The 60948-nt window shown below is 38.3% G+C and overlaps 3 protein-coding genes and 1 long non-coding RNA gene across 11 annotated transcripts in view; 3 read left to right on the forward strand and 1 right to left on the reverse strand.

Annotated features, from left to right (window-relative positions):
- LOC125273326 overlaps window positions 1–11071 on the forward strand; it is a 19296-nt gene extending 8225 nt beyond the window's left edge. Inside the window, exons 2-3 of the long non-coding RNA XR_007186055.1 lie at window positions 304–405; window positions 10964–11071. This is a non-coding gene — a long non-coding RNA (uncharacterized LOC125273326). The remainder of the gene's footprint in view (window positions 1–303; window positions 406–10963) is intronic.
- On the reverse strand, window positions 3587–11542 carry LOC125273323 (adenosine receptor A3). The gene is made up of 2 exons (XM_048198526.1): window positions 10941–11542; window positions 3587–5039 (listed from the first exon to the last, which is right to left on the reverse strand). The coding sequence occupies exons 1-2, from the start codon at window positions 11270–11272 to the stop codon at window positions 4364–4366; spliced, it is 1008 nt and encodes a 335-aa protein (XP_048054483.1). The 5' UTR covers window positions 11273–11542; the 3' UTR covers window positions 3587–4363.
- A 3007-nt stretch (window positions 11543–14549) lies between these two features.
- On the forward strand, window positions 14550–31977 carry LOC125273322 (adenosine receptor A3-like). Of its 8 annotated transcripts, none has more exons than XR_007186053.1 (6): window positions 14550–18283; window positions 19656–20301; window positions 24533–24825; window positions 25439–25586; window positions 28576–28671; window positions 30458–31334. XR_007186053.1 is itself a non-coding variant. In XM_048198525.1 (6 exons), coding segments are annotated over exons 1-5 (1368 nt in total). In that variant the 5' UTR covers window positions 14550–17951; the 3' UTR covers window positions 30459–30487; window positions 31789–31883. The 8 variants fall into 8 exon arrangements, 6 of the variants coding, with proteins under 6 accessions (XP_048054482.1, XP_048054481.1, XP_048054477.1 ...); XM_048198525.1 differs by lacking the exon at window positions 25439–25586 and adding an exon at window positions 31789–31883 and having other exon boundaries at window positions 30458–30487; XM_048198524.1 differs by lacking the exon at window positions 25439–25586 and adding an exon at window positions 31760–31874 and having other exon boundaries at window positions 30458–30487.
- A 25-nt stretch (window positions 31978–32002) lies between these two features.
- Window positions 32003–53940, forward strand: adora4a (adenosine A4 receptor a; the record flags this gene model as incomplete). The annotated part of the gene is made up of 5 exons (XM_048198499.1): window positions 32003–32081; window positions 32432–32527; window positions 32693–32733; window positions 49704–49996; window positions 52603–53940. Coding segments are annotated over 5 exons (1179 nt in total), but the record flags the coding sequence as incomplete, so codon positions are not given.
- Window positions 53941–60948: the final 7008 nt, after the last annotated feature.

Below are 60948 nucleotides of genomic sequence, written 5' to 3' on the forward strand. Positions count from 1 at the left end.
CAGACATTCCCTCAGGATCAGCATTGTTCACTCACTTCCACTTGGCCCGATGCCAGTAAATCAATTACAGAGACTAAAAAGAAGCGCCTGACAGAGGGAACGTCTAGTCTAATATACAGCAAAATTTCTGAGAACACAATGATAATCTCATCTAAACCTGTAGGTAAATAGAAAGTTACAAGATTTTAAAGTGTTATGATGTGAAAGAAATATATCCTGCACTAAATTTGTTCCTGTGCACATTTAAGATACTTAAAATGTATTTTTATGATTTTTCATAATTACGTTTTCTGTCAATTTCAGAGCTCAGATTCCATTATGAAAAAGAGCACTCTACACGTACGTTCCAATAAACATCATCTTTCACTGAAGAATAAAGTCATACAGGTTTGGAACGACATGAGGGTGAGTAAATGATGACAGAAATTGCATTGTTGTGTGGTTGTAACATTTATGAAGTTAGGAAGGAAGGATGTGGATGCTCTGGTGAAAAACATTTGCAGGCTCAGAATGATTCTGTCGGTTCCTCTTTCATCATGGTGACATTAAATATTTGCTTCTGAATGATAGTAGCCTTTTGTTTTTTTAAATGACTGAGGTCAATATCTGGAGAGCAGAGCTGCAGATGTTTGGATTTTAATGTTGGCACGTGATACGTACATAAAATAGCTCAAATCAAATATTTATTTCCACTATATTTATTTAACACTACCATTCTACTTCCTGAAATTCATTGCCAGCATCATCAATCAGTTTATGTATATTTACACTGCCATTCAAAAGTTTAGGGTCTGTAAAAAATTTTTAATGTTTATGAAAGAATTCTCTTCTGTTCACCAATGCTGCATTTATTTGAAAAACATTTATCTTTTATTTATTTATATTTATTATATATTTATTTATTAAAAAAAATATAGTAAAAACATTAATAATTGCTGCTTAAACAAAATATTTATTATTATTATGAATGTTGAAAACAGTTGTGCTGTTTTAAATTTTTATGGAAGCTGTGATACAATTTATTCATGATTAGTTGATTAATAGAAAGTTCAAAAGAATAGAATTTATTTGAAATAGAAATTTTTTGTAACAAATGCAGACCTGCCAACATGTACGCATTTTGCGTACCAGTTACGCATTTTGACCTCAAAGTACGCTGGTACGATTTGTCACTCTATACTACGCAAAAACCCGGTGACTCCTCTGTGCACGCCTAGTACTCAAATCCAGCAAAAGAGTTCGACCAATCAGCGCTGGGTTCATTTCCCCAAATAGCAAGCGGGGATGATTGACAAATGCGTACGGCCTATCAATAAAAAGACACTGCAAATCGACAGCAACACAAAATCCCGCTCAATCCCTCCTTCACTCCCGCCGTCTCAGTGACTGAATTCTCAAGCGAGGACAGCACACTCACGGTTTTTTAACTTCTTAAGGTAAACGGGTATAAAATGCACAAGTAATGTTGAACAACAAATCTAAATAAAATTGAAACCGCTGATTATGAAAATGTTGTGATGTGTGACTGACTGACAAGCGCGAGTCTGGAGAAACAGGCGTTTATTTATTTATTCTCCGTGTTCAGAAACGTATAGCCTACATGTGTTGCGTTATTGTGTTAATACTAACTAAAGTAACTAATTATGTCACATAGCCTACTTATTTTGTATGAAAACTAGCACATTAGTTACTTCTGCATTTAAAATGACCGTTGTCTCAATGCTGCGCGAGCCCTCTCTCTCATAAACACAAACGCGCGCGCGCACACAGAGAGGTAAAATGAAAATCGCCGTGTTTGGTTTAAAATTTGTTCTTGCTTGTGTTATTTTTTTTGTCAGAAAAGATTTTTAATTATCCACCCGTGTTTTTAAGATTTGTTAAATGACGGAGGCTTTAGATAACAACCCCTCGTTATATGACTAACTTCTTGATATTCTTGAATAGCCTACTCAATTTGTTTGCTCTTATTGGTCCTTTCTATTCGTTGTCAACTGTTTTCTATAAATATGTTTGTATTGTCTAACCTTTATTCAGTGAATGTTTGTCTTGTTTATAATTCAAAGACAGCACGCCACAAATAGAAACCCTTTTTTTCTGTGGGATTTAGTATCATATTTGGATATTGGAATAAATTACTATTTTGTAAGGGTTTAATTGTAGACTAGTTTTCATTACAAAACCTGTATAAACGACTCAACTGTCAGGTTAGTTGTATGTAAATATAGCCTTCTTGAAATTGCAAACAAAATTTTTTAGTCCATATTAAATATATGAATGCGATTCACTTGTGGTTGTCAGTTTGTATAAGCACACATTATGCAATGCCAGACTAATCATGAATAAAAAAAAATGCTTTTGAGCAGGTGTAGTAAAATTTTTGATTGTGTCAAATTAAAAAAAAATTTAACAGTCAAAATTAGATTAACGAAGATGGGTGTGTGTGCTTTGTGTATTGTATTCTCAAAAATGTAAAACCCCCCCCACAAAAAAAAACCTGTGCCCCGTCCCGTCACACTGGTACTCGAAAAAAATTTCCAAGGTTGGCAGGTCTGCAAATGTCTGTACTGCCAATTTTAATCATTTTAATGCATCCTTGATTCATAAAGGTGGGCTATTAATTTCTCAAAAATAAAAATCGTTCTGACAGCAAACACCGATAGTGTATTTACTCAAAACAATTTCAAGAAAACAAAAGTATATTATCCATTGCCAAGACTGTCTGTGATATTTTGGAAATGACACAGCGTCGACATCAGCAGACATTTGCTGTGTCTGAAATCTCATACTGTATAGTCTGTACAACATTTGGTTGGAAACTTACTTTGCAACCATTAAAAAAGTGTTCTATATGCTACGAATGTGTGTAGTATGAATGAAATTCTGACATACTATATCTGCCATGTTGTTATTGTCATGTGACCTACAGCGTCAGTTGCATCGCTTCACCTCCATTCTCAAGTCCTCTCCCGTGGCCTCATGGGATAGTGAATATATGAGTAAATATATTTCTCAGTCTGGGTTTATTTTTAACACATTTCTGTATAAGCAACATACAATCTGTTTTATCTTTTACATTATTGAGGAAAAAAAATACAGTTAATTGGAACACATGTTGACCATAGCTGGGCAAGTTGTCACACTATATAGGAACCTGCCTTTAAAAAGTTTCAAGGGTTAGTTCACCCAAAAATGAAAATTATGTTATTAATTACTCATCTTCGTGTCATTCCACACCCGTGAGACCTTCGTTCATCTTCAGAACACAAATTAAGATATTTTTGATGAGATCCGTTGGCTCAGTGAGCCCTCTATTCCCAGCAAGGTTAGGTTACACTTTCATTACCCAGAAAGGAACTAAAAATACATTTAAAACAGTTCATGTGAGTATAGTGGTTCTACCTTAATATTATAAAGTGAGGAGAATACTTTTTGTGTGCCAAAAAAACAAAATAATGACTTTTCAACAATATCTAGTGATGGGCGATTTCAAAACACTGCTTCGAATCTTTTGTTTCGAATCAGTGATTCTGAGTGCCAAAGTCACGTGAATTCAGCAGTTTGGCAGTTTGACACGCGATCCGAACCACTGATTCGAAAATATCTTAGTTTGTTTTTCTGAAGATGAACGAAGGTCTCACCAGTGTGGAATGACATGAGAGTGAGTAATAAATGACATTATTTTCATTTTTGGGTGAACTAACCCTTTATATAGGCTTTCAGCAAAATTTGTACAGTAAAACACAAAACAAATAAATGTACAAAAATATATATCCAGTAGAAATTGTTACTAATAAATTGTATAAAATTACAACATATTCACATATATAATAGCAAATATATCATAAATCAAGCTTGATCATTATGAATTGCAAAAAAAACTATTAAATGTTCAGACCTAAGAGGGTTATAAACACTAGTATCTGTATTTTGACAGCATAGCGAGACCGACTCAGTTACGTCATTTGTGGTCCTTCGTGGGAGTGGGCATTTCATGCAGAGTTCGTTTGGCACAATTTGCTCTCTGCAACTCTAATTGGTGGATAAAAATAAGTTGAAATAATGCAAAGGGATGGTTACAGCGCTTACAACAGGTCTGTCTTTAAAAGTTATTTTTAAAAATCATTTTACCTGTAGGTAAAAATGATTTTTATTTTTTATTTTTTTTCCCAGAACAGTTGTCCGCTGTAGGTTGGACATTAAAATTCAGCCTTTTTTCTTTTTTTTTTTCTCTAATTTAAGAACTAGGCATTTGAAACTAACATAAAACCACTACTGGAGAAATTGCACATTTGTGTAATTTAATTTTTGTCTCTAGTTCTAGCCCTGGTCTCCCCTACTTATTGTGCATGAGAACAGACTCATGCTAATCGTCCTGATTGTTGGCTAAAACTACCTGTGGGTTTAATTTCATGGTACACCTGGCGGTGCTGTTTGAGTTGCTGCTGGCATTATTATCCAAAGTCTGGCTGCTCTGATTCAGCTCTGTGCTTGTCAGCTTCATCAAGATATTTTTATATGCCATCTTAATTTTAGGGATCTTAAAAGCATACACTATGGGGTTAACTGCGGAGTTGGCGTGAGAGAGGAGGATGCCAATGTGGAAGGCGACAGTGGGCACTTTTGCAATCTTGTAATACTCCAGTGTGTTCATTATGTGCAGTGGGAGCCAACAAACTGCAAACAGAACCAGCACCAAAGCCAGAGAATTGGCCAGTCTCCGTTCCTTGTGGTAAAATGACTTGGGCTCCGCGTTGCGTCCGACTCCTTTTCTCAGCTGCTTGGATATCATATTAAAGAGTAACAAGTAGAGGGCCATCATGATGACGGTGGGTAGCAAGATGCAAGCGAGGAAGTTGAAGTTAACCATGAAGGACATGGGTATAACTGTGATGAAATTACATGTAATAGTGGAGTTTTCTCTTGTTGTGGTGTCTTCGTTGTGCCATCCGAGCATGGGGATGAGGCCTAGTATAAAAGCAGAGAGCCAACATACAGTGACCGCGGCCCACAAGTGGTTCTTTTTGACTGCTCCTCTGTACCTGAAAATCAATGAGAAATTATGTTTATATATCTTGAAAGGTTTTATATATATATATATATATATATATATATATATATAGATATAGATATAGATATAGATAGATATATAGATATATGTGTGTGTGTGTGTGTGTGTGTGTGACACTTTACAGTAAGGTTTCATTAATTAACATTAGTTAACAACATTAGTTAATGCACTGTGAACTAACATGAAAAAACAATGAATGACTATTTGTATTAACTAACATTAACAAAGATTAATAAACACTGTAACAAATGTATTGCTCATTGTTAGTTCATGTAAGTTAATACATTATCTAATGTTAACAAATAAGACAAATTTTATTAAAAATGTTATTGTAAAGTGTTATGGAGTTTTAAAAATATTTTTGAAAATCTCTTCTGCTCACCAAGGCTGCATTTATTTGATCAAATAAATACAGTATCAATAAAGTAAAAGCATTAATATTGGAAAATATTATTAAAATTGAATATAACCATTTTCTATTTGAATATAATTAAAAAATATATATTTATTCCTATGATGGCAAGGCTGAATTTTCAGCATCATTACTCCAGTCTTCAGTGTCACGTGATCCTTCAGAAATTATTCTAATATTCTGAATTGCTGCTCAAGAAACATTTATTATTATCAATGTTGAAAATAGTTGTGCTGCTTCATATTTTTATATTTTTGCATCCTTGTTTAAAGTGCCCCTATTATGGATTTTTGAAAATTACCTTTCATGTAGTGTGTAACATAGCTCTAAGTGAATGGAAACATCCTGCAAAGTTTTAAATCTGAAAGTGCACTGTATAAAAAGTTAGTCTCTCAAAAGTAAGAGTCGACTCGGAGTCAATTGTGAAACGATTCCCAACCCGTTTCGTTGTGACGTCACAACGAAACATTAGCATATTGCCTGCCCACTTATTGCACGTGCAGATGCCAGGGAAAATTCATTTTTTTCAACAATACCACAGCAGTACAATCTTTTGTTGTGTTCCTGTCATTTTACTGATGACTGCTTCTCAAACCCTGGGGAGTTTAACGCAGGATTCACAATACGCTTGGTCTTAAAATATGGATCAATGCCCAGTTTATTTGGACCAGCTTGCTCCTCTGAATCTCAACCTGCAAGTATGATTAATAATTGATCTTTATATTTTCTAGCCATCGTTCAAAATTCATAGTTTTGTATGTTTTGTTGTGTAACATACACCCTCATCTGTATGTCTCCTGCTAACGGCTAACTTACATTTCTGTAGTTCTGCTATTCAGATGTGGGTCCAATATTGTCTAAAAATGTGTCGATTAATGCAGCTTGTCTGTCTTATTACTTGGAGTAGTGATCAAGGATGGAGCACAACTTTTGTTTACAGAGTGTAATGCTTTATCAGCTAATCATGTTTGTGCTCGGCTAACATGGGAGTTTACAACATACAAAACAAACAGTTTTTTTCCTCTGCATTTTTATTATTATAGTAGAGTGGAGCTCTATCTGTATTGTAATAGGATGTTAAGATGTTAATCTGCCCTAACTAGTTTAAGTATTCTCTCTGTAAACAGTAAACACCCATTTTAATGTCAAACAATGATATAGCCATTTTTCTTTGTTAATAGTTATGACGAAAAAGTATGTACACATCTGGCCTAAATGTTTCTCTTATGTTAGAGGTTTTCACCTTCGCTTTGCATTCTGACACAGTTCCCACAGGTGCACCTAGGGCTGTGACGGTATGGGATTTTTCTTACCGCGGTGAAGACGCAACATATCACCGCGGTTTGGCGGTTAATCGCAACCCCCCGACCTCCGTGGAAATATAATGACTTAAGAAGGCATGCAGCTTGTAAATGAACATGGAAATAAAGCAGTCGGTCTTCTTTATTATTTAACACTCTGAGGTCTGAGGTATCGCCGGCGATACCACCGCGTTTTTTTTTCTTACCAGTGTGAAAGAGACTCAAAATACTCCGTCAATGTTGCACATACAATTAAGAGTTATACACCATTTGAATCTGTTGAATATCTTCTTTCATTTGTGTACACTCAGAGTAAAAACAAAATGTTGTGCTTTTTGTAAAATAAAGAAAACTAACATGATGCGTGATCTCTCGTCTCCCTCTGAACGAACTCCAATCTGATAGTTCTCAGAAAATGAACTGTAACTTAGTGGATACTAATGACAAAAAAAATTACACTTATGTGTAAAGAAACGTTGAAATGTCAGGTTTTAAATCGTGCAAGTCAAATCGAAAACAAACATTCTCTGTTTATGTAATCTGTATGAAAAGAGAGCCATGTCATACAAGAACTAACATTGTAAGTATTAGCATTGTTTCCTTGCATAGAAGATCCAACGAATTCCTCATTCATTGAAGAGATAACACAAAAAAAAAATGTGTTGCAATGAATGAACAAACTCATCCGTTATGCATTACGCAAAATGCCTTGTAGAAAACGCTCTTAAGCGCTAAGATCAATCGTTATCGGGAAACCCGGCCCTGAGATGTAGGCTATATATAAAAGCTGTTTTAAAGCATTTGCTGTATGGATTAAAAAATAGGCTAGTAAATATATTCATATATCAGACAAAATTGCGTTGCAGCAAATCCTTTAAATTTTAAGGTAGGCCTATTTAGAACAGAGCAACATAAAAATCAGAATATATAAGCAGCTATACGATTATAGGAAAAAGTTTTACATATATGCCATTATAATTTGTGTTTTATTTTTTTTATTGTATCGAATTATAAAATAAAACGCAAATAATAATTTTAATCGGGCCTGTTTTAGGCCTTTCCTTATTTTTATATTTTAGACATCCATCAATTATGGTTATGAAAAAAAAAATGACTGGCCATCTCCTCATTGAATGTGCCTTTAGAGAGAAATGCACGGATTACATAATGAAAGAGTTTCTATTTTCGATTTGAATTATTTCGTTTTAAAGTAGTAATTTAAAGCTTTCTATATATATTCGTCATGCCTGTGTGAAGCGCCCCTGTTCAAGCCAGAGACGGCAGAAAAGCACAACGTTTTGTTGATATTGTGAGTGTACACGAACAAAAGTAGACCTTTACAGTTTGGAATGACGTATTAGGCCGGGTTCACACCGCAAGCGGCAGCAGAGCAGAAGCAGCGCGTATTTTTTCGGCGCCCATGTTAACAGATGAGAGCGTTCACACCGCACGCAGAGGCTGCGCGGCAGCGCGGAGCAGAGCAGAAGCAGCAGTGCCGTGATCGTTTCGCCGCTGGGTCTATTTTTGCTGCGCTGCTAACGCTCAATTAAAGTGAAAGTACACCTTTGATGGACAAAATAAATATGATTTCACACAAAAAGTGCTCAAAATGCACAGAATAAGCATATCTAACAAGAACTGAAGTATGTCAGGAAAGAAAATTAATATTAAAACATATTTATGGAAGATTTACTCATTTAAACTTGTTTTTAATTATTCAGTTTGGGTTAAAGTATGGTATATTATAGAAAACTAAACTAAACTAGCCAGAAAATATGATATATAAACATTATTTTAGTTATTACACAGACAGCCATATAGGCTCTTGCATACCCAAATCAAACCCAAGTTTGCTGTCTTTTTCGCCGAGTTTGCAGTCTTGTAAACATGTTCATGCGTCAGATGATGTAAAACACAAAGCTTACCTCATTCGTGCGCAGCAAAGAGGCTTTTATTTATTTATTTTTATTTAATTTATGTTTATATGTGAGTGTTGTACACCTTGCATGTTAACAAACTTTCAAGACTATCAAGTTTAACAATGACCAATTATAAAAACAAATTTATAGCTGTCTTTGTAAAGAAATGCTCACTTTATATGCAGCTTCGAGCCGCTGCTTTGACGCTGTACAAACGCTTCCAGTGTGAACACTCGCGCGTCTCTGCAGCTGCAGTTCACGCTCACACGCTGCTAACGCGCTGCTTCCGCTCTGCTACCGCTTGCGGTGTGAACCCGGCCTTACTCTTACCTTTATGAGCAAAAATGAATGCCTATTTTAAGATGTTTCCACTGTTAAAAAAAAATGCAAGAGATCTCGCTAACGCCTCCATGTCCTGCAGAGCCCGCTTCAGCTTCACTCAGTACAAACGATTGGATATGCGTCTAAGAGCGCACATTTATTTAGGTTAAACATTTAAACTAACATTGTGATATGCTTGAACTGTTTTATATCTATAGATTATATTTTAGACAAGTCCTTATGATTTGAGAAGGCTAAATTTATTAAAACACAGGCTATGATCAACTCATTGTCTGCCGCTGGCCGCTTGGCCATTAGCCTACTTAAAAAAAACAAAACTTACATTTAACTAACAAAAAAAATGCTCCAAACGTTTTTGTAAATTAATTTTATAAAGAAAAGAAATGAAATGTAAAAATGGTTATATTACATACAAAACACAAATATTTAATAGCTGAAACAGTAGTATATAAGCTGTTTTGGGAGAAAGGGGAAAAAAGACTGGATAGGGCCTATATTTGAAGCCCGTGCAGGGTGCTAATCTACTTCATCCAACGCTGTTTTGTTCTCTGTTATTTTCATCTGTGAGCATGCTCTTGATATATGCATTTCACAATTTTGTTGTTTAAAACGTTTGAAAAATTCATTCTGCTCTTGCTGTTCGTTCGGCAGACACCCCCCACCACCTTGCAAAAAAAAAAAAAACACACAGAGGAAATACTGCAGACGCTGCCGGGACGGAAGACAGTAAATTGGCAAACAATGACAAATTGTTTATACTTCATATAACACACCATATGCATTCCTGTAACTTTCAATAGCAAATAATAAAAAGAAAAAAAAAAGAGTGCGGTGATGACGGTAATGACCTAAACACCGCGGTCGACATCTTGTTACCGCGGTAATGCGGTTATCGTCACAGCCCTAGGTGCACCTACATAAAGTATAACACTGACGCTACTATCACGTCTTATAAATAAATAACTAAGATGACACTTACTAGAGACAAAGGTCATACGCCAGTCCTGATTGCGAATCAGTTTCTGGTTGATCGACTACTTTAGACGTTTCATCGTTGGACTCAGGCTCAAATTGATATAGTAAAATCCTGCAGTAGACCAATTTGTCCTGCAGTAGACCAATCACAAATAATTCTTTGAACTGCTTCTAATAAATCATTTACAAAACATTGAGAACTTGGGTGAAATTAAATACATTATAATTAAATATATATATTATGAGAAAACGAAAATGTTTTTTGACCTTGCATGCATGAAAACCTGTTGTAGGAGACTCCCAAAACAATATTAGGAACCTTAAAAAAGGCATAATAGGGGCACTTTAATAAAAGTATATATGGCAGTTGATTGGATTGTGAAAAGTGGGGTATTTAAATACTTAAAAATCATATTAAAAAGTAAATCAAATCAATTATGATTTCATGTTTAACTTCATAACTTCATGAACCCTATAAAAAGTTCAATTTTGGAAGCATTCGGGAGAGAAATGGCTGGTTAGTCAATGGCAACATGGTGATGTCAAACAAAACAGAAAGTTATTTTTTTATGTCACAATGCCATTGTCAGTTTTATTTATATAGCACCATTCAGTACAACCCAAGTTGACCAATGTGCTTTACAACAGTTATTTTGATTGAAGATTATGAAATTCTGTGAAATAAATGCATTCTTAATGTATATTAAGGATGTAAATGGGGTCCATTTCAATTTCATGTTCACCTAAAGAAGTTCTTGTTTTAGGTTGCATGTTATTCAGTATGATAAAAATGAGCGTGCATCATTTCTGAGATCTGCAAACATTTGATTTCCTCCTTATCAGCAAGCTTGATCAATTTTGTTCTCACTCAAGAAAATCTTCAAGTATAAATTTCAAAATACATGACTACTAAATGTTCAAACCTGAGAGGGTTATAAACACGCAGGAATCGGTCCACAGCGATGGCCAGCAGGGAGTGAACGGAGGCCTGGGTCAACACAATGACCACACAGCTAATGAAGAGGCAGCAGTGGAAACTAGTCTTCAAACGTCCATCAACTACCACTGCAAAAGGCACAGCCACCAGCCCCACTAGAAAATCAGCCACCGCCAGCGACACAACGAAACAGAATGTTGTCTGACTCAGGGCACGACACGACCACACGGCCCAGATCACCAGCATGTTCCCCAGGCAGCATCCTACAGCGATGAGCACCTCCAGAGAAGTATAGATCATCTTCTCACCATTAGACATGATTAGACAAAAAGCACAGGAACTCTACAGGAACTTACTTGAAGTGCTGGTGGTTAAAATAGGAAGTTGTCTCACTCACCCACACAGCCAACCAAATATGCACACATAAAAGATTTTTTGCGAGATCAGTACTTTGAAGTGGCTTGTATGCTTCAAGTACACAGTGTTTTGTTTATTTTTTTTTTTAAGGAAATTAATACTTTTATTCAGCAAGGATGCATTAAATTGGTAAAAAGTGACAGTAAAGACATTTATAATGTTACCAAAGATTTCTATTTCAAATAAATTCTGTTCTTTTGAACTTTCTATTCATCAAAGAGTCCTGAATAAAAATGTTTTGTGGTTTCCACAAAAATATTAAGCAGCACAACTTATTTCAACACTGATAATAATCAGATATGTATCCTGAGCAGCAAATCATCATATTAGAATTATTTCTGAAGGATCATGTGACACTGAAGACTGGAGTAATGATGCTGAAAATTCATCTTTGATTATAAGAATTTTTTTAAGTATATTACAAGAAAAAACAGTTATTTTAAGTTGTAATAAATGTTTCACAATATTACTGTTACGTGTACTGGTGTAGAGAGACGAGGCAGATACAGATTTCCACAATTATACACTTCTTTAATAAACAAGGCAGGAGGCACCAAACATACACTTAACATAAACAGAGAACGGACAAGGAGTGCAGGGAGTGAGTGCAATATAAAGGAGTGCTGACAATAGAGTCCAGGTGCAGGTGATCCGTGATGATGGGGAGCTGACGAGGGAAGTGAGTGCAGGTGTAGAAACAGGAGGATCATGGGATATGAAGTCCAGGGAAACAAGGGTTCTGTGACATTACCCCCCCCTCCCGGTAGGCGCGTCCTCGCGCCGTAGATGAAACAACCGGGAGCGCCCTGGAGACCTCAAGCTGGTGCAGGGGGAGGAGCAGACTGGAGTGGAGGTCTCCAGGGCAGGTTCAAAAGCCATGGCGGGTCAGGGGCTGAAGGCAGCCATGGCGGGTCAGGGGCTGAAGGCAGCCATGGCGGGTCAGGGGCTGAAGGCAGCCATGGCGGGTCAGGGGCTGAAGGCAGCCATGGCGGGTCAGGGGCTGAAGGCAGCCATGGCGGGTCAGGGGCTGAAGGCAGCCATGGCGGGTCAGGGGCTGAAGGCAGCCATGGCGGGTCAGGGGCTGAAGGCAGCCATGGCGGGTCAGGGGCTGAAGGCAGCCATGGCGGGTCAGGGGCTGAAGGCAGCCATGGCGGGTCAGGGCTGAAGGCAGCCATGGCGGGTCAGGTGCAGCGGGCAGCCATGGCGGGTCAGGTGCAGCGGGCAGCCATGGCGGGTCAGGTGCAGCGGGCAGCGGGCAGCCATGGCGGGTCAGGTGCAGCGGGCAGACATGGCGGGTCAGGTGCAGCGGGCAGACATGGCGGGTCAGGTGCAGCGGGCCGCCATGGCGGGTCAGGGACCGAAGGCTTCATGCCGCTGTCCCCAGGCGGTGCTGAAGGACCGGCGGGAGATGGCGGAACCCAAGGCTCCGCCGACCGAAGCGCAGCCGGGGCTCCAGAAGGCCGCAGTGGGAGACAGGCGACAGACAACAAAGTGAACACTGGGGGGAGTGAGGAGGCCAACTGGAGCTGAGGGACGGAGGGACGGAGCAAAGACGGAGGAGTGCAGTCCAGAAGTGAGGGCAGGCCGACGAAGGAACAAGGTGTGAACGGGGGCAGGATGGAGACTGGTGACACTAGTGGACTGATGGACAACGGTGGAGCAGAGGGAGGTTGGAGCCGGGGTGAAGGTAATCGCCCAGAGGTCCGAGGTGGAGATCTGGGTGAGGGGGCTTGAGGTGGAGGTGCAGTGTTGAGACACATGGGCGGAGGCGGGAGAGGGAGGCAGGGAGGGAAAACAGTCTTTAGGCTGGAGGGTTCAGAAACACAGTTCATAGGAGCGGCTGGAGCTGAGGGCTCGGCGGCGGCTGGAGCTGAGGGCTCGGCGGCGGCTGGAGCTGAGGGCTCGGCGGCTGAGACTGGAGATACTGGCTCGGCGGCTGAGACTGGAGATACTGGCTCGGCGGCTGAGACTGGAGATACTGGCTTGGCGGCTGAGACTGGAGATGCTTGCTCGGCGGCGGAGACTGGCGCTGCTTGCTCGGCGGCGGAGACTGGCGCTGCTTGCTCGGCGGCGGAGACCGGAGATGCAGGCTCGGCGGCAGAGACCGGAGAACTTGGCTCGGCGGTGACTGGAGAACTTGGCTCGGCGGAGACTGGAGAACTTGGCTCGGCGGAGACTGGAGAACTTGGCTCGGCGGAGACTGGAGAGCTTGGCTCGGTGGAGAGGGGAGAACTTGGCTCGGCGGAGACTGGAACAGAGGGCCAATCCATACCCTCGAATACAATTAAAATTCCCGTAGGAACGGGAACGGACTCTGGAGAGACTGGAGCGGGCTCTATGGAGACTGGAGCGGGCTCTGGAGATACTGGAGCGGGCTCTGGAGATACTGGAGCTGCTTGCTTCCTCCTCCGCTTTCGGGACCCAGTTGAGGAGTGTGGGTTCCGTGTGGGGCAGGCAGGGAGTTCGCTGGAGGGTTATGCGGAGGGAGACGGAGGTTGACTGACTGGCCCGGCCAACCGTGTTTCCGGATGGACTGGAGACATACACTGATCCTGAACCGTGTCCACGAAGAATTTGGAGCCATTTAACCACAAAATTAAATTGATAGTTTCGCTTAAGGAGAAACGATAAACAGGTTCATCAAAACGGATAGTGTTGTCGTCCAGTCCATCCAGAAACAGGGCTATCAACTGAGCGTTGGGCCAGTTAGTCAAATAAGCAAGCTCAACGAACTCCTCCACATACCTCTCCAGCGAACGACCTACCTGCAGGAGCCCGATAAGGCGATCGCTGGCTGTCAGGGTGAGAGGCGTTGGAGGAGCTGGATCCAGGGAGTCGGGGAAAGTCTCCATATTTTCTTATTTTCTTTTTTGTGGAAAATCCGGCGGTTTAAAGGTCCGTTCTTCTGTTACGTGTACTGGTGTAGAGAGACGAGGCAGATACGGATTTCCACAATTATACACTTCTTTAATAAACAAGGCAGGAGGCACCAAACATACACTTAACATAAACAGAGAACGGACAAGGAGTGCAGGGAGTGAGTGCAATATAAAGGAGTGCTGACAATAGAGTCCAGGTGCAGGTGATCCGTGATGATGGGGAGCTGACGAGGGAAGTGAGTGCAGGTGTAGAAACAGGAGGATCATGGGATATGAAGTCCAGGGAAACAAGGGTTCTGTGACAATTACTGTTTTTACTGTATTTTTATCAAATAAATGCAGATTTGGTGAGCATAAGAGGCTTCATAAATGATTTCGAAATCATTTAAAAATGTGTAGTGTCTGACAAAAATGTACATTTATCAGTTTATGCACTCCATGTTCAAACCCATGACATTGGCATTGACTATTACCATTCTCTACTTTGATGTGCTCTAATTTCTCTGCTAGAAATTTAGCAATACGCCTTTGAGGTCGTGTGGCATAAAATTGTGGCTAAGCTCATATCTGGTGAAGCAGGAAGTTGTTGGTTTGTTCCCTGCAAGAAATGAGTCAGATACCATTGCTATTGATCCCTCAAGCAAAATGTACAGTAATCAAAATTGAGCTTATTTAAATTGATTCATCAGTGCACATTATTGTGAAGAAAAACGTTTAATTAAGTATTTCATCAAAATGTAATGATTTTCTCCTCTTCACAAACCATTTTCCTTTTCAACTGATCCTAGAACATGCAGACCATTGGCAAGTAATGATTTGAAAGAAAAAAAAAGTGTTGGCATTGGGATATCTGGTCTTTCTTATCATTTACATCATAATAAGTTTCCTTTTTTTTGGTTTTTTTTCATGATTTTATGACTATCGGGCCTTGAAATGTGACATTTTGCAATTTACCCGGAAACCAAAATAGTATTAAGCAAGATTAATTTGATCTCAGACTTCTTGGTTTGTGTGAAACAGTTTCCACTTATAACGCACACTGCAAAAAGCCCACTAAACTGACATCAAACTTGGCAGGGCCATAACCACTAATAATTATATGGCCAAATTGTATTTCATACACTTGGAATCAAACCCCCCTAACCTGGAAGACATTATGGTTTTGTGAACACAATTGTATGAAAACACTTCAACTAAGGCATAAGTAAACCATCATAGAAAGCTTATAATTACACATTTGAGTGATTCTGATAACATAAAGTTGAGTTACTGAGTTCAAAATATCAAACTGGCTATAAACATCCATTTACAAAATTATCCAACCCCAAAAGTTACATTTTGTAGAGAATCCTTCACTTCTATAACCTCAAATAAATATTGTCTATAAGTGCTTACAAGCTTCTTGCACTCTACTGGAATCTTCGGCCATTCCTTGTGTGTACAAGCTTCCAGCTCACTGATATTCTTTGGTTTCTGTGCTGCCAAGGATATCACCAAGGATTTTATAGGAAATTTAAATCTGGAAACTGAGCAGGCCATTTAAGAACAGTCCAGGATTGATACCTGAACAAAGCTTTGGTATTTGGATCTATACTTGGGATCATTGTCCGGGTGGAAAGTCCAATTATCAAGTAAAACTTTAGTTTACATTCTCCAGGCATAATATAATCTTTGCCAAAATGGCCTGATAATCCAATAAATTCATGACGCTGATCACATGGTCAAGAAAGTGTTCTTCTGGTCATAAGTCAAGCCGACTACTTCGGATCCATGGGTCCAGAAAGTTCCCGTTTGATCTCATCACTCCATAAAACATTCTTCCAGAATGCCACAGGACTATCCAAGTTCATTTAGCATATTCAAGTTTGCCTTTTATGTTCTCTTGGTCAAGAGTGGCATTTGTCAAGGCGTCCGGACATGAAGTCAATGCTTGTTTGTTTAGCTATCAACTTGTCTACCAACTGTGACTCTAGGATCTTTTAGTGTCTTGGAAATGTTCTTGTAGCCCTAGCCTTCTTCTCTTAGCTTTTGTGAGAGCTATTTTGTTTTTGCTACTCAACTTCAGTACATGCATGGGCTAAAATTATGCATGGCTTACAACTGAAGCTAATTAATTTTCGTTATAGAGTTCCCAAAGGCTTATAAGTAACCCCAAGTAATATTATAGCACAAAGAAGATATTTTTGATAGATATCCATATAATGAATGTGGGTTCAAAATAACAATGGGCTCCATTAACTTTCATTGTTTGGACAAAACATCCCACTGAGGCACATATTTAAAAACTGTTGTGTTCCACAGAAGAAAGTTGAATGTTTGGAGCCATATGAGGTTAGTAAATATCCTAGTGTGAGCCTATAGCACCATCAGCTGTTAGTTATAGAGAATCTGAAGTTGTTTGGTTGAAATGTGTGTACAGTACACTATGATTGTAAGGCTTTGTTAGTTTTTTTGTTGTTGTTTTTTTACAAAATCCATGATGAAAAAATTCAACAACATTTTTTACATGACTAAGACAAGACTGAACTGTGTATATAAAAATATTTCATGCAATGCAATATTGTTAATGAAAAAAAAGACAACCTTAGCGAAAAAAAAAAAACCGATACCAAAATGTAATAAAAATACATCTATTTCATACTAAGTATAATACAGATCCATTGACATATTTAATGACATATCACTTGAGACTTACTTTAAACTTTTTTTGGAGTACTTCTTTTGCACAATGCACATTTCTTAATATTAAGCCTAAAATGTGTTACACTGTTAGGAGGGATAGTATGATCTCTGTATCATATCAGTCTTTAAATGCAACGTATTTAAAGTGTACCTAAATTATACTTGCAATAGTTCAATTTTAGCACAATCAAATATACTTCAGTATATCTTTAGTTGGACCTCAGCACTACTTCTTGATAACTAAAGTGCATTAAGTACAAAATTAGTTGTTCCATTTTAGCAGACTTCAAGTATATAAATTTAGTATACCAAAAGTACAATTGCAGGATATTTATATAAAGTACATAAATATGTAAATGTATGTAGTTGTTACGTATGCAGGTAGAGAGATGAGGCTGATACAGATTTCCACAATAGCAACTATACATTTATTAAACAGAAGGCAGCAATCACCAAACATACATTTAACAAAACAGAGAACGGACAAGGAGTGCAGGGAGTGAGTGCCATATAAAGGGAGTGGTGATAATAGAGTCCAGGTGCATGTGATGAGTGATGATGAGGAGCTGACGAGGGAAGTGAGTGCAGGTGACGAAACAGGAGGATCATGGGAATTAGAGTCCAGGGGAACAGGGGATCTGTGACAGTAGTATACTTAGCATAATATAAATGTATTTAAAATACATTTTGGTATGTTTATTTTTCACTTGGAAAGACTAAAATGGAGAATAAAAAAACAAAATCTTATCTTTATTTAATTGACAAATAAGTAGATTTTTTTTTTTTTTTTTTTTTGATGGATTTTGTTGACTAAAAAAATAAAATTCCCAGACATTTAGTCAAGTAAAACTTGACAAAACAAATATCAGGTTAAGGTTGAACATCTAAAACTAATTGAGTCTCTTCAGGAAGAGATTCGTCGGTGTGAAAGTTTTTTGCAGATAATTGCTTAATATTTCCTCTTTACTAAAACAGCTTCTCTTATTAACACTGCTACAGACGTTTCCAGTCCTGTTAACATGGTTTTAGGTGGAGGGTTCATTTACATCTCTCTTGAGGTGCTCATCGCTGTGGGATGCTGTCTGGGCAATGTGCTGGTGATGTGGGCCGTGTGGAGGAGTGGAGCCCTGAACCAAACCACTTTCTGCCTGATTGTGTCACTGGCGATGGCTGATTTCCTGGTTGGAGCCGTGGCCGTTCCTCTGGCTGTGGTTGTGGACGTCCATGTGATGATCCCTTTCCGTGCGTGTCTGTTCATCAGTTGTGTCCTGATCGTCCCGCTGCAAGCATCAGTGCTCACCCTCCTGGCCATTGCTGTGGATCGCTATCTGCGAGTCTGTATCCCATTCAGGTGAGTCGGCCTCCAGATGATTTTGAATAGGCTTCAATATATGTCAAGCTTGTTGAAAACACAGTGTTTTTTTTATTTTTTATTTTTTAAATCTTTAAATTAATTTAATGCAATTTAGGTATCCTTAGTTATCATATTTTACATAATTGGAGAGTTCATTTCGACACATCCAAAACTCTGAGAAATATAGGATTCTGTGCTATCTTTAGGTCAAATGATCAAATACTTAATCAAATAAAACTAATTGATTCCTTTGAGCAGTTTTTCTTGCTTCCGTTGAAGCTCAAGATACTCTGGAGCAAATTTATTAATTCACATTTATTCATTCATTTCTCAGTTGGACAATTTAATTATTTTTCTGACATAATTTGCAATGACAAAAATGTTTAAAAATGTTTAAAAGATTATATTCACATTCAGAAATCAAAAAACAAAATTAAAATATGGAATTTTCTTTATTTAAACCTGGAAATTGAAGAGAGTGTTTTTTTTTATTTAATATACTTAATTTTTTGTGATATGTTTAGGTGAAATAATATACTACATAATCAAATACATAATCAAAGCTCATTGATTGTGAACTCCTTGTGCAGATTTTATCACTTAAAATAGTACCCGATTGGTTATCTGTTGCTAAGCGTCTAGCTGTAACATTCTAACACTGCATCGTTTCACACTGTACAAGTTTGGCACCGCAGTGCAGGGTTAATTTGATTTCTGAGAAATGCTGTTGAGAGTGGATAAGACCGAGCACCAAAACACCCTTGCCAATCAGCAGTAAGGAGCATAAACACTCATAATGGGGGAGGAGAAAGAGTGAGCAAGTGGCTGAGAGGCATTACAAAAGAGAAAAGGTCTGCAAAAAGAACGGTTATGAACAGGAAAGAGCTTTAGGACCCGCGTTAATATTAGAAAAGCTTTCCAGCGCAGGAGAGACTTAAGGGGGAAGGCCTGAAAACAGAGGTTGTGTTGTTTCTGCTCCGTACTTGAGTAACTGGTTTTGCTGTTTTACAGAAGCAAGATATCCTGTTGTTGTAATGCTATAGTAACAGGAGAGTTTTGAGTGTCATTTTTTGTCTGGAGCTGCTGTGCTCCTTCTTGAATATACTCTTGTGTTCTGTATGTTCATTTTTTGTTCTTGCTTGTGATTTGTTTGTCATCTTTGCTTTATTTTCCATACAGCATTATTTTGCTTCAGCTATGATAAAGAGACATCGCTCTTGCATTGCACGTTCTTGCATTTTGGGGGTGGAGCAATGAAGGGAGGGATGTGTTTGTTTGGGTTGATTTCAAATGTCACTATTGTTTCTCAGAAATCACTTACTACACCTTTAAAAGGTCTTTCATTTTAAGAAATATTTCTCTCTGGCAGGTACAAGACTACAGTCACTAAGAAGCGCTCATGGATCATCGCCGCTTTGTGCTGGATTCTGGCTTCTGTTCTGGGCTTCTTACCGATGTTTGGATGGTACAACCATGACACACTGACACATTACAACTCCACCTCTATAGACTGTCAATTCATTACTGTCATTCCCACTTCATACTTGGTCCACTTCATCTACCAGGGGTGTTTTCTTCCTCCACTGGCAGTCATGATTACTTTGTATTGCTACATCTTTTTTAAAATTAGGAGACAGTCGAGGGGGAGAGCAGGTGTGGCGGCTGAAACTGGTGCATATAATCAAAAAGAACACAAACTGGCCAGCTCTCTGGTTTTGGTTTTGGCTCTTTTTATTGTTTGCTGGCTGCCAATACACTTGATACAAGCCATCACATACTATAACCAGAATATACATGTACCATCCATTGCTTTGTACTTTGGCATTCTCCTTTCTCATGCCAACTCAATGGTTAACCCTGTAGTGTATGCCTTCAAAATCCCTAAGATTAAGCAGGAGTACAGGAAGATTTGGAGGAAAGTGATTGGTCGACAGCAGCAGGCAGATATAAACACTCCTGCTAGTGATACCACAGAGAGCCACGATGGACAAGTTCATGTGAGAATCAGTCCACAGGTGGGAGTCAATGATGTTATTTAACTCCTTTCCATTTACTGCAGAACATACCAAAAGAAGGGGGGATTTATATGATTTTTTTAGAATGTGATTGCAAGATTTTTCAAACCTTTCAAGCTTTTTTGACCTAAACTAATAATCTAACTGACAGATTGCAGTTACACTGTTGTGCCAGTAGGGCTCCTCCAAACACCACTGTCAAAGTCTGAGAGTAAGTGTAGGATGTGTCTTATAGCTGAATCTGGATAATAGAGGAGTGTGTAATTTAGTGCCCAATAATATAGTTGTACTATAGTACAAATAAGAGCCTGCAGTGATGTGTAAACAAGCTTTATATGTTCATGTTGCACCTTTCCTGAAGAGCTACAGTTGATTTTTTTTTCTTTCATTTTGAAGCAATTATATGAGGTGTGTAATATATAAAAATATGCACAAGCACATCATTTAATTTTTTGTGTTGTTCATTATGTTTATGCAGTATTCATATTTTTCATTTTAGAATAATACGTTTTATTCAGAAGAGGCACTAAAAGTATCACCCATAAAATAATTTCTATATTATTGTGCTTTATTAGGAAGACAAAAACTAAATTTTATTTTCAATGTGTTTGCAGCATAGCTGTGAGAAATTGTGCAATGTAAAATAAACTTAAGTAGTGTTAATTTATGAACAAATAAAATGAAATATTAGTAATGTAAAATAAAATGAAATAAAATAAAAGTGCAGAATAAACTAAGCAACTGATCTTTATAAAACTACAATATGACATTTTAATACTTTATATTAGTTTTTATGTACTTGTTTTAAAGGGATAGTTCACCCAAAAATGACAATTCAGTCGTCATTTACTGCCCCTTAAGTTGTTCTAACCCTGTTGTTTTTTTTCTTCTATTAAACACAAAGAAGATATTTATTAGAATGTTATAAGAATGTTGGTAACCAAAACAGCTGCTGGTCCCCATTGGTAAAACATACATCATCCAGATGTGCTGGGGCACATCAAAAGTGATTTATCCTGGGGTCATTGGTTGTTACGGGCGTTTTGCCTGGGCGACCCAGCCGGAGTTGATCAGACCCTGGCCTGTGTCAGAGCAGCATTTGCCCACGGTTCTGCCCTCTTAATCCAAAGTCACCTAGTGGCTTTCTGTGTGATTTCAGTTGCAAATCTAATCACTTTTTTCTTTGCCTCGACAGTAATGCCTAGTAGTGTACACACTTTGCAGAGTGATATCTCCCTGAACATTTTCTGCAGCCCACCTCTGGAGGCTCACAAGTTTGCTAGCCCTGCCACCCACACTCTTCCACTAGCTCCTGGTACTTGTCTCACTTCTTCTCTGTGTAATAGTCCTGTCTAATACGTTATTAGATAGAACTGTTATACAAAGAAACTAGACAGTATATTAAAAAGTATTAGCTTTTGCCGTGTGTGGTTGACAGTGATGGGAATAACGACGTTCTAAATAAACGGCGTTACTAACGCCGTTACTTTTTTCAGTAACGAGTAATCAAACGAATTACTTTTTCTCCCGTTACAACGGCGTTACCGTTACTGGAAAAAAATAAAATAAAAATGCAGCGTTACTATAATTGAGCTCACTGAAGCGGTTTTCATCTGAGTAGACTCTCTCTTGCAATTTTTTTGTGCTGCGGTTAGTCATGCACAAATATAATTGATATATTAAACTGATAATAATGAACGATGCTCTGTGTGTGTGTCTGTGAGCAAGCGAGCTGAGCGCGAGCTCAAACCAGAGTACCCTTTGTGACATGCTGGATGGAAAATATGGGAAATAAGTTGTTCTAGTCGACTAGTAGTTATTCATTTAAGCCATTAGTTGACTAATCACATTTATATTAATTTAATTTCTTAAATACTGGAGAGAATAAACCATAATAATGAGCGTTTATGTAATATAGGCTATAAAGGCACTCAAGCATGCATAAATCTTGCCATAAAGAACCGGCAAAAGTAATAATTATGAATGTGACAAAAACAGCAAGGAGACATTTTAATTGTTTATTAATAAAGTAATGTTTTCTGAATCAGTGTCGGCTGCAAAGATGAAGTTGACATTGCTGACTCTCATCATCTCCGCATATACTGGACGCGCCTAGAGAGAGGATGCACATTTCATTCGGATTAGGCTATATAATCAGAGAAGCCTATTTCTTTTCGTTTTTAGATATTTCAAGCTTTCTATAGATATATTTCTCATGTCTGCGAGGCAAGCAGCCTATACGCTGAGTTTCGGTTCATTTAGCCTATAAGTCGCGCTCCAGTTCACGCGCCAGTGATCGCGCCCGCGATCGCGCCCGCGCCTGCCATGATTATATTGTCTGCTATATTTGCTTCTTATTTATTAAATCCAGGCAATTGGTTGATGAAACATTGATTAAAATTAAGATACAATTTTTACAAAACGAAATTCACTTTAAGGAAAGGCTTTCTACAAAACAAAACTTAATGAAGTGGTCAAAATCATGTCTGACCCACTCTATGCCTCCCGATATATTGCGCATCTTATGATGCATCTTACTCATGCTGTTCACTTTTCATAATCAAGTAAATGAATTTAAAACATAACATAGGACTATTTAAACATAAATGTGAAACTACATTTTCTTTAATGGCTACCAACACGTAGCCTATTTGTACAGTACAGAGAAATTTCATAAGCAAGAGCGGATCATGAGTCACGAGTCGGATCAAGAATAATATATTCTTAGACTTATATTTAATATTGGGGGCATTCAAGTTATTTGACATATTTAAAAAAAAATGTTTAAAGTAATGCAATAGTTACTTTGCCTGGTAATTAGTTACTTTTATAATGATGTAACTCAGTTACTAACTCCATTACTATTTGTGAGAAGTAACTAGTAACTATAACTAATTACTTTTTTAAAGTAACGTGCCCAACACTGGTGGTTGATGCCCAATGTCGCTAGCTTAGCACAAATACATAATCATGTTTCGCTTGGTCTGCTCAAAGTCGCCCTTGATTTTATCCTTAGCGTATGGTTCAGAGGTCCATCTATGACTGTTTTCCATGTTTGTTGAGTTAGTTCGTGGAGTAAATGTATAGGCTGTGTACGCAGCTTTTTAAAAATGGTGGGTGCTGGTGTTTCGCATGCGTTCGACATATCAGCGTACACCTACATCACTAGTAGCTCCTTTTATGCTGGCTTAGACCTTTTACATTCTCAAGTAGTCGTGATTCACCTCTCACAACGTGACATGCTCATAACACACCTCTTAAACATGCAGAATAATGTTAGTGGATATTTTTCCTTGTAATCGCACCTTTGAACAGTTACGAAATGGTGGCATTCCGTTATCGTAATCGCGATTAGAAATTCAATTAATTGTGCAGCCCTACCTAGTAGTGTAAACACTTTGCAGTGATCACCCTGCAAATCCTCTGCAGCCCACCTCCAGAGGCTCACAACGAGTTTGCCAGCCCTTTCTCCTGCACTCTTCCACTAGCTTTTGGTACGTGGTGCACTTCCTCTCATTATGGAAGTCAGTGGGGACCAGAAACTGTTTGATTACCAACATTCTTCAAAATATCTTCTTTTGTATTCAACAGAACAAATAAACTCATACAGGTTTTTTTGGGTGAACTATCACTATTCTGACTCTATAGCGCCATCAGCTTGTAGTTATGTGATTGATGTGTGTGTACAGTACCCTATGATTGTGTTGCTTCATTGTAAAGGTACAGATGTTTCTGTCATTCTCAAAAACAATTTTTTTTAAAACTATGATGAAAAAATAGACAACCCTTTTTCCATAACTAAAACACGACTAAACTAATACTAATAAACTAATACTGCAATAATGTTAATGGGAAAAGACAAGACTAAAATGTAGTTAAAAAATGATAAACATTTTATACAAAAATCTTTATACAAAACAAAGTTATTATTTTCTTTGACAAATAAGTAGACAAGACTTTTTAAAAACTTTTTTTGATTGGATTTTGTTGACTAATAAAAAAAAAATTCCCAGACTATTAGTCAACTAAAAATTGACTAACAACAGGTTAAGGTTGAACATCTAACCCTGCTAAAATAAGTCTCCTCCGGAAGAGACTTGTGGGTGTGAATGATTTCACCAGAGAGTAAATATATCCTCAATATTTCCTCTTTACGTAAAACAGCATCTCAGAAGTTTCCAGTCCTGTTAACATGGTTTTAGGTGGAGGGTTCATTTACATCTCTCTTGAGGTGCTCATTGCTGTGGGATGCTGTCTGGGCAATTTGCTGGTGATGTGGGCCGTGTGGAGGAGTGGAGCCCTGAACCAAACCACTTTCTGCCTGATTGTGTCGTTGGCGATGGCAGATTTCCTGGTTGGAGCCGTGGCCGTTCCTCTGGCTGTGGTTGTGGACGTCCATGTGAAGATCCCTTTCCATGCGTGTCTGTTCATCAGTTGTGTCCTGATCGTCCCGCAGCAAGCGTCAGTGCTCACCCTCCTGGCCATTGCTGTGGATCGTTATCTGCGAGTCTGTATCGCATTCAGGTGAGTCGGCCTCCAGATGATTTTGAAATGATATGCAAAATAGGCTTAAAATTTGTTGAAAGTACAAACAGCTTTTGTTTTATCTTTAAATTGATGTAGTGTTGCTTAGTTGAATGCTTAGTTGTTGTATTTAACATGTTTGCACACATCCAAAACTCTTAGACACACAGGAAATATGGGGTTCTCTTTATCTAAACATGGAAAAAAGTGGAAAAAAAATTTAAACATTGTAAACAAAGAAAGTTTTTGATGTAAAATTTGATTATTTACTTATTTATTAATAATAAATAATACATTTATTTATTATTTAACTGTATTTTATAATGCATTTGATTATTTGTGGTTAAATTTTTTTTATATTATATTATATTATATTATAAACGTCAAACTCCACACTGAAAACATTGTATTTTATTTATTTAAACCTGGAGACAAAGTTTTAAAATTTTGAAACATTTCAAACAATGATTTGTTTTTGATGAATATCTTTAGTTGAAATAATAAAATACAATGAAGCTCATTGATTATCAACTCCTATATGTGGATTTTATATTTATAATTTAAAGATAGGGAAGGCTATTGAACACAGCATAAGCTCGTTGTTTTGGTTCAGGAGGAACTGAAAAAGGCGGCTGCTGTTTGTGGCGCTCAGTGACTTTCTGTCTACAACTCTGCGTTGCCTTATGGAATGCACTGATGATGTGTGATGTCTGCGTGGGCAGGCGGGGGAGGGGGATGGAAAAACATATGTCGACAGGCAGGTAGGACATCCTGTTATTGCCCTAAATGCAATGATTGTATGAACAATTTTTGGTCCTGAGACTTCAGATATATGTAATTTTTTTTTTTATTATTATTATTATTTTTTTTATTTAGACCACTTCTATTATTGATAGTTTATGTTTAGGAAATACAGTGCCTACCATACCTTTAATATATAAATTTAGATATTATATTTTATAAGCAGTTAACACTTTACAATAAGGTCTCGTTTGTTAAAGGGTTAATTCACCCAAAAATGAAAATTCTGTCATTTATTACTTACCCTCATGCCGTTCCACACCCGTAAGACCTTCGTTAATCTTCGGAACACAAATTAAGATATTTAGGTGAAATCCGATGGCTCCGTGAGGCCTCCATAAAGGTACTAAAAACATATTTAAATCAGTTCATGTGAGCACAGTGGTTCAATATTAATATTATAAAGTGACGAGAATATTTTTGGTGCACCAAAAAAACAAAATAACGACTTATTTAGTGATGGACGATTTCAAAACACTGCTTCAGGAAGCTTCGGAGCACAATGAATCAGTGTATCGAATCTGCTGTTCGGAGCGCCAAAGTCACGTGATTTCAGCCGTTGGCAGTTTGAGAAGCGATCTGAATCATGATTCGATACACTGATTCATTGTGCTCCGATGCTTCATGAAGCAGTGTTTTTAAAAATCGACCATCACTAAATATTATTATATTTAATCACTAAATATTATTATTATTATTTTGTTTTTTTGGCGCATCAAAAATATTCTCGTCACTTTATAATAAACTAAACTAAAATATCTTAATTTGTGTTCCGAAGATTAACGAAGGTCTTACAGGTGTGGAACGACATGAGTAATAAATGACAGAAGTTTCATTTTTGGGTGAACTAACCCTTTAACATTAGTTAATGCATTATCTAACATGAACTAATAATTAGCAATGTATTTTTACAGCATTATCCTTTGTTAAACTTCATGTTAATTCATAGTGTATTAAAGGTGCAATATATAAGATTTTTGCAGTAAAATATCCCAAAAAAAACGCTAGGCCAGTGTTATATATTTTGTTCACTTGAGTACTTACAATATCCCAAATGTTTCCAACTATTTGTAAATCGGGAGAAAATTGCAATTTTAACCAAGGCTGCGGGACGTGTGAGGAGTCGCCTGTCAATTGCGTCATACCCCCGTTACCCTCGGTTTCCGGTTTTATTTTGTAGAAACCATGGAAACACCAAAGAAGCTTTAATATATTACATGTTTTAATAGACAAGGGAACATCTGTTTGGTTACATTTCAGAAAACTAATTGTTGTTATATAGCTCAACACATCTAGTCTTATTCTTTAAATGCTTTACCATGCCTCAGAGAAAAACACTATTTTGTCAAGTAGCTAATATAGCATAATCAGATGCAGCTTTATTTTTAGTAACAGTAATACAGTATTTTCTCTATCATACAATACGTTTTAAAATTAATTGCATGCCATCTATCAACACAAGCCATCTAGCATTTAATATGATATTCTAAAATCGATCTATCTTGCTGCAGTGTGTAACAAATGTCTCACAGCAGCCGCAGAGCGAACGCTCAGAGTAGCACCACAACATCATATCTAATATGATAAACAGAGCTGTGTTACCTCATACTCATGACCGGAAAAGTGGAAGCGGCGCCGGCGACTGTCATAATAAAAGTTCCGCTGCTCGTGAGGCGTGTGTTGCTCAATCGCTCCAGCGGCCTCGTTCAGCTCCCACAACACTCGCTCCTGCTCTGCTTCATACTACAGTAATGTTAAAAATCGCATCCATGAACATGATTTCTTCCTGAGTATTCCTATCCCGATTGTTTCCACCAGCTGTGATGTGAAGACCCAAGATTCCGCGCTCAAACTTGCTGTTATTAAGCTACGCCTTTGTTTTGAATAGGCCTCTAGCGACCTCTAACGAGCAGGAATCTTACATATTGCACCTTTACCTGATGTTAATAGATACTTGTTGCATTTGATCTTTTGAAAATGATTGTTGAAATTGACATTAACTTGCTGTGCAAGTACTGTGTGTTCATTGCTAGTTCATGTTTACTAATGTAGTAAATGTTAATAAATTACATTTTATTGTAAAGTGTTACCAATTAGCATAATACACAGATCAGACAAAACATTATGACCACCTTCCTAATATTGTGTTGGTCCCCCTTTTGCTGCCAAAACAGCCCTGAGTCCATCGAGGCATGGACTCCACTAGACCCCTGAAGGTGTGCTGCGCTATCTGTCACCAAGATGTTAGCAGCAGATCCGTTAAGTCCTGTAAGTTGTGAGGTGGGGCCTCCGCGGATTGGACTTGTTTGTTCAACACATCCCACAGATGCTAGATTGGATTGAGATCTGGGGAATTTAGAGGCCAAGTCAACACCTCAAACATGTTGTTGTGGTCCTCAACTGCACTCCTTTTGCCGGTTCACCACTGTTCCTTCCTTGGACCATTTTTGATAGATACTGACCACTGCAAACTGGGAACACCCCACAAGAGCTGCAGTTTTGGAGATGCTCTGAGCCAGTCGTGTATGCCTGACAAAGGTCTGTGTCCGAAACTTTGCCACTTTTAACCTTTTTTAAATAAAGGGAGACTAACAGTGTGCAGTTCTCTTTTGGATTATCTGAACCAGTCATTTAGCGGTCACAATTTGGCCCTTGTCAAACTCACTCAAATCCTTACACTTGTCCATTTTTCTTGCTTCTAACACATCAACTTTGAGGACAAAATGTTCACTTGCTGCCCAATATATCCCACCCACTAACAGGTGCCGTGATGGTGCCTTCATAATGTTATGCCTGATCGGTGTATATAGATAATTATTTGAAAAAACAATGTGAAAAAGGAGCATTTTCAGACACAGAGAAACATTTCCAGTGTCCACTACAGTGTGTGAATTCAATTTAAAAGGTTTTTAATTTTTAAGAAATATTTCTCTTTTTTCTCTCTGTCAGGTACAAGACTACAGTCACTAAGAAACGCTCATGGATCATCGCCGCTTTGTGCTGGATTCTGGCTTCCGTACTGGGCTTCTTACCGATGTTTGGATGGTACAACCAAGAAACACTGACACATAACAATTCCACCTCTATAGACTGTGATTTTGTTGCTGTAATTCCTGATTCATACCTGGTCCACTTCTTATTTGAGGGGTGTTTTCTTCTTCCACTGGCAGTCATGATTACTTTCTATTGCTACATCTTTTTTAAAATTACGAGACAGTCGAGTAGGAGGGCAGGTGTGGCGGCTGAAACTGGTGCATATACCCGAAAGGAATACAAACTGGCCAGCTCTCTGGTTTTGGTTTTGGCTCTTTTTATTGTTTGCTGGCTGCCGTTACACGTGATACATAACATAACATACTATAACCAGAATATACATGTACCATCCATCGCTTTGTACTTTGGCATTCTCCTTTCTCATGCCAACTCAATGGTTAACCCTGTAGTGTATGCCTTCAAAATCCCTAAGATTAAGCAGGAATACAGGAAGATTTGGAGGAAAGTGATTGGTCAACAGCAGCAGGCAGATATAAACACTCCTGCTAGTAATACCACAGACAGCCATGATGGACGAATTCATGTGAGAATCAGTCCACAGGTGGAAGTCAATGGTATTATTTAACTCCTTTCCATTTACTGCAGAACATACCAAAAGAAGGGGGGATTTATATGATTTTTTTTTTTAGAATGTAATTGCAAGATTTTTCAAACCTTTCAGGCTTTTCTGACCTAAACTAATAATCTAACATACACAGGTTGCAGTTACACTGTTGTGCCAGTAGGGCTCCTCCAAACACCACTGTCAAAGTCTGAGAGTAACTGTAGGATGTGTCTTATAGCTGAATCTGGATAATAGAGGAGTGTGTAATTTAGTGCCCAATAATATGGTTGTACTATAGTACAAATAAGAGCCTGCAGTGATGTGTAAACAAGCTTTATATGTTCATGTTGCACCTTTCCTGAAGAGCTACTATAGATTTTTATTTTTATTTTGAAGCACTTATATGAGGTGTGCAATAAATAAAAATGTGCATAAGCACATAATTCAATTATCTGTCTTTAATTATGTTTATGCAGTATTTATATATATTTTTTAGAATTATACATTTTACTCAGAAGAGGCACTAAAAGTATTACCCGTAAAAATATTTTCAATTTTAGTGTAATTTATTAGGATGACAAAAACTTTACATTTTTATTGCCAGTGTGTTTGCAGCATAACTGCGAGGAATTGTGCAATGTAAAATAAACTTAATAAGTAATATTAATCTATTAACAAGAAAAAATAATATCAGTAGTGCAAAATAAAATGTAGTAATGTAAAATAAAATGAACTAAAAACTACAATATGATGCTTTAAGACTTTTTTTATTAGTTTTTCGGTACCTGTTTTAAAGGGATAGTTCACCCCACACTGGAGTTGATCTAAACTTGAATGAATTTCGTTCTTCTGTTGAACATATTGTGAAAAATATAGGAAACCAAACACTTTCTGGTCCCCATTGACATTCATAGTATGAAGGGGGGGGGGGGGGGGGGGGGGGTTGTGTGTGTAACAGCGGCCAGATAGTGAGAGTTCTGCAGGTAAACCTCTACACACTGACGACAGCTAGAGAATGAGGTGTTTAGTGTCATTGTTAGTGCATTCGCGTTGCTGTGTGAGTTTTGGGGGCGGAGCAATGAAGAGAGGGGTGTGTTTGTTTGGGTTGGTTTCAAATAACAACAATGTCCAACAGCATAGTTCATATACCACTTACTGGACCATTAACTTTCATTGTATGGACAAAACAACCCACTGAGGCACATATTTAAAAACAACATATTTCTTCCACAGAAGAAAGTCAATTGTTTGGAGCCATATGAGGTTAGTAAATGATGACAGAAGAATTATACCTAGTGTGACCCTATAGCGCCATCAGCTGTTAGTTATAGAGAATCTGAAGTTGTTTGGTTGAAATGTGTGTACAGTACATTATAATTGCAAGGCTTCATTAGTTTTTTTGTTTTTTTTACAAAATCCATGTTGAAAAAAATCAACAACCTTTTTTACATGACTAAGACAAGACTAAACTGTGTATATAATAATATTTTATGCAATGCAATATTGTTAATGAAAAAAGACAACCTTAGTTAGAAAAAATCTATACCAAAATGTATTTAGAATACATCTATTTTATACTAAGTATAATACAAATCCATTGACATATTTACTGATATATCGCTTAAGACTTACTTTAAACTTTATTTGGAATACTTCTTTTGCAAAATGCACATTTTTTAATATTAAGCTTAAAATATGTTTCACTGTTAGGAGGGATAGTATGATCTCTGTATCATATCAGTCTTTAAATGCAAAGTGTGTCTTTAGTTGGACCTCAGCACAACTTCTTGATACCTAAAGTGCATTAAGTACAAAATTAGTTCCAATTTAGCAGACTTCAGGTATATCAATTTAGTATACCAAAAGTACAATTGCAGGATATTTATATAAAGTACATAAATATGTAAATATATTTGTAGTATACTTAGCATAATATAAATGTATTTCAAATACATTTTGGTATGTTTATTTTTCACTTGGGAAGACTAAAATGTAGATTAAAAAACAAAATCTATCTTTATTTAATTGACAAATAAATAGACAAAGACTTTTTTTGATGGATTTTGTTGACTAAAGCCGCGCACACACTTAACGATTGTAAGGCCGATTATGAATGTATATTGATACTTATGACTGATCGCGCTCAAATGCGTCCAGTCAGAGCCAGTTGCGTTCAGTCTGTGATTACAGTCGGTGTTCAAATTCCATGTGTGAGTATAGAAATTGGCTCCAGTCGAAGGAAACAATCGGTATGTGTGTTCAGTTCAGTCTTAGAATGTTTCAGCTAATCATTAGGTGTGTCCCCGGCTTAAAAGAATAAAATTCCCAGACTTTTAGTCAAGTAAAACTTGACAAAACAAATATCAGGTTAAGGCTGAACATCTAAAACCACTAAATGAGTCTCTTCCGGAAGAGGTTTTTTTTTCTTCTTTTTTTCAGACTATATATATAGCCTCAATATTTCCTCTTTACTTAAAACAGCATCTCTTATTAACACTCATAGAGAAGTTTCCAGTCCTGTTAACATGGTTTTAGGTGGAGGGTTCATTTACATCTCTCTTGAGGTGCTCATCGCTGTGGGATGCTGTCTGGGCAATTTGTTGGTGATTTGGGCCGTGTGGAGGAGTGGAGCCCTGAACCAAACCACTTTCTGCCTGATTGTGTCGCTGGCGATGGCTGATTTCCTGGTTGGAGCCGTGGCTGTTCCGCTGGCTGTGGTCATGGATGTCCATATGATGATCCCTTTCCATGCCTGTCTGTTCATCAGTTGTGTCCTGATCGTCCCGCAGCAAGTGTCAGTGGTCACCCTCCTGGCCATTGCTGTGGATCGCTATCTGCGGGTCTGTATCCCATTCAGGTGAGTCGGCTTCCAGATGATTTTGAAATGATATGCACAATAGGCTTTAAGTTTGTTGAAAGTACAAACAGCTTGTGTTTTATCTTTAAATTACTGTAGTGCAATTTAGAAATGCTTAGTTGTTTAACACGTTTGCACACATCCAAAACTCTTAGACACACAGGAAATATCGGGTTTTCTTCATCTATTAGCATAATATATAGATAATTATTTGAGAAAACAATGTGAAATAGAAGCACTTTCAGACCTTAATGCACAGAGAAACATTTCCAGTATCCACTACAGTGTGCCAATTCAATTTAAAAGTTTTTTAATTTTTAAGAAATATTTCTCTTTTTTCTCTCTGGCAGGTACAAGTCTACAGTCACTAAGAAGCGCTCATGGGTCATCGCCGCTTTGTGCTGGATTCTGGCTTCCGTACTGGGCTTCTTACCGATGTTTGGATGGTACAACCATGAAACACTGACAAATAACAATTCCACCTCTATAGACTGTGATTTCGTTGCTGTAATTCCTGATTCATACCTGGTCCACTTCTTATTTGAGGGGTGTTTTTTTCCTCTGCTGGCAGTCATGATTACTTTCTATTGCTACATTTTTTTCAAAATTAGGAGACAGTCGAGGGGGAGAGCAGGTGTGGCGGCTGAAACTGGTACGTATACCCAGAAGGAACACAAACTGGCCAGCTCTCTGGTTTTGGTTTTGGCTCTTTTTATTGTTTGCTGGCTGCCGTTACACGTGAAACATGCCATCACATACTATAACCAGAATATACATGTACCATCCATCGCTGTGTACTTTAGCATTCTCCTTTCTCATGCCAACTCAATGGTTAACCCTGTAGTGTATGCCTTCAAAATCCCTAAGATTAAGCAGGAATACAGGAAGATTTGGAGGAAAGTGATTGGTCAACAGCAGCAGGCAGATATAAACACTCCTGCTAGTAATACCACAGACAGCCATGATGGACGAATTCATGTGAGAATCAGTCCACAGGTCGAAGTCAATGGTATTATTTAACTCCATTCCATGTACCGCAGAACATACCAAAAGAAGGGGGGATTTATATGATATTTTTTTTAGAATGTAATTGCAAGATTTTTCAAACCTTTCAGGCTTTTCTGACCTAAACTAATAATCTAACATACACAGGTTGCAGTTACACTGTTCAAGTAGGGCTCCTCCAAACACCACTGTCAAAGTCTGAGAGTAACTGTAGGATGTGTCTTATAGCTGAATCTGGATAATAGAGGAGTGTGTAATTTAGTGCCCAATAATATGGTTGTACTATAGTACAAAGAAGAGCCTGCAGTGATGTGTAAACAAGCTTTATATGTTCATGTTGCACCTTTCCTGAAAAGCTACAATAGATTTTTCTTTTTTTTCTTTTTGAAGCACTTATATGAGGTGTGCAATAAATAAAAATGTACATAAGCACACTTCATTTATTTGTCTTTCATTATGTTTATGCGGTATTCATATATATATATTTTTTAGAATTATACGTTTTACTTAGAGGCACTAAAAGTATCACCCATAAAAATAATTTAAATTTTAGTGTGCTTTATTAGGATGACAGAAACTTTACATTTTTATTGCCAGTGTGTTTGCAGCATAGCTGTGAGAAATTGTGCAATGTAAAATAAACTTAGTAATATTCATCTATTAACAAGTAAAATTAAATAGCAGTAGTAATGAGTAAACAAAGAAAGTAGCTAATCTTTATAAAAACTACAATATGACGCTTTAATACTTTATATCAGTTTTTCTGTAACTGTTTTAAAGGGATAGTTCACCCCACACTCAAGTTGTTCTAAACTTGAATGAATTTCTTTCTTCTGTTGAACATAAAGCAAGGTATTTTGAAGAATGTTGGAAACCAAACAGTTTCTGGTCCCCATTGACTTTCATAGTATGAAGGGGGGAAAGAAGAAGAAAAAAATGGAAGTCAATGGGGACCAGAAACTGTTTGGTTACCCCCATTCTTTAAACATTCTTCTTTTGTGTTCAACAGAACAGAGAAACTGTCTCAGGTTACGTATGTAACCATGGTTCCCTAAGAACAGGGAACGAAACTCTGCGTTTACCGCATATACACGTTATACCCACGCTGCCATGCTTGAGGGGAGTGCATACCACAATGGCTAGACAAACGTAAAGCAGTTTCGAAAGAAACGCCAGCAACTCACCCTCGGGTCACACCAAGGCTGTTAGTGACAGCATTCCCTACAGCCAACAGCCCAAGCTATAAGCCTCAAAGTGGTCTTCCGCAGAAGGCCTACCAAGGCCGCTCCAAGGCTTCTGGGACCAAATCTTCCCCAGAAAGAAGGTCCCTTTAAGGGAATGTGGCCAGGGATCTGAATAGAACCCCGGCCAGTTACTAGAAGGGGAGCATAGTCACCCCAAATCCCGCCAGGGAGGCCGACCTGGTTTGACAGAGGACAAACCTAGTCTTTGACTTCAGAGAAGACAGCGAGTAAGAGCGACTGCAAAAGGCAGTAAGCAAATCAAACCTGCGCGTAGAGACAGGCATCCTGAAGAGCAGAACTCAGCTGAGTGTTCTTTACCCTCTTATTGAGGGGAGTATACTCTGCTCAATCCTAGGATCTACTTTGCCCCTGATTATTTGCACTGAGGAGGCTGTGCGCTAAGAAACCCTGATAAAGGGGAGCACAAACCAGCCTGGGGGCTGGTCCTCAAACGGGAGGCCTCATGGAAGCCTTCAACCAATGACCAGCTTAGGGAGCTAAGCACTATACAGGACCACCCTAGCAGGGGAGTACAAAGCTCAACCTAACAGATAGATCATACTGTAGGCACATAATCATGGAGGCCAGAGAGGGGCCTACAACATGACAATAGTTGTACGTGGAGTAGAAACTCATACATGTTATTCTGCTTAGTCACAACCCCAGAAGTGGGAGTGGGAAAATACCCAATGGCGGCCTGTCAAGGCCATGCACCTTGAACACCTATCTTGCTGGCAGCAAGAATCAACCACATGACAGTAACAGCAGATAAGAATGGAGAGTGCCCACATAACAGTCCACCTAATACAATTCTACAAGCAGTGTACTCGGTAAAAGCACCTTTTACTCTTTAAAGCAAGAGGAGTACAACATATGCCATCATGATCTAAAGGAGGCCCAAAACGAGCCTATAGCTTCAGACAGACACGTGGCATCAGCTCGTGGCAGCGTTTTAAGCTCCAGGAAGGACAAGAACCGAACTACAGAGAGGTTCAATAAATCACCTGGGGCCATGGCCACCCAGCAGTGTACTCAGTAAAGCACCTTTTAACTCTCTAAGCGAGAAGAGTACACTATTACATACACCAACATGCTCTCAAAGGAGGCCCAGAGGGCCTCACCCTTAGAGGCCAGCCACTCAGCAATGTACTCAGTAAAACACTTTACTCTCTAAGTGAGAGGAGTACACAAAATGAACGCCAACATGCTAAACAGGAGGCCCAGAAGGCCTACAACTCGCAGACACATGGCATCAGCTAGTGGCTATCACGTCCACACAAGCCATCAGGCCATGCACTCAGTAAAACACCTTTTACTCTTAAAACAAGAGGAGTACACACTCCGCCACAATACTCTGAGAGAGGCCTCACAGAAGGCCTACTCCTAGCAGATAAGGGCGTGGCCAATGGCAGTGATGGAACAAAGCCAACACAGAACTGTGCCAACATGCCATCTGAAAAGAGGCCTTAGCGGGGCCTACAACTCCAAACAACACATGGCGCCAGCTAGTGGTTATAACAGGGACCAAGCTCAAAGGGGACCAGCTCTAAACCCAACAATCAGTTGTGGGTAACTAGCTTAACACAACCTGAGCTAAGTCTACACATTCCAACAGGCAATGTTCCAGAACACAATAACAGGGGGCTACCATGGTCTGAGGGAGGCCTAAAGATGTCCTACTACCTCAAACAGACCTGTGGCAGTGCTAATTAAGTGAGCAAACTCATGAACATCTACCAACAACACTTGTAAAACACAAGCTGCTATACTAGAAGGAGGCTCAATCCACTAGAGCCTACAACTCCTACAGTATATGCAATATAGCTGTTGTGGCAATGATCAAACTAAAGGGAGCTAACAGAAACCAAACAAAGTGAGGTTCCTACACTCAACCTGAGTGTGCAGTCCAAAAGGTGATGCACTCAGTGAAACACCAAAAATCCTAAATGGGGAGTACAATAGTCACCATGCTTTTAAACAGAGGCTAACACAAGCCTACTATTATGAGAACAGGTACTAACCAGTGGCAGCACTAGAGTAAAGCTCACATACGTGTAGGGCAAAAACTAGAATCCAAAGCAAACATAACGCTTTGTAATATACATTGTTACGTGCTTAAAGTTGTTAAATGGAATGACCGCAACATTTAAATGAGATGCAGCTGTTGCGGTGTGGGGAGGAACAAACCAAACAATGCAATTAATATCCAATATTTATTAACACGGTAGAAATAAGTCAACACAAGTAAGACATAAACTCAATGAAAGTAAGAAAAAAACGAGGATGTCGCCAAAGAAAAGAAATAATCAAAACAAAACCCACTAACTAGCGCCCACGCCCCTAAACTAACTACCAAAAATAAAATGTAGAAACAAAACCGAAAACTTCAGCGCGGCGCCTTAACTAAACTCCACTAAATAAATAAACAAAAATACAAGGGAGGCGAGCACCCACATTATAACTAACATTAATTGCTAGCTACCAAATCGAGCTGACACGCACTATACGGAATTAACAATGGTCAGTGAGGTTGGTGTTATCTCTGAGCTGTCCGCAGCAAAAGGTTTCATTATCGGTCAACCCTTCGGTTGACAGATAATGACTTCACGCCAGAATTCGAATGGGTTCAAACATTTAACACGAGACTTGTATCACTCTCTAACTCCGTCAGCTTAACTATTACACAGAAACAAACAACCAGGTGCTGTCTCAATAAACCACAGACTAAATAAACAGTTCACAGACACAAAGGTTGGCTAAATTAACCCAACCTAAAATTCGACAGATAGATAACAAAAAAAAGAAAAGAGAGGGAGGGAAAAACAAAAACAAAATACAAAAACATACGTGGAATGTAACACTCCCCCCCCTAAAAAAAAGAGAAAAGAAAAAGAACACTTTTCTTCTTCTCTTCTTTAAGCCCTATTCCCAGCTTAGTAAACCCTAGATAGAGCATCGGCAATTATGTTTTCTGACCCCTTCTTGTGCTTAATCACTAAATCGTAACCCTGCACGATTAAGGACCAGCGCATCAATCGCTGATTCTGATTGTTCATACGTGCTAAAAACACCAGAGGATTGTGATCAGTGAATACAACCACAGGCAAATTACTTGAACTAATATAAACATCAAAGTGTTGTAAGGCCAACAGCAAAGCTAACGTTTCCTTCTCGATGGTAGAATAGTTTAACTGATGTTTATTAAACTTGCGCGAGAAATAACACACAGGATGGTCAATACCATTTGCGTCTTCCTGTACAAGCACTGCACCTGCACCGACCGAGCTTGCATCGATCTCCAGCTTGAAGCCTTTTCCCACGTCAGGAGCTGTCAAAACAGGCGTACTGCATAATAAAACTTTGATGTTATCAAAAGCATTTTGACAGTCATTACTCCAAATAAAAGTACGTGACGGGCTGAGGAGTGAAGTTAGCGGACTGGCCACAGTGGAGAAATTTTTACAAAAATTACGATAATAACCGGCCATCCCCAGAAATCTGCGAAGTTCTTTTCGCGTGGTCGGAACTGGAAATTCTGCAATCGCAGTGACCTTGGCTTCTATAGGTCTTACCTGCCCTTGACCCACTTCTCTGCCCAGGTACGTCACTGTAGCTTGACCAAATTCACATTTAGAAAGATTTAATGTCAGCGAGGCATTCTGAAGGCGTTCAAACACCTCTCTTAACGTTGCAACATGTGCGGACCAGCTGGATGAATAAATCACAAGGTCGTCCAGATATGCATTGCAGTTTCGAACACCAGCAAGCACAATATTAATGAGCCTCTGGAACGTAGCTGGTGCGTTGCGCATGCCGAAAGCCATAACGCAATATTGCATGAAGTCGTCCTGAGTCACAAAAGCAGAAATATCTGACGCTCGAGCCGTCAATGGCACTTGCCAGTAACCTTTCAGTAAAAATAGTTTACTGACGAATTTAGCAGACCCCAGATTGTCTACACAATCTTCCATACGGGGTAACGGAAAACTATCGGGAACAGTAACTGAATTTACCTTGCGATAGTCCGTGCAAAACCTAGCGGATCCGTCACTTTTTGTCACCAGTAGACATGGGGAACTCCACGGACTAAAACTCTGCTTGGCGAGACCGTTTTCGCGTAAATACTCGACTTCAGCTTTCATTACAGAACGTTTAACAGCGTTAACCCTATAAGCTCGTTGCTTAATAGGAACGGCATGACCTACATCAATATCATGTTGTAAGACTGTAGTTCGAGACGGAACATCCTGAAATAACAAGGAGAAATCGTGAATTAATGTTTCAACATCATTTCTCTGGTAATCAGGTAAATGAGACAGATGAAAAGTCAAATCACTCAACATTTCAGAGTTCTTCAGCTTAACACACTGCTGATATGTGTGGCGTACTAACACTCCATCGTCATTATCTTGACTAGGGACATCAGCCACCTCACATATAAGAGCGGCAGAGGTAGTAAGCTCATCCACCTTCTCAACAGCTTGTAACGACCCTCTGACATGATACTCCTTCAGCATATTCACATGACATACACAAGATTTCTTTCTGCGCTCAGGAGTTCGGATCAAATAATCAGTGTTACTCAATTTTTTAATCACTTCATATGGACCCGAAAATCGTGCAGACAGAACAGAACCCACAACTGGCAATAAAACCAGCACCTGGTCACCTTCTTTAAAGTGATGCTGAACCGTTTTACGGTCAAACTGACGTTTCATGGCCACCTGCGCACTCAACAATGACTCTTTTGCCGTTGAACAAGCCTTGTGCAATCGCTCACGAAATTTGCTTACATAGTCAAGCACAGGAATTTTAGTACTAGGCTCACAGGATAACAGATCTTCTTTAAGCATCTTTAAAGGACCCCTCACCGTATGACCAAATACAAGGTCGGCAGGACTAAATCCCAAACTGTCTTGTACTGCCTCTCTGACAGCGAACAAGAGTAGAGGTATGCCCTCGTCCCAGTCCTTACCCGTTTCCATGCAATAACATCGCAACATCGCTTTTAACGTCTGGTGAAACCGTTCCAAAGCTCCTTGGCTTTCTGGGTGAAAGGCACTTGAAGTTTGATGAGAAACATTTAAGGTCGTCAACACCTGACCAAAGATTCTTGACAAAAAGTTAGTACCTTGATCAGATTGATCAGAACCACTTTCGGAAGGCCAAACATAGAAAAGAATCTTACAAGTGCATTACTAATCACTGGCGCTGTAATCTTCCTAAGCGGAATAGCTTCTGGAAAGCGCGTCGCTACGCACATTATTGTTAACAAGTATTGGTTACCACTCTTAGACTTAGGCAACGGTCCAACACAGTCAACAATAACATGCTCGAACGGTTCCCCCATCACTGGTATAGGAACAAGCGGTGCACGCGGAATCACCTGATTTGGCTTACCTGAAAACTGACAAGTCTGGCAAGTTTTACAGAATTTCGTTACATCAGCCTTCATTCGGGGCCAAAAGAAATGTTTCAAAATTCGATGATACGTTTTCTTAACGCCCAAATGTCCAGACAAATCATGATCGTGAGCTAGAGAGGGTACAGTCTGTCTGTAACATACAGGAATGACAATTTGATGTACAGAAGTCCACTCACTATCGCACGCAACATCTGCACACCACCAACGCATCAGCAACCCGTTCTCGATATAGTAAGCGGCTTTCCTCTCCTTGGCCACTTCCAAAGGAACAACAGAGGAAAAGCATTTCCGCAAGGAACAATCTTCTTTCTGAGCTGTAATCATTTTTTCACGAGTCATTGACAATTTCACCTCTTCTGACTGCAAAATGAGAGCTTGATCCGCTGGCTTACCCTCCTCAACTGGCAAAGTGTCATTTATAATAATAGGTGACATAAACGTAGAAGACAAGTCATCTGCATCAGCAAATTTACGAGCCTGCGCTCGCGTCACGGCACAAACAGGAAAAACTTCGGGAAACTTCTCGGACAATTCGTCAGTATACTCAGACAGAACAGGCTTATCACAAACCTCTAACAGCGGCGCGACTTTTCCACCTGCAATGTCGTTACCCAGGATGAAACTTACTCCATGCACAGGGAGACTGTCACGCACGCTGACTTTAACAAACCCCGTAAACAAATCCAACTTCAGATAAATGATGCAAAGGAACTTTCATAATGTTCATTTCAAAGCCTCGCACTAACACATGGGTACCACAGAAAGTCTGTTCTGAGAGCGGCAGTGCACCAGCCACTATAAAGGACTGCATCGCCCCTGTGTCACGCAACATAGTCACTTTTACCTGATCCGAAGACTGATCACTGACAGATACTAATCCTTTCATAACGAAAGGTTGATAGCCAACATCTAACTCATCACCGAGCTTACAATTAACAATATCAACAGACTTCACAAAAGCAACACTTTTAGAAGTGTTACTTTGCTGTTTGCGCTTTAAAACAATGCAATCAGCAATGAGATGACCCGGCTTATGACAGTAAAAACACTCTCGGTCTTCCTTAGGCTTTGGAACATTTTTCGAACGCGACTGATCTTTCGAAGCAACGGAACTAGATAAAACTTTGTCAGTACGAACGGGAGCAAAAATGCTCTTATGCGTCAACGCAAACTCCTCAGCTAGAACAGACGCTTGAGACAACGATACCACCTTTTGTTCATTTAAGTAGACAACGATACGATCAGGAATACAACCTTTGAATTCCTCTAACAAAATTAACTCACGAAGTGCCTGAAAATCCGAAACTTTGTTTGAGGTGCACCACTTGTCAAACAACATACCTTTTTCTCTAGCAAATTCTACGAACGTTTGACTCGTGCTCTTTTTATGGTTTCTAAAACGCTGCCTGTACGCTTCAGGTACGAGTTCGTAAGCTCTCAAAATTGTCGTTTTGACAACATCATAATTTAAACTATCTTCTAATGTTAAAGAAGCACAAACTTCCTGAGCTTTTCCTGTTAACTTGCACTGCAGCAGCAAAGGCCACACATCTCTAGGCCAATTTAAAGCAGACGCAATTCGTTCTAATACATTAAAGTATGAATCAACTTCTGACTCTCTAAACTGTGGAACAAGAGAAATGTGTTTACTCACATCCAGCGTATTACTCGCCGTATTCACACCAGTCGTAACAGCAGCAGTCTGCGTAGGTTGAGCAGTAGACACAAGCGGCACCGGGGAAACTGCGACATCTCTGGCTGCTTTCAGTTCCAACTCCCGCAATCTGATTTGCGTGTCCGCCTCTATTTCCATCCGGCGAACTTGGAGCTGCAGATCCAGCTGGGCCTTACGCTCCGCTGCCCTCTCGCGCTCTTCCGCTTGGACTGCCAAGCAATACTTGAGCCGCGAGTCACCTCCAGTCCCAATCACGGGTGGAGAAAAAGGATCGAAGGGCGGCAAAACAGCTTTGGCATCGGAACCCTCCGCCTCAGCAATTTCACTCGCTTCCTCCTCACCAATCCACGAAGCGCCACCATCAGAACCTGGATTCTGCTCGGAACTATCAGCCAGTTTAAGCACACCCAGTTCCCTCAAGCCACACACTACAACCTTTTTGATTTCGCGCTTAAGCTGCTGTTTCGAAACTTTAATGTTAAAATGCGCCGCAACGTCTAATAAATCGTCCTTACGACATTTATCTAGCTGTTCGACAGTTGGTGCACTCACAAAGTTATTCCAAATCAAAGTCAGCCATAATAATTGAACTGTACGCTAAGCCCCCAAAATTTTGACGTCAGTCAACAAAACATGCCCTCACCGACTACCCGAACAACCCTTATTATCTGATCTGATCCACCAGCAACAGTGCATCTCAGAAATTCATTCCACAAGAATAAGATATCCTAAAGAGGATATCCCACCGCTGCCACCAATAAATGTTACGTGCTTAAAGTTGTTAAATGGAATGACCGCAACATTTAAATGAGATGCAGCTGTTGCGGTGTGGGGAGGAACAAACCAAACAACAAGGGATGCAATTAATATCCGATATTTATTAACACGGTAGAAATAAGTCAACACAAGTAAGACATAAACTCAATGAAAGTAAGAAAAAAACGAGGATGTCGCCAAAGAAAAGAAATAATCAAAACAAAACCCACTAACTAGCGCCCACGCCCCTAAACTAACTACCAAAAATAAAATGTAGAAACAAAACCGAAAACTTCGGCGCGGCGCCTTAACTAAACTCCACTAAATAAATAAACAAAAATACAAGGGAGGCGAGCACCCACATTATAACTAACATTAATTGCTAGCTACCAAATCGAGCCGACACGCACTATACGGAATTAACAATGGTCAGTGAGGTTGGTGTTATCTCTGAGCTGTCCGCAGCAAAAGGTTTCATTATCGGTCAACCCTTCGGTTGACAGATAATGACTTCACGCCAGAATTCGAATGGGTTCAAACATTTAACACGAGACTTGTATCACTCTCTAACTCCGTCAGCTTAACTATTACACAGAAACAAACAACCAGGTGCTGTCTCAATAAACCACAGACTAAATAAACAGTTCGCAGACACAAAGGTTGGCTGGCTCTGGCTCGACAAGCGTGAGTGAGGTCCGAGCCCAAACGCTCACTGCAAGTGGAATGCCGCCAAAGCCTTTTAAATGATCAGCCACCCGCAGATTGGCAGAACGCTGGTTAGGACGTCAGAGCATCATGACGTCACCAAGATGAGCACCGCTTTACCGTCAACCTAAAATTCGACAGATAGATAACAAAAAAAGAAAAGAGAGGGAGGGAAAAACAAAATACAAAAACATACGTGGAACGTAACAACATGCTATCCTGAAAAGGATAAATGCTCTCACCAAACAGAATTAAACATCTGTACTGAACCCTAGAGAACGGAAGCTAAAAATAAGCTAGCACCGTAAACTCAAACTTGAATGTTAATTCAAGGGGCTCAGGGGAAAGACAAATTCATAGCATGAATCAAGCTCTAGAGAGTGAGTCCTAGCATACACTGCATACACTTATCTACGCAAAGATAAGGGCCTACCACCTGAGACCACGGCATCAGGAAAGCTCATAACAGCCTACTACCTTAGCTGTTGTCCTCAGCCATTGCACCTACACAATAAACAAGAGGAAATGGGCATATGGCCTACAACTCCCTCAGGAGGAGGCCAGAACTAGGAACTATACAACCTACCAAGGGATAGTAATACAAAGGGTGATTATAATAATAAACACCTAATCCTAGTCCTAGCCTGGGCCGCTAAGATGTAGGCCTACAGGGCCACACGAAGCATAGCAATGCTTCACCTCTGAATTCCACTGAATAAAAGGGGAAATAAAGTGAAGCTCAACAAGCAAACAATGTCAGGTGGCCGATTAAGGCCGACACTAGACATAAATATTAACTGAAGTGACGAGTGCTAAATCAGACTTACTCTAGCTAACACCAGAGCAGCTATTCAATACAATGGTGGCTAAGAGGCGGCCATTTTGTGGCCTGCACAAATATTGTTCTAACCAACCTAACAAACTTCAGTTTGCCCAAAAAAACCCTTACTTTTTCTGACTACATACTATACAGGAACACAAGGTCAACATATTTAGAAACATAAATATGGACCCAGCTTAACTTCCTGCGGCTCGAAGACCGAAGACTCCTCTTTTCCTTTTCTTTCACAAGGAAGGATGGAATCTAGGGTTCTTTGAAGCCTAAAAGAGCCTCTTTCACTATCAAGCCAGAAGGCGGGCATTTAGAAAAATATTCATCAAGGGCCCAGCCGTCAGCCTGACTGTTTAAGAAGCGCCTGAGTATGTTGAACGAATCCAAAACCCAGGAGGCGGAGGAAGAAGGGGCGAGGGCAGGTGTAAAGTCGTCCTCGCGAAGAGAGGGAATCGATTACTGGCGGTGCTGGTGTCTGCGATCGATCACCTCCCTTAAAACCTGCTTCTTCCTCCTTGAGTCCCGCCGTCTCTGCGACTTGCTCCAAGAAGGAGGAGGCGCCTGAGCGGCCATACTGGACCTCTGGCCCTGTCTCTGAGCCTCAGCTCGAGACGGACCAGCCTCCTGGCTGTCTACATGCTCTGGAAAACTATACATGAAAAACAAGGTTGGTCGACATATTTTAAAACATAAAATATAGACCAGGGTTGTGATTCTTCCGGAAAAATCCGGAAATACGGCTTTTCCGACCTGAAAATTATGCTCTCGTAAATCATGCAAAAAAAAAAAAGGGGGGGGGGGTTGCGGCGGTTGCGATGGGTCGAGTATTGGTAAACATAATGACCGCTCACCGCTGTCAACGTTTTTTGTGCCTCTGATTCATGTCGTCATGTCACTCCGCAAGTAGTCCAATCATTTGTTACGATTGAAGTTCAAAGTGTACGCGCACCGTTATGAATGCGCATACAGTGAGGGGAAAAAAAATCGCGCCGCATGATCTCGCAAAGCAACGCGCAGAGAGACTAGACAGACAGTGTACAGATTAGTGAGTTTTTGTGACAATTGTGAGGGAAATACACAATTTATTCCCATAAACTGTGTAGTCAGCCGTTCTCCCTCCCATCTGCACCGTGTAAATTGTGAACGCAGGCAGGTCAGTGAGCTACAGGGCGCTCCGTGTCTCCGTCCAGTTTAGGCTAGTAACTAATAGGCCTATGCTGTTATGTAGTTTATAGGGGTGTGACGAGCGAGACTAAATTGTGACGAGATTTCTCGTCGAGGCGAAAAGTAGTCTGTGATGTTGCCATGACAGAGTGTTAGGATGATTAGGAAAGAATATGCCACCGCTACGCTTACATTACGCCTCCACTGTCGTTTTGCTTTGTATTTAAATAAAAAACATTTAATTCAGTTGGATAACGGGCGCTGCCGCTCCACATTCACAGAGTACGCGCGTTCACAAAAATGAAAGTAAACGCGAGCGCGCATTCAAACGCGATTTCAATACCCCGCATTTGAAAGCGGCTCCCTGATGAATGCAGATATCTCTCAATATGAAAGCTATTTTAGGCTGGGCAGTGTAGTTGTAACCATCTCTTAGCTCTGTATCAAAGAAAAATTTGGTCTTATTTGCACTTTGAATATTGAGAGAGTGCGATGGTTGCATTTATTGTAAAGTGTTACCATAAAAATGAATAACAGTTTTCTCTTAATCTTACTAAGCACAAACAGTAAGGTTTCATTTGTTAACATTAGTTAATGCACTGGGAACTATCATGAACTAACCATGAATGACTATTTTTATTAACTAACATAAACAAAGATTAATAAATACTGCAGCAAAGATATTGCTCATTGTTAGTTGATGTTGGTTAATACATTAATGTTAATAAATGAGATCTTATTGTAAAGTGTTACCATTTTTATTCATACTGTTTTTATTTCTATGATCAGTTTGTGGAAAGGAGTTCAGGTAGGAGGTCTAAAGTTGTAGAAGCTCATAAATCATGTACAGTAAGGTCTGAAGAGACTGAAATCATACAGGAGAGAAGTCAGTCAGTTGAGTTAGTGGCAAAACCTTTTACAGTACTTGAGTATTGTTGTCTTTTACCACATATGATAATTCATACTCAGAAAGTAGAACTGAAATGACATTCATTACAAGATGATTAGTTAAAACATTTCAAATACACCTGCAGAATATTTTTTCTAGTCGTGTATTTCGCTATCTTGTCTCGTCTCGTGAGATACGTCTCGTCACACCCCTAATAGTTTATATAGAATTAAGTTAGCATTAGCAGAGTTGTCTGTTTTGCAGCACTGAGCAGTTATTTTACATAACTTTATCATAAAAAAAGTACAAAAACAAGCCACGCCCCTCCACAAGCCCCTCCCCATAACAAAGCCCCGCCCCCATGGTAAGTGCACCGTATAGTTTCCTGCTTTTTTGTCCTTTGCCAATCACACCTATGATAGACCCAGCTTACCTTTCTGTGGCTCGAAGACCGAAGATTCCTCATTTTCCACATGAAAGGATGGAATCTAGGGTTCTTTTAAGCCTAAAAGAGCCTCTCATTACCAAACCGGAAAAGCGGGCCATCAGAAAAATAATCACCATGGGCCCAGCCATCAGTCTAAAGCCATCGGTCATCAGTCTGAGTGTAAGAAGCATCTGAGCATGTTACATAAATAAAATATATATATATATTCAGATCAGATTTGAACGGCAAGGGTTTTTCCATGCCCGTCCCGATATCAAACAATGGAGATCAGGAAGGAATGGAAGGCTCACGGGAGCTGCAGAGCTATGGACAGAAAGGAACCACTCGTTGAGCCGTCCACGTGCGGTCCCTTTCTTAACGCGCCCCCAAGGCAGCTGCAGCCTGTCAGACACGCATCCCACAAGCTCTAACTGCTCCGCATAAACAGCAGCCAGAAGAGCGCTCACTGCCGGACGCGATGACTTCAAAAAACGTCATCATCATCCAACAACTCATCCTCAACACGTCTCTCAAACCCTCAAGCACTGTCTATGCGCGCTCCTCTCCCAGACAGAAAACGCCCAGAATGTGTATATCAAGTGTCAAAACCTGGGACATAGATGAACACACTCTCTGAAATGTTTGTAAGGCATAATATAAGATTCCCCTACCGGATTCAATGAAATCGTGATCAGACAAAACAATCCCGAAAGACGAAAAGATATTGACTGATTCTCTAGGCGCTCATTATATGCTTCCGGGTCATGCTATGATGATGTTATAGGCTATCACCAGCCAATAAGATTGGAGAGATTTGATACTTGGCTTTCAGACATCGGTTCACGTGTGACGTTCCTCATATCCGGTAAACGCAGAGTAGAGTTGCCTTTCGAAAGGGAATCATACTGGTTTAGAACAACTTGAGTGAGTAAGTGATTACAGAATTTTCATTTTTGAGTGAACTATCCCTTTAAATAAAGTTTTCCATTAGGTCCAGACTGGTTAAAACACTCCAGTAACTCTTTCTCTTGGTGTTCGAAATAATTGAACTTTTTTACTCTCGTTCATTGTGTCTCACAAGTAGGGTTGCCAACCGTTCCGTATAATACGGAATCGTCCCGTATTTAAGGCATCAAAGAAGCGTTCCGTATGCCTTTCATCAGTCAATATCTTTTCAGTTTGTCCCATATTCTCAGGCATGCGTTTTAATTTGAGAATTAATCATTCGTTTGTGACAAATTTGACAACATAGCCGTTCGCGGAAGGCTTTAAGACCAAGCAGACTTCTCTGTCGGCTTCACAGCAAGCGGGTCTCGCGGTAATGGTAAATCCCTTTCACTGTTCACGGTTTGATTTCAGCATTCAGCCACGCAAGAAAAAATGCAATCTCCCTGAGAGAAGACGTGATCAAAAAGGGAAGTCGTCTTTCACTATTGCTAATGTTGTTAAATAGAGAAAAAAACATGTTACGTTCATTTAAGTAGCCTATTGGACCTCATTATTGAAACACAAAATAATAAAGTCTCAAACACCAAAAGCAGCCCATAATTCTCTACTTCTCTTTAATTGAAAAATATTCATTTTTATTTATTCATACATGGTTGCAACAACATTTAGTTCAAACTTTTAAGTACCATTGTTTAAAAAAATGCTTTATTGGCTGAAATTTTAAAGATGTTCAGTTATTATGCTTTCAAATTTTATGCCATCTATGTAGGCCTATCTTGCTGACATTTTTTTTGTTGTTGTTGTTTATGGTTTATGATTTTGAATAGAGGTTGATGTTTAATATCCGTTGGTGTAGCTATATATATATAGAAACAATTTGAGCATGGAGCCCTACATATAGGGCCTAGAAAAGTTTCTTAAGAATGAGAATATAGATGGATATTGAGATATCTTTAATACTTTTAGAATTACAGGCACACAAACTTCGGAAAAATACTATTTATGGCACTCGGACAGGAATGTCCAATTGTGTTGATAGAAAACGATACATTTATAGTTTCAACATTATTTGTTCTTCAGAAAAAATGTGTACCAATGTTCACTATTGGAGGTGCACTGAGATCCCTTTCTCTGGAAATTAAACATATTGGGACTTAAAAATTAAGAAAAGAAAAGTTTCTTAAGAATTATAATCTAAAAGGATATCTGTAATGAGTTACAGAAATGCAAACTTTGGGCGAAAAACACAAGAAGTGCTTTTTGCCATTTTTGAACTGTTGGCATATAATGCAACAAAGATTGCTAACGTCAGCAGATTGAACTAACAGTCCTACCAATCTCTGTGTAAAATATGTTGTTCTAAAGTCATTTTACCCCCCGTAATCTGACTCCAAATCTCAGGTGAAAATTGTAATTCCCCTCTACAAAATATTGGATTACTCAGTAAATATACATCCATTACATTTAATATTTTGGCTTTCTTCTTGATTTATGTTTGTCTTTCTTTAGAAAAAAAATAAATCAAAAATTTGAGCAGGGAAAGTTTCTGAAATTTGGTTGATTTTGACACAAATTTACCCAAATGTGTTTATGTCTGAGAACCTTTTATGCATCTTTTATACACATACTTAACTGCAGATAGTGAAATGACATACACTGTGTGGTATAATACAAATATTTTGAGTGTCCCTTATTCTGTCCCTTATTTTCCTATAAAGAACCACGATTGTCCCTTATTTTCCTTTCCAGAAGTTGGCAACCCTAGCTATAGTTCACATATTGTGTATGGTTAAAATATGGCAATTTTTTGTTGCTTAAGCCCTGATGTGCATTGTAGTGGACATGAAAAAAATCTAATTAAAAAAAAAGAGTTTGCACAAATCTTTTTTTTAGACTCATTTATACATTAAAGCAAAATTCAAGTTGATACATTTTTTTTTTTTTTTTTTTTTTTTTTTTTTGCTCAGTGGAACATAATTCAGGTCTGAAGGGGTTAAATGCAATGTATTTAAAGTGTACCTAAAGTATACTGGCAATAGTTCCATTTTATTACAATCAAATATACTTAGTATATCTTTAGTTGGACCTCAGCACAATTTCTTGATAACTAAAGTGCATTAAATACAAAATTAGTTGTTCCAGTTTAGCAGACTTCAAGTATATCAATTTAGTATACTAAAAGTACAATTGCAGGATATTTATATAAAGTACATAAATATGTATTTGTATTATATTTGGCATAAAATAAATGTATTTCAAATATTTTGTTTATTTTTTACTAGGGCAGACTTTTACACTGCAGAAATTGGGCCTTAGTCAAGTAAAACTTTACAAAACAAATATCAGGTTAAGGTTGAACATCTAAAACCACTAAATGACTCTCTTCCGGAAGAGTCCTGTGGGTGTGAAAGTTTTTTAGCAGAGAGTATAGATATATATAGCCACAATGTTTCCTCTTTACATAAAACAGCATCTCTCATTAACACTCGTAGAGAAGTTTCCAGTCCTGTTAACATGGTTTTAGGTGGAGGTTCATTTACATCTCTCTTGAGGTGCTCATCGCTGTGGGATGCTGTCTGGGCAATGTGCTGGTGATGTGGGCCGTGTGGAGGAGTGGAGCCCTGAACCAAACCACTTTCTGCCTGATTGTGTCACTGGCGATGGCAGATTTCCTGGTTGGAGCCGTGGCCATTCCTCTGGCTGTGGTTGTGGACGTCCATGTGAAGATCCCTTTCCATGCGTGTCTGTTCATCTGTTGTGTCCTGATCGTCCCGCTGCAATCATCAGTGGTCACCCTCCTGGCCATTGCTGTGGATCGCTATCTGCGAGTCTGTATCCCATTCAGGTGAGTCAGCCTCCAGATGATTTTGAATAGACTTCAGTATATGTCAATGTTGCTGAATACACAAACAGCTTTTGTTTTTTTAACTTTAAATTAATGTAATGCAATTTAGGTATCCTTAGTTATCATATTTTACATAATTGGAGAGTTTGGACACATAGGATTCTGTGCCATCTTTAGGTCAAATTATTAAATACTTAAAGATGAATGACTCCTTTGTGCGTTTTTTCTTGCTTTCGTTAGCAAAAGCTTGCTCATTAGCTTGCTTTTTCGAAGCTCAAGATGCTCTTTGGAACAAATTTATTGATTCAAATTTATTCATTAATTTCTCAGTTGGACTTTTTAATTATTTTTCTGACATAATTTGTAATGAAACTTTTTTTAAATTATTATATTCACATTCAGAACACAAAAAAACATTAAAATATTGAATTTTCTTTATTTAAAACTGGAAATTAAAGAGAAAGTTTTAGAATTTAGAAACATTTCAAACAAAAACAGTTTTGTTTTTGCTTTAATATAAAATACTTTTGTATAAAATTAAAATTTAATAAAATTTTGTGAGATGTTTAGGTGAAATACTAAATCAAATACATTAACAAAGCTCATTGATTGTGAACATTTCATATTTATAATTAAAAATAGTATGCAATTGGTTATCTGTTGCTAAGCATCTAACTGTAACATTCAAAGACACCGCATCATTTAACGCTGTATAGTTTGGCACCGCAATGCAGGATTAATATGATTTCTGAGAAATGCTGTTGAATGTGGAAAAGACCGAGCACTAAAACACCCTTGCCAATCAGCAGTAAGGAGCATAAATACTCGTAATGGGGGAGGAGAGAGAGTGAGCAAGTGGGAGATCTGAAGAAAGATTGCTGAGAGGCATTACAAAAGAGAAAGGTCTGGAAAAAAAAGGGTTATGAACCGGGTGTGCCTCATACGTCCTGAAAAGTGAAGCTGCGGGCTCTTTGATTGCCCCCTGGTGGCTGGATGCAGTACAGGTTATAAACCCTGCCCTCTCCATGGACATGAATGGGACTTGAGTCAAAATAAAAAAATAAATAAATTACACTTCCAATAAAATTTTCCGAAAGATGGTTTTGCTCATTTAAGGTAGTTGTTAGCACGCTGATATATATGTATTGTTCATTTTTGTGATATGTTTGATTTTCAGCTAGCAATTTGATTCTGTAGAAACGAGGCGTGTCGTTTTGATTGACAGTTGTGATTGACAGCTTCTCTGAGTGGATTGAAGATTGAAGATAACTAACTATTAATTTTCGATTTCTGTTTCAAATTTTCGATTTCTGTACTGCTGAACAAAATGAGTTGTTCAGCAATAAACTGTACTAGAACAGAACCTACAGGATCTGATGGATCGATAACGTTAACGTTATATGTGGGCTTCATAAGTTAATTAATAAATGTTATTAGCTAAGATAACACGCCTAACGTTAGCCATGACGGGAAAAAGCAGGTGATCATTATCTGGCAGTTACTAATTATTTTTATGGGTATGAAATAATAATTAGCAGAACAAAACTAATGATAGCCTACTCTAATTTATTATAGAGCACTGTCTACAGCAATTGATCTCCTGTAACATTAGTTTAACTTAATTTAAAATGGCAGGACCTTTTCTGACATTTTAGAGTTATTTCTAGTGACATATTATTGAGTTTATCTACTGAATTTGCTGTTTCAAAAATATTATTGCTCTAGAAACAGAATATTATTTTACAGGTAGAATTTTAAATTGTGTATAATTTATATATTTAAAATACATCAATTACTTAGTTAAAACAGACTGCAAGAACTAAAGATCGTTAATTTGGACGGAAATTACCACCCAGATGACTGCATCATCATTGATGTATTTTAAATAGGCTATATAAATTATATAAAATTTAAAATTCTACCTATAAAAAATTAGGCTACTCTGTTTCTAGACCAAGAATATTTTTGAAACTCAAAAATTCAGTAGATAAACTCAATATAATATGCCACTAGAAACAACTCTGAAATGTCAGAAATGGTCCTGCCATTTTAAAATAAAGTTGAACTAACGTTACAGCAGATCGATTGGGACATTCTAAAACGTGAAAAACGCTAACGTGGCTTAATGTACTAAGACAGTGATTTTAACTGACCAAACTCACTAAATATCATGCTAATAAAGTATACTATGTGCAAAAAATGAGATGTGATTTTTTGATGCCAAGGATGCGTTGTTTCTGCTCCGTACTTGAGTAACTGGTTTTGCTGTTTTATAAAAGCAAGATATCCTGTTGTTGTAATGCTATAGTAACAGGAGAGTTTTGAGTGTCATTGTTTGTCCGGAGCTGCTGTGCTCCTGCTTGAATATACTCTTGTGTTCTGTTTGTTCATTTTTTGTTCTTGCTTGTGGTTTGTTCGTCATCTTTGCTCAGCTATGATAAAGAGACATCGCTCTTGCATTGCACGTTCTTGCATTTTGGGGGTGGAGCAATGAAGGGAGGGATGTGTTTGTTTGGGTTGATTTCAAATGTCAACATTGTTTCTCAGAAATCACTTACTACACCTTTAAAAGGTCTTTCATTTTAAGAAATATTTCTCTCTGGCAGGTACAAGACTACAGTCACTAAGAAGCGCTCATGGATCATCGCCGCTTTGTGCTGGATTCTGGCTTCTGTTCTGGGCTTCTTACCGATGTTTGGATGGTACAACCATGACACACTGACACATTACAACTCCACCTCTATAGACTGTCAATTCATTGCTGTTATACCTGCTTCATACCTGGTCCACTTCATCTTTGAGGGGTGTTTTCTTCCTCCACTGGCAGTCATGATTACTTTGTATTGCTACATCTTTTTTAAAATTAGGAGACAGTCGAGGGGGAGAGCAGGTGTGGCGGCTGAAACTGGTGCATATACCCCGAAGGAACACAAACTGGCCAGCTCTCTGGTTTTGGTTTTGGCTCTTTTTATTGTTTGCTGGCTGCCATTACACTTGATACAAGCCATCACATACTATAACCAGAATATACATGTACCATCCTTCGCTGTGTACTTTGGCATTCTCCTTTCTCATGCCAACTCAATGGTTAACCCTGTAGTGTATGCCTTCAGAATCCCTAAGATTAAGCAGGAGTACAGGAAGATTTGGAGGAAAGTGATTGGTCAACAGCAGCAGGCAGATATAAACACTCCTGCTAGTAATACCACAGACAGCCATGATGGACGAATTCATGTGAGAATCAGTCCACAGGTGGAAGTCAATGGTATTATTTAACTCCTTTCCATTTACTGCAGAACATACCAAAAGAAGGGGGGATTTATATGATATTTTTTTTAGAATGTAATTGCAAGATTTTTCAAACCTTTCAGGCTTTTCTGACCTAAACTAATAATCTAACTGACAGGTTGCAGTTACACTGTTGTGCCAGTAGGGCTCCTCCAAACACCACTGTCAAAGTCTGAGAGTAACTGTAGGATGTGTCTTATAGCTGAATCTGGATAATAGAGGAGTGTGTAATTTAGTGCCCAATAATATGGTTGTACTATAGTACAAAGAAGAGCCTGCAGTGATGTGTAAACAAGCTTTATATGTTCATGTTGCACCTTTCCTAAAAAGCTACTATAGTTTTTTTTTCCCATTTTGAAGCAATTATGTGAAGTGAGCAATAAATAAAAATGTGCTTAAGTATATAATTCAATAATTTGTCTTTCATTATGTTCATGCAGTATTCATATATATATATATATATATATATATATATATATATATATATATAAGAATTATACGTTTTATTCAGAAGATACACTAAAAGTATCACCCATAAAAAATAATTTCAATTTTAGTGTACTTTATTAGGATGACAAAAACTTTACATTTTTATTGCCAGTGTGTTTGCAGCATAACTGTGAGAAATTGTGCAATGTAAAATAAACTTAAGTAATATTAATCTATTAACAAGAAAAATTTAATATCAGTAGTGCAAAATATAGTAATGTAAAATAAAATTAAATAACATAACAGTGCAGAATAAACTAAGAAAGTATTTATAAAAAATCAAATATGATGCTTTAATGCTTTATATTAGTTTTTCGGTACCTGTTTTAAAGGGATAGTTCACCCCATACTCGAGTTGATCTAAACTTTTTCAACTAAAAGAAAGAATTTCTTTCTTCTGTTGAATATACAGGAAGGTATTTTGAAGAATGTGTGGAAACCAAACACTTTCTGGTCCCCATTGACTTTCATAGTATGAAGGGGGGTAAAAGATGAAAAAAAATGAAAGTCAATGGGGACCAGAAACTGTTTGGTTACCCCCATTCTTCAAACATTCTTCTTTTGTGTTCAACAGAACAAAGAAACTCATACAGGTTTAGAACAACCTGAGTGAGTAAATGATGACAGAATTTTCATTTTTGAGTGAACTATCCCTTTAAATAAAGTTTTCCATTCAGTCCAGACTGGTTAAAACACTCCAGTAACTCTTTCTGTTGGTGTTCAAAATGATCAAATGTTTTTACTCTCGCTCATTGTGTCTCACAAGGAAGGCAATAGACTGTATAGTTATCACCCAAATAGGATGTGATCCTTCCCACAAACTATACAACCTACTACCTCAGCTTGTAGATACACACAGATCTGCAGTTTCACTGTACGGGAGCACAAACTCCACAGAGCACAGAGTAACTTCAAACATTATTTAAAGGGCCAGAGTGTTTCCTCAGTTTCTTCAGTTGATAGCTGGTTAATCTGCCTCCGTAAGAAAGACAGTAGATTGTATAGTTATCTCAAAGGGAGGTTTTATACTCCACAACTATTCAATCTACTACCTCAGCTTTAGGGACAGCAAACAAACATGTCGTGGCTTTAGTTTCTTCACCGGGTCTGGACGGGGATGAAAGAAAGAGGGAGAGAGACATTATTTATTATGAGTCATACAAAATTGTGCCTTTCATAATGTTTAGTATTCATATTGTTCTTTTTAGGATAATAAGTTTTATTTAGAAGAGACACTAAAAGTATTAATTAAAATTTTCAGTGCAACAAACTGTACATTCTTATTGCCAACATGCTTTATAAAAAAATTGTGCAATATAAAATAAACAAAATAGTAACATATATAACATAGTAGTTATATAACAGTAATAACATTTTTATTAACAATTTATTAACAAATAAAATGAAATATCAGTAGTGCAAAATAAATAAATATTACATGACAAAATTATTTATTTATCCCAAAAATTGTTTATTTAAAAATGATTTATTTATTCATTAATTATGAATATATACATATTTATATATTCATAATAATTATACAATATACATATATTTATATTGCCAACATTTACATGTTTTATTAAACTATTATTAATCAAAATCATACATTATAAAGTATAACACTGGACTCCACCTTTCCATTTATCGACGTTGGTTTACAAACACCTTAAAGTGCAGAGGGAAGTTTCAGTATTTCCTTCTTTGTCTCTTTCTACTTTGCTTTTGAAAGATTAGCAAAATAATCCACAATATGTATTACAATATGCACAATAGTAGCATGCTAATTTGTGACTCTCTGGCAGGCAGAAGTCCTGGCATGAAGCAGAGGTGAGCCGCACAACGAAATACTGCCCATTTTTTCACAAGTGGCTCCTTGCAACCTTCACACGCCTGTGGTGTGGCATGCCATTTAATTGCCTGAAGTAAATCGCTGAATTTGAACGTAGCTTTCCCAGCTGTCTGCCTTAAAAAATACTACATGTTGTCTGCTAGCAAAGCAAGAAAGGGAGGGAAAAGGACCAAACAAAATGGCCGCCTTCCTGCCATCTTAAACGAGTGTTCAGTTAGAAATCAAGAATGTGTAAAGACGAAACCTGCTCATGCTTATTTCAAAACAAGGTGAATGAAATCACTCATATTCATCATATTGAGTGGTAGGAACTATAAATATACTGTAATACCGATTTACTGTTTGATTACTATTTTCATGGGCCATAGATTTTAAATGGTACTGTAAGGTAATAGAAAAAATTCAAGAAATTTTTCATGAGCAGCTAATCAGCATATTAGAATGCTTTCTAAACGATCATGTGACACTGAAGACTGGAGTAATGATGCTTAAAATTCAGCTTTGATCACAGGAATAAATTATATTTTAAAATAAATTCAAACAGAAAACAAATTTCATAATATTTCATATTACAATATTTTTTACTGTATTTTTGATCAAATAAATGCAACCTTGTTGAGCAGAAGAGATGCTTTCAAAAACATAAACAATCTCAATTAATCCAAACTTGACCGATAGTGTGTGTGTATATATATAATATACACACACATATATATTTAGTATATATAGACATATAGACTTTTGCATTGTTGTAATGCCTTCTAATCTACACAGATGATGGCCATCCCAGCATGTGATGGTGTGGTTCATGTCTGGCAGACGGGGGTCACCAGGGCAGGCCAAAAGAATGGACTGCCATGGCAAAGCGGTGGGGTGGCGGCACCGTCTCTTTGCATAAATTAGCATGTGAACCGGAGGAACTGAAAGACACTGGGGCGGGACATTAACATTCCAAATTCCTTTTTGGCCTAATTAATGGCAGTGATTGAAATGTTTTGGCCTGGCAGTTGGCCGAGACAGTGGGCCAGTGTGAAAAAGACCAGGCGGACTGAAGGCTGAAGTCTCGTAATTGAGATGTTGGATCAGATAAAGAAATCTCAAATTTCTAAAAAAAAAAAAAAAAAAAATTTGTGTATACTCAAACATTTGAAAAGTTTTTTAGGCATAATCGTGGCCACAAAGTAAGATTTCATTCCCTCATTTTAGTGAATCATATCTACGTTGGACTAATTAATTCCCTCGATTTAGTAAATCGCAGTAGCCACGTTGGACTACTTTGTTCCCTCGTTTTAGTAAATCGTAGTAGCCATGTTGGACTAATTCGTTCCCTCGTTTTAGTAAATCGTAGTAGCCACGTCGGACTACTTCATTCCCTCGTTTTAGTAAATCTTAACCACATTGGACTAATTCGTTCCCTCGTTTTAGTAAATCGTAGTAGCCACGTTGGACTACTTCATTCCCTCGTTTTAGTAAATCTTAACCACATTGGACTAATTCGTTCCCTCGTTTTAGTAAATCGTAGTAGCCATGTTGGACTACTTCGTTCCCTCGTTTTAGTAAATCGTAGTAGCCACGTTGGACTAATTCGTTCCCTCGTTTTAGTAAATCGTAGTAGCCATGTTGGACTACTTCATTCCCTCGTTTTAGTAAATCTTAACCACATTGGACTAATTCGTTCCCTCGTTTTAGTAAATCGTAGTAGCCACGTTGGACTAATTCGTTCCCTCGTTTTAGTAAATCGTAGTAGCCATGTTGGACTACTTCATTCCCTCGTTTTAGTAAATCTTAACCACATTGGACTAATTCGTTCCCTCGTTTTAGTAAATCGTAGTAGCCACGTTGGACTAATTCGTTCCCTCGTTTTAGTAAATCATAGTAGCCACGTTGGACTACTTCATTCCCTCGTTTTAGTAAATCTTAACCACATTGGACTAATTCGTTCCCTCGTTTTAGTAAATCGCAGTAGCCACGTTGGACTAATTCGTTCCCTCGTTTTAGTAAAACGTAGCTATGTTGAACTAATTTGTTCCTAATTCAAGTCTGATGTTGGCATGTTGCTAAGCACAAACATGTATAGCAGACACACATATTGGGTGAAATAGCCAATTTTTAATTAGATGGATCTATTTTTACTTTTCAGTTTTAAATAAAATGTATGTTAATAATCATCATTTCCCTCTGTCTTCCAGCTCACCACAGTGCATTCTGGGATTGCCTTATCCAAGAAGGACACCTTAGATTCTGGCAAAATTAAGGTATTTTATCAAGCAGCATGTTGAACACATTTTTGGAGTGTGCTCATGATGCATAATAATGCTGTCTAGGTAGGCAGCTCAGTGTTTCAAGTGTTTCTCTGAGGCTGTTTCTATCAGGTACTATGGCCTCATTTGACATTTTTCTTGGATCTTAAAAGGACTATTTGTTATTCCATCACAGTATATGGTCCACGTCTCACTGAAGTCCATGGATCATTACACAAAGTAATGGCTATGTCAACATGAGGCTAAATCTTCATGTCTTGTGAGAGATAATATATGGAAAGCAAAGGAAAGCAGCTCTACATAAACAGTATTATATAAACTCTCTTCTTCAGCAGAGAGCAGATTCATGTATAAATCTACTATATATACAGAACTCAATCATATCTGTAAAACAGCATTTGGAATAATGTATTTGGCAATAGCATGTTTGTGATATTATGGTGATTTCAAGAAAACTAACAGCATGCTTGTCAGCGGAAGTGTTTCAGTTTGGCTAACCTCGATCTTGTGGTTAAACGCAAAGGTGCTCACTTTTTATTCCACCTCAGCTGTCAACATTTCCCTGTGTGTTTGCTGTTCACACCTACCTACCTCAACTTTTATTTGAACCTTCATTTAGCTGTAGAATGAGAACAGAACATACTTTTGTGCACAACATGCTGCTTATTTTCTTATAAAAGCTCAAGAAAATATATCACTGATATGATTTCTAAATCATAATTTTCGCTTTAGTCTATACCTTTTAATTACATTTTTTATTTTTTTGGTTAATGTACATTGATGCACCACACAAAATAAGACCAGGAATGTGCATTTAGAAAGTAAATAGGACAAAATTTTATTTTTTTATTTCAAACTTAGTTCTTTTAGTCCTTCAAAAAGACTTTTTTTTTTTTTCCTTATCCTAATCTGGTGCCATTTTTAACAAGAAAAGCCATAAGTGCTGCAGTAAAGCATTGTAAGTTGGGGAACTGTTAACATTTACAGCATACTTGCATGATAAGTGTCAGTTTAATTAAATGCATTGTGACCTTTACGAAAGTGAGTAAATATAGTCCTATCTGCTCGTTAAAAGTGGGATGACACTTCACTTCCCACATCTGAATGTCATCTACTTATGCAGTGTGTTTAAACCCACGTCTGTGCAGTGGTACAAATCCAGAGGCCTTTTAAGACACAAAAATAGCAATTCTAAACAGGAAGTGCCTGTTGACCTCATTTGTGTATGCGCTCATGTTAAGTTCAGCGCTTATCAGTGTGATAGCTGTATTGCAAACAGACGCAGCTTACAACATTTGTCATTATGGTTGCAAAAATAGAGCGTTTCCAGTGCAGATAAAAGGGGAAATGCAACCCCCCTTTTTTCCCCTAATTTGGTATCACGTTTATTGACACTGTCTTGTTAATTATACCTCAAAGTATAATAAAACACATAAGTGTCATTTCTGGACAACTAGCGCCACCTAATAGAATAGCAAAAATAATTATTGCTTCCAAATAGGTTTCCCAAACACTCTCTGCATGTTTCATTTGGCCAGACGAACAGATAGTCCTGCCCACAAATTCGCGCCATTGGTCGAGAAGGTCTGAATTCTCAAACAAGCAGTTTTGAAATCGCCTAAGTGTTATTTTTCAGGGAAATCAACCAATGAACAACTTACTTGTAGTTGTCACACTGAGCTAGGATAGCAGAGGGTATTTTAACATTAAAAAATACAGATTTAAATGAACATTTTTGCATGCAGCATGTGACCGAAAAAGCAATGTGCTTTGTAAGAAACTACTCTACCACATAACTTGATCTGTTAACGTTTTTATGGATACATGTGAGACAAATGTGATCTGAACGGCTACAAAATCAGACCTCGGATCCCAATAGCAACAAATACCTGCTCTGGCAGCTCTATGTCCCAGGGTTCGGCTGATATCCTCTTTTTCTCCATAACGTGATGCTCTTTGCGGTGTTATTGCTTCTGAATTGCAGGTGATTACTAAAATATTTTTCCCGATAAAGGTTCTGTGACTTTGTTTCTGGTTTCCACACCGACACAGAGAGAGAAAGAGTGAGAGAGGGAGGGAGCACAAAAATAGCAGGAAGTAGAGAGGGCAGGCCAGAGAAAAAAAATCATCAAGTAACGTGACAAGTTCATCTGAGGATAGTGAGGGAGGGGTGGAGGAAGTTTTTTCATTTTTTTCATCTATCACTCCACCCACCACCTTATTGCTTTTTTTTTTTTCTTACTCGGTTTTCTCTTTGTATAGTGTTCAGTGCAGCTTTCATTTACAGTAGGTCTTCTCTAAAAGAATCACAATTCTTTGTTGACAGTGTTAATGAACTAAAAGTAGTTAGACCAACAAAACATGGAAACGCAATGTATAATCAAATTGCATAAACAATCTTCAAATGTGCTTTCAGTTAATTCGTAGATGAAACAAAGAAACATGAAACGTGTTTTAATATTATTTGTATTATTACTTTTTGTTATTTATATAATTATGGTGATAATTGTTTATGTAAATATTCAGTGGTGTCCACAAGTCTGAGACGACATTGAAAATATGAATTTTTGAAAATCTAAACAGAGATTTAAACAGGATGTTTGAAAAACATTGTAATTAAATAGAAGCTAAAATGTATATAGTTTGTTTATATTAATTATAAATCTGGAATTTTTTATATAAACCTGTATTTAAACAAGATTTTGAAAATCAACTGTATTAAATTATGACTTAAATAGAAGCATTTGCTCTAAATATATATAAATATATGTTTTATATTAATATTATTTAATAGTTATATTTATTTTTATCTATTTTATTTTAATTTGTAATGTAAATTTATATAATATTTGTATACTTAATTTGAAAGTCTCTGTCTTTTGCTCTTGATCTTGATTAGGATATTCTTCTCTGTGGTTTCAGTCTCAGTCATTTCTCAGACTCAGTTCCTCTAAACATGGTAGACTAGGAATAGTTTTTATGTGGTGTACCACTTAACAGCCAGAAGTAAGAAAGAATGATTATGAAGCATTTTGCATCAGTTCTAGTGTGATTGTAAGGTT

The sequence above is a fragment of the Megalobrama amblycephala genome, linkage group LG8 (assembly GCF_018812025.1).
Source record: "Megalobrama amblycephala isolate DHTTF-2021 linkage group LG8, ASM1881202v1, whole genome shotgun sequence".
Classification (NCBI taxonomy): domain Eukaryota; kingdom Metazoa; phylum Chordata; class Actinopteri; order Cypriniformes; family Xenocyprididae; genus Megalobrama; species Megalobrama amblycephala.

Excerpts from the sequence above, each read along its gene's own strand:
- LOC125273322 (XM_048198519.1), top strand. The coding sequence starts at position 17,952 with ATGGTTTTAGGTGGAGGGTTCATTTACATCTCTCTTGAGGTGCTCATC. Across the intron at positions 18,284-19,655 it reads CGAGTCTGTATCCCATTCAG|GTACAAGACTACAGTCACTA; the intron begins GTGAGTCGGCCT and ends TCTCTCTGGCAG. Across the intron at positions 24,826-28,575 it reads CGAGTCTGTATCGCATTCAG|GTACAAGACTACAGTCACTA; the intron begins GTGAGTCGGCCT and ends TCTCTCTGTCAG.
- LOC125273323 (XM_048198526.1), bottom strand. The coding sequence starts at position 11,272 with ATGTCTAATGGTGAGAAGATGATCTATACTTCTCTGGAGGTGCTCATC. Across the intron at positions 5,040-10,940 it reads CGTGTTTATAACCCTCTCAG|GTACAGAGGAGCAGTCAAAA; the intron begins GTTTGAACATTT and ends ATTGATTTTCAG.